This window comes from Erythrolamprus reginae, chromosome 2, assembly GCF_031021105.1.
Source record: "Erythrolamprus reginae isolate rEryReg1 chromosome 2, rEryReg1.hap1, whole genome shotgun sequence".
Taxonomy (NCBI): Eukaryota; Metazoa; Chordata; class Lepidosauria; order Squamata; family Dipsadidae; genus Erythrolamprus; species Erythrolamprus reginae.
Genome location: NC_091951.1, coordinates 232031103 through 232103191, shown reverse-complemented (window position 1 = coordinate 232103191; position 72089 = coordinate 232031103). Strand labels below are relative to the sequence as shown.

General features: G+C 43.5%; 1 pseudogene; it reads left to right on the top strand.

The window, feature by feature from the left end:
• Nucleotides 1-31444: 31444 nt before the first annotated feature.
• On the top strand, nucleotides 31445-47346 carry LOC139158862 (perilipin-3-like; annotated as a pseudogene).
• Nucleotides 47347-72089: the final 24743 nt, after the last annotated feature.

Below are 72089 nucleotides of genomic sequence, written 5' to 3'. Positions count from 1 at the left end.
GCTTTTTGGAACTGTCAGTCAATGATAGCCCGACTCTTCCTTTTCATGTTTTATAAGTATATAAAGACCACTGAGGCCGGAAATGGCTTTATCGTTGGCTTTGAGGTATGTATGACCAACCTGAGTTGCTTTCCTCCCCACCTGAAATGTGGTTTAAAGTTGGTCTTTCTGTTTTCTTTTTAAATGACTCTGCAAAGCAAAACTAATAAATTTTTTGCAAAGTGTTGGTCTCCCAGGCTTGATAGTTGAATGGAAATTGCTCATTCAGAGATAAGTCGATTGCATTGTGTCCTTTTGAATAACACATGTTGGGCATCGGTGGAAGAGATGATTTATCCTTATAATTTGGGTTTAGGTTTTAGTAAAATATTTGGCTTTTGTCAGATATAGCATCTTGGCCTTCTGCAGTGTGGATGTTACATTGTGCAACAATGCCACCAAAATGCTCCGGAGCCAACATAACTTTGCTATATTTTAAGAGAGGAGGTATTTCCCAGAAACTTAGTTTCATTGAGTTTTTTAAAGGGGGCCATATTTGGCTGTATCCTGGTGGGGTTTTTTCCCCCTTTAGCTTGTTTTGCAGAATTATTTGGTTTCTCTTTAAAATCCTGTGTCTGAAATTCTGTGGCTATATTGCTTTAGTTGCAAGAAATTAGCAGTCTTTGCCTTACAACAGTTTGCGATATGAAAAACAAAGTCAGCTGGGAAACCAGGTTCACTTAACTGTGTTGCTAATTTAAGAAATGAAGTGATTTGCTTAACAAAATGGGTGAGGAAAGTAATACAATGAGGCAAAACTCATGTAACAAATTTCTCATTTAACAACATAAAGTTTGGGTTCAATTGTGGTAAGTTGAGACCTACCTGTAATGCTCAGAAATGCCAACAATTTCTGATTACTTTGAAAGAAAGTTATGTTGATAACTGTAGAATCAGGGTTAAAACATTTGCTTTGTTGAGGGTGTAAGTCTTTGGTCGAAAACACCCGAGCTATTGACTTGTAAATAATAAGAATCAAAACCTGAATAATTTGTACAAACACAGCTAGTTGGCAAAAGTGCAAGAATAAAGATCAGCCCAAAGCAAACAAATCACATTACAGTAAGCAAACAAATCACATACAGTAAGTATGGAATCAAATATTAGTGGTGAGGAATCTTTTGACCTCACCGCTAAAGCTGAAGCTGAATCTGAGATCTCCAGATGTTCTTGTGGTGAAAATAGATCAGGTTTGGAATAAATACTGCTTAATTAGAGGTATAGAGATAGAGTAGGGTTTATTTGTTTGCTTATTTAATTAGCCTTCCTCCTCCTGCAAAAGCTGCTACAATTGTGTGTAATGTAATTTGATATATTACTGTGGTGACTGCATGGGATCTTGTCTCTCTATAGTGCTGCCCGCTTGTTCTCATTATTATCATCATCATGTCTTCTCCTGGAGCAGAGTTAATCCCTACAAGAATTGTAGATGATCACCAGGTAAGTGAACAATACTGGAAGAAGCCAGGATACCATTTAAGGATCAAACTGTAACAAGGATAGAACCCAGCATGGATTTTCTAATCTATTTCATAGATTTATAAAGATCTGCAGGCCCATAGGCTCCTAGTTTTATCACAGTAAAACTATCAAAGGACTTAAGAACATGCTGAGGAAAACTTTTGTACTCCTTAAATACACTGCTCAAAAAAAATAAAGGGAACGCTTAAATAACACAATATAACTCCAAGTAAAGCAAACTTCTGTGAAATCAAACTGTCCACTTAGGAAGCAACACTGATTGACAATCCATTTCACATGCTGTTGTGCACATTCAACTTTGTACAGAGCAAAGTGCTCAGTGACAATTTTTCATTCATTCAGATCTCGGGTGTTTTGTTTGAGTGTTCCCTTTATTTTTTTGAGCAGTGTACATTCTTACACTGTACTGTTTTTAAGCTCACAATAATGTGCTGAGAAACTAAAGTTCAACAGTATCGGTTTACTATTTATTCAGTTTTACATACCAGCATGAATCGTAACTTCATTGAAAATATGATCTAACTGCAGTTCAGCAAGGTAGAGCTGTTCTGCAATCCAGCAAGATGGTGACTCTATGGTATCTTATTTCTTAGTGTCCATCCAAAGGTTTGGTGATGTGCCATTAATCGGTTCTACTTATGAGTGGGTTTTGTCTCCCTATACTTTTGCCAAGCAGTCTCATCCAGCTATCCAAGCAGTCTTTGAGATGGCAGAGACGGATGTGAAGAGTATTGCAAGAAGCACAGAGCCTCTTCTCCACATATTTGAACCTCAACGTAAGTAATTGGTCATAGCTGGTAGGCTCACTCCAAACTATTCTTTGCCATGTCATTCTTCATCTTTTTGGCTTGGTTTTCCAATGTATGGTTTTTGAGATTGTCAGTAGGGATGCGGTGGCTCAGTGGCTAAGACACTGAGCTTGTCGATCGAAAGGTCAGCAGTTCAGCGGTTCGAATCCCTAGTACCGCATAATAGGATGAGCTCCTGTTACTTGTCCCAGCTTCTGCCAACCTAGCACTTTGAAAGCATATAAAAAATGCAAGTAGAAAAATAGGGACCACTTTTCGTGGGAAGGTAACAGTGTGCCTCTGGTGTTTAGTCATGCCAGCCACATGACCACGGAGACATCTTTGAATAGTGCCTGGTCTTTGTTTGCAATATACCGTATACAGTATACTCGAGTATACTCAGGTCATTGACAAAGTCACCACACGAGGGCGCCATTGCTTGAGCCAGAGCGAGGAGGCACCAGCTTTTGTCCACTCTCGCACGCCGTAGTTCCTCTCCCTGGCTCAAGCAAACGAGGCAGCCATTTGCTCCAACCGAGAGAGGGGAAAAGCAATGGGAAGCCGGTGAGGTCGTGTGTGTGTGTGTGTGTGTGTGTGTGTGTGTATCTGTATCTATCTGTATCTATTTCTATCTATCTATCTATCTATCTATCTATCTATCTATCTATCTATCTATCTATCTATCTATTTTTCTATCTGTCTGTCTGTCTGTCTGTCTGTCTATCTATCTTTCTATCTATATCTATCTATCTATCTATCTATCTATCTATCTATCTATCTATCTATCTATCTATTTGGTTTTCTATGCTGATAACCTCACAGCAGCTAATGCTGAAGCTCTTCTTTGGATACACTTATTAATTTGTTTGTTTGTTTGTTTATTTATTTAATTGGATTTGTATGCAATCCCTCTCCAAGGACTCAGGGTGGCTCACAGCATATATAAAAACAGAACAATAATGTAAATCCAATTAATGATGAGAAGGAATCCAGTTTTGAAGGATTTTAACTCTTAGGTTTTAGCTTTGTTGCTGATCGAGCTACTTCTTTTACTTTTTAATTTATTGTTAATATTGTTAATTTGTTTACCCTCTTTTAAATTTACAGAGCTAGTTTACTGGTTTTCTTTAAAATAAATATTCTAAAACATGTCTCAATTAATGTAATTTTATTGTTTTCCATTTTTATAAGTTACCAGTAGCCACTGCATTTTCTAACTTCGGCTTATACTCGGGTCAATACGTTTTCCCAGTTTTTGTGGCAAAAATTGGTGCCTCAGCTTATACTCGGGTCGGCTTATACTCGAGTATATACGGTAGTTTCTGATCTTTATTAATTGAGAGTGGGCGGGAGAGGGGAGAGAATCTTCTATTACTGATTAACAAAATTCTCCCCTTTCATGTGTATCTTGCAATTTACGGTATCTCAAAATCCAAGAGGAACCAGAACTTTTCCGAGACTGAGTTCCCTACTTTCTACTCTCTGGGATTAAAGTTCCGGGGTGGGTGGGTGGGTGTGAAGAACAATACAGACCTATTACAAGACCATGGACAAAACAGATGAATTACTGTAGCTTAGTACAATTTTTAAAAATTAAAACGTTCCAGAGATTGTGATCTCTATTGCTTTCCGCAGAAGCCAAGTTTCCGGCACTGCGCATGAGCCGTGTAGGTTCTGTGGCTTCTGAAAACTATCTGATACTTGCCTGATTTTTAGAGCCTCCAGAGATTGTGCAAGAGCGTGGCCCCCTCGCACAACCTCCAGAGGCTACATGGCAACGCACACATACCCCCATTCTCATGCAGCTCCCAAGATGTCAGATAATTGCATGAGAACAGCATGTGCTTTTGAGAATAATTGTTAGGTGTTGGTAAACACTGGTGTGTTACCCAAAACATGCCATATTTGACATGCGCTCCCTAGGTTCAGCATCATCATTATTCCTATTAGCAGGGTAATTGAGTTCCAGATTTATAAACCATTTGACTGGCTTTGCGGGTATTTTCATAAATAAAAGTTTTTTCTTGGGAATCTTTGTTTCATTTCTTACCCTGACCCATTGCTCAGTATTCCTAGAACATACTAATCAATTTGGTTTGTGCACATATAGTCCTCTACTTAACAACCATTCATTTAGTGCCCATTCCAAGTTAATAACGGCACTGAAAAAGTAGCTTAAGAGGTTTTCACAATTAATGACCATTACAACATCCCCATGGTTGCATGATCAAAATTTGGGTGCTTGGCAATTGGCATGTATAGATGACAGTTGCACTGTCTGTGTCTTGTGTGATCACAATTTCTAATCTTACCAGCTGACATATGACAATGTCATTGTCAGTTTCACTAAACAACTACATAATTTGCTTAACTTTTATGGCAAAAGATGTAAAATGGGATAAAACTCGCTTAACTGCCTTGCTTAGATGATGGAAATTTGGGCTCAATTGTGGTTGTAGGTTGAGGACTATCTGTATATTTGTTGTTGTTGTTTTTTAAACGTAATTGCTGCCCTAAAAGCAAACTGAAATAAAATTCAAATTGGATGCAAAAATGACACATACCCTGTTTCCCCCAAAATAAGACATCCCCTGATAGTCGGGCTTTTAAGCCATTGGCAATAAGGCCAAACGCTTATTTCAGGGTTCAAAACAATATAAGACAGGGTCTTACTTTGGGGGAACACAGTAACCCAAATTTAGAGAGGAAGATACAGTATATATGCGCTGGTGCTTAATTCTGTCAATTTTCTTCATTCTTCTCTTTTTGGATTCTCACTGCCAGATCATGACAAATGCCATTGAATCTATTTATACCAAATTAACTGAAGTAAAGGACATTATGGATACCATGCTAGATATAAGCATCGAAGCTGCCGCGGAGAGCGTGGAAGTAACGTTGTGTTCAGCGAGGAGTGCTGTGGACACCATTATGGATATCGACATGGCACAGATGATGGCCAGTAGTGTTGACAAGATTATCTTCAAATCGGATGACTTATTAGAGCACTTTCTGCCAATCACGGATGAGGAATTTTGTAAGACTATGCGGTTCCCTCTCTTGATTATCCACATTTTTAATAAGTTTAACCTGTAAATTTATTTACTTCTTTTATTTCTACAGCTATCTATCTCTGCCAAGTGACTCTGGATGGCATATAATTCTAAAACTGTAAAACAGTTAATTTTTTAATCCAAATGTATACAATAGCTGAGATAGTTAACCAACTAACAGTATTTCTTCTTTCATTCATTCAGTTTTAAAAACTTATTCATTTGAGTAAAGTTTAAAACATCTGAAAGTCATTAGCTAGAAAAAGTAGACCAAGAATGCATTTGCTGGCCTAGTAAAGATATACAATATTGAAAATATGTCAGAAGTAAGCATTGGGAGGTATTATTATTGTTATTGTTATTGTTATTATTATTTATTAGACTTGTATGCCGCCCTTCTCCAAGGACTTAGGTATGCTAAACAGATTAGATTAGTTATTTTTAAAAACCACGGAATCTAATATTTTATAGTTCATTTTTGTTAAAATTGAGTGCTGTTAATTCTGAAAATCTCTTGCCTAGAGAGCTCTTGCTGGTCAGTGAGTGATGTGAAATCTGAAAGACCCAACTGATATGATGAGCCAGTATTTGTGGCTTATTCAACAAACCATATTCAATCATCCATGACTTAACCTAAGCCCATTTCTTCCAAATCCCTCTATCGATCCTCTTTCCAGCTGATCCTCCTTGCTACAGCTGATTTTAAGACCGATGCAAAGGTTAGGTTGAAGACTTAAGTGAAAAGAGTACCTGTTTTTTCTCCTCTGTTATGGAGACTTTGGAAAACTTATTGTCACCTAACCTAAATGAAAGGCATGGGCATTTCTAACCCCCAGTCTAAAAAGTTCAAGGCCATAACAAGTCATCACTATCACTCATTGCCCATTCAATTTTGGTGTAAGGTCACCAAAAATGAAATGCTTTACTTTTTAAAAAATTGGGTCACATTTTAGCAAACAAAAGTACACGCTTATCGGGCTTATGAAATTAATTCTCTGACTTTACGAAAAACATTCTAAAGCAGTGTTTCTTAATCTCAGCAATTTTTCCGATTGTGGACTACATTTCCCAGAATTCCCTAGCCAGCATCCCACAGAATTCTGGGAATTAGAGACCACACATCTTAAAAATTCTGAGGTTGAGCAACACTGTCCTAAAGTGTGGCAGATGATTGATAGGGAGCCTGGTACAGATCAGTTTATTGATCAAATGTACATACCTACCCATCTCCACCAAAAGGGTTGTATTTTACCATCTTGCCCTCTTTCACAAAATCTAACTGAACAGTTTCACAAAGCCTATGGATCTTATTTTTACACGGCAGGAAGGTTAAGTTCACTACACTAAAATGTAATAATAGTGTAGTGCTGGGGAAGGGAGGGCTGTGAAAAGGAGTCTGGGCCAAAGCTGATCTCTTTTTGTGGTTCCTCACCAAATTGTAGCACATGTGCTAAAATAATCCCCTCACTTCCTCAATTAAATATTATTAACAATGAGGGAGAGGAATTGAAATGTGGTTTTTTTTAGTTATTCGAAGTACAGTGATCCCTCGATTAGCACGGTCTCGATTAGTGCGAAACGCTACAACACGGTTTTTCACAAAATATTAATTAAAAAATACTCCACGGTTTTTTTGCTATACCACGGTTTTTCCCACCCGATGACGTCATACGTCATCACCAAGAGTCACTTCTCTGTCTCTTTCTCTTTCTTTCCTGTCACTATGCTTCAATCATTTTCTCATTTCTCTTTTTTTCTCCCCTTTTTTCTATCATTTCTCTCTCTCTTTCTTCCTCTCTCACACTCTCTTCCTCCCTTCTCTCTCCCCCCCTCCACTTGCCCACGAGAAGAAAAAAAGCAACCTCTGCCGGGCAGCTCCCCTTGTGCCCCCGCTTTGTGCCTGCCTCTTTTGGGGATTTTTTTTTCTTTTCTTTTTTGCGCTGGCGGCGGGAGCTGTTGGGGAGGGCTCTGCCGGGAAGGCCTCTCAGCTGCAGAGCCGAATGGGGGCGGAGGGAACAGCGGAGCCCGGCATGCGAGGCTGTTCATCCAGGGGGGCGTGGACTGGCAAGTCGCCCTCCTTTCTCTCTCTTTCTCTCTCTTATACCACACCGGTAACAGGGAGAGAAAGAGAGAGAGCGGAGGGCACCTTGCCGGTCCACGCCCCCCTAGATGAGCGGCTCCGCATGGCCCCAGCGCCGCCCAGGCAAAGGGGAAACCCCAAGATCGCTTGCCGCTTGCCGTATTGCAGCGAAGGAGGCGAAGCAAGGCTCCAAGCTGCAATACGGCAAGCGGCAAGCGATCTTGGGGTTTCCCCTTTGCCTGGGCGGCGGGAAGACCAAGGGAAGGTTCCTTCAGCCGCCCAACACCTGATCCGCTCCGCAGCGCGGCAGCAGCGAGGAGCTGAAGATGGGGTTTCCCCTTTGCCTTTACCCCATCTTCGGCTCCTCGCTGCTTCCGCGCTGCGGAGCAGATCAGCTGTTGGGCGGCTGAAGGAACCTTCCCTTGGTCTTCCCCGCCGCCCACACGCAAACTCCACCATCTGCGCATGTGCGGCCATGAAAAAAATGGCGCGCATGCGTAGATGGTGTTTTTTACTTCCGCACCACTATAACGCGGAAATCGATTAGCGCGGGAGGTCTTGGAACGTAACCCCCGCGCTAATCGAGAGATCACTGTATAGCTCAGATTTCCCCAAAGCTTAATCAAGGGGGATTTATTTGAGGACTAAAGTGACTACTAGCTAAAATTTCTCGGAAACCTAGTTGTGGGGAATGTTATTTGTGAAATGAACGGACTGATAATATTAGCTCAGGGATTGTGAATGGGGATCTCTTTTGATCTAATTGTTGTTTGTTTAGTTGCCATTGCATTTTCGGACCGCTCTGGAGCAGCCTCTCTTGAAAATCAGGAAGGAGAGCCAAGTTACTACAGGCGCCTCCTGGCCTGTTTTTTTGCCATCTCCAGGCTTCAGGAGGCTTTTCTGAACCCTGGGCAAGGGCAAAAAAAGGCCCTAAAAGCCTATTGGAAATCCGGAGGCTTCAGTGAGGCCTGTCCGCATATGTGGAAGGGCAGCGCAGGGGGGGTTGTGTGCATGCGGGGGGGTGAGAGAGCATTGCATTACAGGTGTGGGTACACAATTGTAAAACAGAGTCGACTGACAACGAGTCAGTCGAGGTGACTGGGGCACGTACTTGTCCACCTGTCTGGGAAGAGTTTGATCTGGTGACACCTGATGAAGTGGACAAGGCCATTGGAGCTGTGAGTTCCGCCACCTGTTTACTGGATCCGTGTCCCTCCTGGTTGGTTTCGGCCAGCAGGGAGGTGACACGGAGCTGGGCCCAGGAGATTACCAACGCTTCCTTGGGGAGGGGAGTTTTTCCATCACTCTATAAAGAAGCGCTTGTGCGCCCCTCCTCAAGAAGCCCTCCCTGGACCCAGCCGTACTTAACAACTATCGTCCAGTCTCCAACCTTCCCTTTATGGGGAAGGTTGTCGAGAAGGTGGTGACACTCCAGCTCCAGCGGTCCTTGGAAGAAGCCGATTATCTAGGTCCCCGGCAGTCGGGTTTCAGGGCCGGTTACAGCACGGAAACCGCTTTGGTCGCGTTGATGGATGATCTCTGGCGGGCCCGGGACAGGGGTTTATCCTCTGTCCTGGTGCTCCTTGACCTCTCAGCGGCTTTCGATACCATCGACCATGGTATCCTTCTGCACCGGCTGGAGGGGTTGGGAGTGGGAGGCACTGTCCTTCAGTGGTTCTCCTCCTACCTCTCTGGCCGGTCGCAGTCGGTGTTAGTGGGGGGCCAGAGGTCGACTCCTAGGTTTCTCCCTTGTGGGGTGCCTCAGGGGTCGGTCCTCTCCCCCCTGCTATTCAACATCTACATGAAACCGCTGGGCGAGATCATCCAAGGACATGGGGTGAGGTATCATCAATATGCGGATGATACCCAGCTTTACATCTCCACCCCATGCCCAGTCAACGAAGCGGTGGAAGTGATGTGCCGGTGCCTGGAGGCTGTTGGGGCCTGGATGGGTGTCAACAGACTCAAGCTCAACCCGGATAAGACGGAGTGGCTGTGGGTTCTGCCTCCCAAGGACAATCCCATCTGTCCGTCCATCACCCTGGGGGGGGAATTATTGACCCCCTCAGAGAGGGTCCGCAACTTGGGCGTCCTCCTCGATCCACAGCTCACATTAGAACAACATCTTTCAGCTGTGGCGACGGGGGCGTTTGCCCTGGTTCGCCTGGTGCACCAGTTGCGGCCCTATCTGGACCGGGACTCATTACTCACAGTCACTCATGCCCTCATCACCTCGAGGTTCGACTACTGTAATGCTCTCTACATGGGGCTACCTTTGAAAAGTGTTTGGAAACTTCAGATCGTGCAGAATGCAGCTGCGAGAGCAGTCATGGGCTTACCCAGGTATGCCCATGTTTCACCATCACTCCGCAGTCTGCATTGGCTGCCGATCAGTTTCCGGTCACAATTCAAAGTGTTGGTTATGACCTTTAAAGCCCTTCATGGCACTGGACCAGAATATCTCCGAGACCGCCTTCTGCCGCACGAATCCCAGCGACCGATTCGGTCCCACAGAGTGGGCCTCCTCCGGGTCCCGTCAACTAAACAATGCCGGTTGGCGGGCCCCAGGGGGAGAGCCTTCTCTGTGGCGGCACCGGCCCTCTGGAACCAACTCCCCCCGGAGATCAGAACTGCCCCTACTCTTCCTGCCTTCCGTAAACTCCTCAAAACTCACCTTTGCCGTCAGGCATGGGGAAACTAAACATCTCCCCCTGGGCACGTTGAAGTTATATATGGTATGTCTGTATGTGTGTATGTTAGTACAGGGGATTTTCTTAAACTTATAATATTTTAATTAATTGGATTGTATTGGATTGTTTTTCACTTGTTGTGAGCCGCCCCGAGTCTTCGGAGAGGGGCGGCATACAAATCCAAATAATAAATAAATAATAAATAAATACGCACCCTATCACCCGCAAGCGCATCCTTTTGGCACCCGGATGAAAAAAGTTTCGCCAACACTGGACTAAATCTTTACCCCCATTAGGTTTTAACTCTAGGTGTCAGCCTTCCAGAACCCAATTTCCATTAAAAACCAAGAGCAGCTGTGAGCCACTCTGATCATTGCATGATGCATTTTCTATCTGCTTACAAAGATTTAAAGCCACAAAACCAACAATTAAATCAGTAAAGACTGGAATTGAACAGGCAAAGTTAAAGCTACAGGCTTGCTTTGACTGCACAGACTAGAATATTTTTCACCTGCCCAGAAGAGCCGGGTAGCTGTCGGCCGGTCAAGAGGCGCAAACGGAGGTGGGAAATCCCAATAGGGGATTCCAGGGGCAGAGCTTTGACGTCACGGAGACGTCCTTTCTGGCCGGCCGAAACGGGGACTCCAGGAAGGATGTCTCCGTGACGTCAAACCTCCACCCCTGGAATCCCCTATTGGGATTCCCCACCTCCGTTTGCACCTCCTGACTGGCCGACAGCTCCCCGGCTCTTCTGGGAAGGTGACAGCTGGCTAGTAGAGCTTCTTGGCATTCTCCTGAACCTGAACCCGAACTTTTGCCGAACTTCCGGACTTGGCATTCGGGAGAATGGCGAGAAGCGCCCCTGCTGTTTCGGAAGGTGACAGCCTGGCGGCGGCGTTTCTCGGCATGCTCCTGAACCCAAACTTTTGCGGAACCTTTGGAAAAGTTCGGGTTTGGGTTCAGCATACCGAATTTCGCAAAGTTTGGTACGAACCCGAACTTTACGATTTCGGTTCGCCCAACACTAATTATGGCCCTTAACTCACAGAGCTTGTTGCTCAAGCTTCGAGCATTCGTGCACATTACCCTAAGAACATTATTATCATTATTAGTTTTCCCCTTATCATCAACAACTACAGTGAACCCTTGAGTTTCGCGTGTTCAAGTATCGCGAAAGGGCTATTTCGCGAGTTTTCAACCAGGAAGTAAACTCCACCATCTGCGCATGCGTGCCCTTCCACGCATGCATAGATGGTGGAGTTTCCCCGCCGGGCAGAGGCTTCCCTGGGTCTTCCCCCTCTTGCCCCCGTAAGACCCCAGCGGCGGCGCGAGCAACGGCGTGGGCGGGCGGGCGGCACGCGCTTGGGGACATCCCAGCTCCGCTCCCCAGCTGGGGAAAGCGCGCGCGTTTGGGGACTCCCTAGATCCGCTCCCCAGCTGGGGAGCGGATCTAGGGAGTCCCCAAACGCGCGCGCTTTCCCCAGCAACGCGCGCGCTTTCCCCAGCAACGCGCGCGCGGTGGGGACTCCCTAGATCCGCTCCCCAGCTGGGGAGCGGATCTAGGGAGTCCCCAAACGCGTGCGCTTTCCCCAGCAACGTGCGCGCTTTCCCCAGCAATGCGCGCGCGGTGGGGACTCCCTAGATCCGCTCCCCAGCTGGGGAGCGGATCTAGGGAGTCCCCAAATGCGCGCGCTTTCCCCAGCAACGCGCGCGGGGTGGGGACTCCCTAGATTCGCTCCCCAGTTGGGGAGCGGATCTAGGGAGTCCCCAAACGCGCGCGCACCCCAGGTGCGAGCAACGGGGTGGGCGGGCGAAGGGCGGGCGGCAGTGGAAGCAAAAACACCATCTGCGCACGCGCAGATGGTGTTTTTACTTCCGCACCGCTACTTCGCTAAAAATCGATCATCGCGTGGGGTCCTGGAACGGAACCCTCGCGATGATCGAGGGTTCACTGTACATCTATTTTATTTACAGCTCTCTTTCCATAAACTTCAAGCAACTGATTTATCATCATTGATCAGGGACAGAAATCATCCACGTCAGTTACATCTCTGTCCCCTTTACCTAGTTTAAATGCCTGTCCAAAAAAGTTCTGAACTCCTCACTGAGCACCTAGGTCCCTCTGTATGAACCTAGAACTTTCAATTAGTAAGAATAAGATGGAGCAGGCAAATCTACGTTAAACCCCTAATGAAATGTATGGTCTTTAAATGTATGGTCTTTTAAGCCCATCAAATTTTCACAGAAACTGGTTTTGAAAAGATTTTGACTACTAAGCCCATATAATATGAAAAATCAAAATTAAGTTAAGAAAGCCCATAACTTTGTATTGAGAATCTAGATTTGCATGTCCAGCTGGTCTAACTCTAATCTAGTATCGTGTGATGCTACAGGTGAAACTTAAAAAATTAGAATGTCCATGTATATGCCATGTATATGATATAGACCAGTCTAAATAAATAAATAAATAAATGTATATGACACAGAGCAGGCTAAATAAATAACATTTGCTCCCAAATAGAAATATCCGGTGTAACCATTTCTTCCTGTTGCCTTGCCTTGTTTTGCCTTGGTATTTTATCGCCAACTGGGTTTCTCCCACTTCGGACTAGTTCACAAGAACCGGTAGCCACTCGCTGGTGCCATTACAATAATGTCACAAAACCGGATTGGTCAGTGCTGGTCTGTGGGCTATAAAGATGGTTCTCGACTTATGACCAGGATTGATCCCAAACTTTCAGCTGTTAAGTGAGACATTTGTTAAGTGAGTTTTGACACATTTTACTACCTTTTTTTGGCCATTGTTGTTAACTGTATGTGATAAGTTATTAACATGGTCGTTAAATGAATTTGGCTTCAGCATTGATTTTGCTTTTCAAACGGTTGCAGTAGATGATCAGATTTATTTATTTATTTATTTAATTGGATTTGTATGCCGCCCCTCTCCGAGGACTCGAGGCAGCTCACAGCATTTACAAAAACCAGAACAATCATATAAATCCAATTAATACTACATTAAAAACAACCATTAAATTCTATTAAAAGAAAGTAAAACCTATCAAACCAATTATTCAACACTCATACTTGAAACATTCATTGATCAGGGGGAAGATGTAAATGTCCCAAGCCTGGCGGCAAAGATGAGTTTTTAAGCTCTTTTGGAAGGCAAGGAGGGTGGAGGCAGTGAGAATCTCTGGGGGGAGCTGATTCTAGAGGGTCGGGGCTCCCACAGAGAAGACTCTTCCCCTAGGTCCCACCAGCCGACATGGTTTGGTTAACGGGATCCTAAGGAGGCCAACTCTGTGGGATCTCACCGGTCGCTGGGATTCGTGCGGCAGAAGGCGGTCTCGGAGATAATCTGCTCCTATGCCATGAAGGGCTTTATATGAACTTGGGAGACAGCAGTGGTCATAAGTATGAACCAATTGCCAAACATCTCAATTTGATTACATGATCAAGGGATTGATACAAAGGTCATAAGTTTGAAAAGTGGTCATAAGTTCCTATTTTCAGTGCCATTGTAACTTTCAACAGTCACTAAATGAACTCTAAATGAAGCCTAATGACTACTTGTCCTATGTCTACCTAATCCTGTTTCCAATATTTTGAATTCTCCCATTACAGGAAGAATAAAAACTATAGCGATATGATACAATGGATATTTTAGAACCAAAAATGCAAAATTGGATTTAAAAGAAAGTCAGAAATTGTTCAGTTTCCGTGAAGCGTGTGCTTTCATATTTCATTGTATCTGATTTTGTACAAGTTGGGAAACTGGTTACTTTGAACTGGGTGTCTATTTTTATTTTTATTTATTTATTTATTTATTTATTATTTGGATTTGTATGCCGCCCCTCTCCGAAGACTCGGGGCGGCTCACAACAAGTGAAAAACAATCCAATACAATCCAATTAATTAAAATATTATGAGTTTAAGAAAATCCCCTATACTAACATACACACATACAGGCATACCATATATAACTTCAACGTGCCCAGGGGAGATGTTTAGTTTCCCCATGCCTGACGGCAAAGGTGGGTTTTGAGGAGTTTACGGAAGGCAGGAAGAGTAGGGGCAGTTCTGATCTCCGGGGGGAGTTGGTTCCAGAGGGCCGGTGCCGCCACAGAGAAGGCTCTCCCCCTCGGGCCCGCCAACCGGCATTGTTTAGTTGACGGGACCCGGAGGAGGCCCACTCTGTGGGACCGAATCGGTCGCTGGGATTCGTGCGGCAGAAGGCGGTCTCGGAGATATTCTGGTCCAGTGCCATGAAGGGCTTTAAAGGTCATAACCAACACTTTGAATTGTGACCGGAAACTGATCGGCAGCCAATGCAGACTGCGGAGTGATGGTGAAACATGGGCATACCTGGGTAAGCCCATGACTGCTCTCGCAGCTGCATTCTGCACGATCTGAAGTTTCCGAACACTTTTCAAAGGTAGCCCCATGTAGAGAGCATTACAGTAGTCGAACCTCGAGGTGATGAAGGCATGAGTGACTGTGAGTAATGAGTCCCGGTCCAGATAGGGCCGCAACTGGTGCACCAGGCGAACCTGGGCAAACGCCCCCCTCGCCACAGCTGAAAGGTGGTTCTCTAATGTGAGCTGTGGATCGAGGAGGACGCCCAAGTTGCGGACCCTCTCTGAGGGGGTCAATGATTCCCCCCCCAGGGTAATGGACGGACAGATGGGATTGTCCTTGGGAGGTAAAACCCACAGCCACTCCGTCTTATCCGGGTTGAGCTTGAGTCTGTTGACACCCATCCAGGCCCCAACAGCCTCCAGGCACCGGCACATCACTTCCACCGCTTCGTTGACTGGGCATGGGGTGGAGATGTAAAGCTGGGTATCATCGGCATATTGATGATACCTCACCCCATGTCCTTGGATGATCTCACCCAGCGGTTTCATGTAGATGTTAAATAGCAAGGGGGAGAGGACCGACCCCTGAGGCACCCCACAAGGGAGAGACCTCGGAGTCGACCTCTGACCCCCCACTAACACCGACTGTGACCGGCCAGAGAGGTAGGAGGAGAACCACTGAAGCACAGTGCCTCCCACCCCCAACCCCTCCAACCGGTGCAGAAGGATACCATGGTCGATGGTATCGAAAGCCGCTGAGAGATCGAGGAGTACCAGGACAGAGGATAAACCCCTGTCCCGGGCCCGCCAGAGATCATCCATCAACGCGACCAAAGCGGTTTCCGTGCTGTAACCGGGCCTGAAGCCCGACTGCTGGGGACCTAGATAATCGGCTTCTTCCAAGGACCGCTGGAGCTGGAGTGCCACCACCTTCTCGACAACCTTCCCCATGAAGGGAAGGTTGGAGACTGGACGGTAGTTGTTGAGTACTGCTGGGTCCAGGGAAGGCTTCTTGAGGAGGGGGCGCACAAGCGCTTCTTTATAGAGTGATGGAAAAACTCCCCTCCCCAAGGAAGCGTTGGTAATCTCCTGGGCCCAGCTCCGTGTCACCTCCCTGCTGGCCGAGACCAACCAGGAGGGACACGGATCCAGTAAACAGGTGGCGGAACTCACAGCTCCAATGGCCTTGTCCACTTCATCAGGTGTCACCAGATCAAACTCTTCCCAGACAGGTGGACAAGTACGTGCCCCAGTCACCTCGAATGACTCGTTGTCAGTCGACTCTGTTTTACAATTGGAGTCGAGGTCGGCCCGGATCTGAGCGACTTTATCAGCGAAAAATGTGTTAAACTCCTCGGCACTACTCTGCAAGGGCTCCCCAACTCCCCCCTGGTTAAGAAGGGAGCGGGTCACCCTAAACAGAGCGGCCGGGCGGGATTCCGCTGATGCAATCAAGGCGGCATGGTACGCGCATCTTGCCGCCTTGAGCGCCACTTTGTAAGTCTTAATAAAAGCTCTTACAAGTGTTCGATCAGATTCAGACCTACTCTTCCTCCATCGCTTCTCTAGACGTCTCTTTTGGCGTTTCAACTCCCGGAGCTCCTCGTTGAACCATGGGGCTCTACGGGGTCTAGCGCCACGGAGAGGTCGCAAAGGCGCAATCCGGTCGAGAGCCTCCGCAGCAGCCGTATTCCAGGCCTCCGCAAGAGACTCCGCCGAACTGTGGATGAGTGCCTCTGGAATAACCCCAAGCGCCGTCTGGAAACCCTCTGGATCCATTAGGCGTCTGGGGCGGAACATCTTCATTGGTTCCGCCTCCCTGCGGGGAAGGATTGGAGCCAGGAAGTCAAGCCTTAGTAGAAAATGGTCTGACCATGACAAAGGCACTGCTTCTAAGCCCCTTAGTCTCAGACCATTGCTCAATTGCTCGGAAAGGAATACCATGTCAGGTGCATGCCCCCCCTCATGAGTCGGACTCCGTACTACTTGAGTCAGGTCCATGGCTGTCATGGTGGCCATGAACTCCTGTGCCAACCCCGAGGTTTCGCCGAGTGACGGCAGGTTGAAGTCCCCCAAGACAATAAGTCTGGGGAACTCCACCGCCAACCCGGCTACCTCCTCGAGTAGCACAGGCAGGGCTTTTGACACGCAGCTGGGAGGTAGGTACGTGAGAAATAAGCCCACCTGAACCCCTAAGTCCAACCTCATAAAGAGTGACTCGCAACCCGCAATTTCCGGAGCAATGAGTCCACGTAGGCAAAGGCTCTCCCTGGCTATAATAGCCACTCCTCCCCCCCTTCCCTGGGGTCGAGGTTGATGCCATATCTGAAACCCAGCTGGGCAAATTTCAGAGAGAGGAACACCTCCCTCTGGGCCCAGCCAGGTTTCAGTGATACATGCCAGGTCGGCCTCCTCATCCAGGATCAAATCCCGGATGAGGAGAGCTTTATTTACCACCGACCTGGCATTAAGCAGCAGCAACCTGAGTCCAGGGCCAGAGTTACACTCATCACAAGTACCCAGGATTGGGCTCACAGAGTTGGAACAAGGGACCGTTATTAAGCAACGGTCCCTCGTTCCCCTGGAACGGCTAGCTCTGTGGCCCCCGCCATATCTGCCTCTCCCCAGCAACACTGAAATATTCCGACCCTCTGCCACCCCAGAGATCGGTGTCCCTCCCTCCCCTGTCTCCCGGGCGTCAGGTGGGCCAAATCTGTCATTCGCACTACTGTCAATCAACTCATCCATACCATATCCCCACCCACCCCGACCCCCCCAATCATACCAATCATTCCATTCATACCCACACGTATATGTACCCCAGTCACCCATTATATAAAACCCCAATTATGTTAAAAAAGCAATTAAATTGATAGCAGTATAAAAATAGCAATTAAGAACGATATTAATATTAAAAACACTATTAAAACTAACTAAAAATAACAATAAAAATACAACATAGGTAATAATGAATAATTCAATTCGATTAGGAAATACGGTCAGCAGCAACTAATAAAAGTGCTAAGTTCTCAAAGTGCCAAGTTTCCCAAAATGTCAAGTTTTTCAAAGTGCCAAGTTTTTCAAAGTGCCAAGTTCCTCAAAAGTGCCAATTTTCTCAAAGTGCCAAGTTCTCAGGGGCAGAGGTTATTCAAAAGTCAAGGATCATTCAGCATCTCTCTCCCTCCCCCCCAGACTAGGGAGGGGGGCATCCATGTCTGTAAAACTCTCCCACCATCAGACCTTGATCTACCAGTCCTCCTCCCTTGGTCTCCTTTCAATCTCCTCTCTCCCTTCGCAATGGTCGGTCCTCCGTCCGCCAGGTCTCCTCCAGCGCCGAGCGCACCCACCGCACAGCTGCTCGGCGTCTTGGTCTGCCTGGCTGTCAAGTTCACTCGCTCCACAGGGGCCGCCATCTTCCGAGCCCTAGCTGATCGAGGCTCCCAGCTCTTAACTCTCCCACGGCAAAACCAAGGAGAGGACGCACACACAGGAACCGGACACCGAGACTAGGAACTTTCAACTCACCAACATGCACACTGGCGTTCAAACTAATTCAAAATTACCTATATTATTGTTGTTATCACCGTGTTCCTAGTGTATATTTGGAAATTTAAAATAGAATATATTTGCTACTACCAAGTCCATTCCTGAGGAAAGAAGAACTGTCTCTCTATATATATTAGGGCAGTGAATGTATTTCAGTACAGAATCTCTCTAATGTGAAGTCCCATTATCAATAACAGTAATCCTCAACTTAAGACTGCAATTGAACATTTGTAAGTTGTTGCAGTCCTAAATCGAGGCATCACATGGATTCCAGAAGGATGCAAACAGTGACAAATGTAAGGCAATTGCCGAGCATCTAATTGCAATTATGTAACCATAGATGTAGGGATACGCAGCCCCCATAACTCATAATATAAGTGGAGAGAGAGAGTTGGACTAAAAGTCGATTCCGCCCTAGGATGCCATGATGCCCTCTGTGCTTTGTGCCACAATGATGGTACTTCCCTGTTGTTCATGAACAGACAACTACCCACAGGAAATGCAGAGGCCAAAGGTCACCAAAAGAGTCAGCCACTGGCCTCCCCTAGACCCAGGTGAGCTGCCCTACTTGTGTAGACATAGACAATGGCTATTGTTTACCTGTTGCCAAGGGAACCAGATTGTCAGGGGGGTCACAATTTTAGAGATGCTTAGGTGGGGTATGGTCAAAGACAGGTTGGGAACCACTGTCCTAAGGACATTGCGTGAGGGTGCAGATGGTCAGGATGAAGCCAGAGTCAGCACCCAGTTAAGGGTTTTTCAGTTGTTAGGAATCTTTGAATTATACTTTTTTCCATCTGTTTGCCAATCAGATATTTAAGAATTGCTACTAATCCATTTGAACACTTTTAATTATTCAATTTTTTCTAGTTTTTTTCTTACAATGCTTATAAACTCTTAGTTCTCATTATAAACCGTAGAACTATTTCTTTTTTTAATGGTAATTTCATTTAAGATTACAATTTGCAACAAAGTAACAATTTACAAAGTAGTGTATCTGTAGAGGAAGAAACTCTTAAAGTTAATTTCTAGGTTCATTGTTCAAAATATTTTTAGTATGTGCAATGTTAAAATATTTTGCTTCATTCTATATTTATAATTTGAGGGTGAGTGATTTTTTATAATTGTAATATTTCATCTATTTTCCTTTAATGCCCAAATTTTAGACTTTTTTATTTTTTTATTTTTTAAATAATTCAAAATTATATTTTCCTATGAGAATGGGTCTTTATAATTAACTCCAAAATGTTATTTCAAATTTATCTGAACCCATAGCCATTTGAAACTTTTTAAAATCAAAAATTCAATACTCTTTCGCTATTTATTCCTTAAAGTTTGTCCTTAGTAACTTCTTTCAGTAAGGATTGAAGGAAACTTCTTCAGTTCTGTAAAACATATTGATTTGTTACTTTGTTGTAAAATTGTAATCTTAAATGAAATTACCATTAAAAAAAGAAATAGTTCTATGGATTATAACGAGAACTAAGAGTTTATAAGCATTGTAACAAAAAACTAGAAAAAATTGAATAATTAAAAGTGTTCAAATGGATTAGTAGCAGCGGGAGAAGAATCCTCCTCCCAGCACCCTGAGAAGCGAAATGTTTTATTCACTCTGGGCAGTCGAGAGAAAGGAAAATCAGGATTTTATTTACTTTATTTAAAAGGTGCCACCAAATCCCTGGTGTTTCCAAATTCCCAGCGGCTCGCCGAGCGCAGTTGTCCATGAGCGGCTGTAGGAGAGCGGCGGTGGCAGGCGAGGGTCAGGAGGGAAATAAACTTGGACAATGGCAGCCTCTCCGTTTGGATGGGCCTGTGAGGGGGATGGCTGTTGCTTTGCAATTCTCTGCCTCTCATGGACAACTGTGGAAAAAAAGCAATCACCTCCAGCGCTCCCACTCCAGCCTGTACTTTATTTATAAGGCAGTAAACCTGGACAATGAGGGAGTTTTCCAGCTGAAAGTGGTTGCTGCCCATCCCTAGGCACCGCTGAAGGTCTGCAGAGTCTGTAAGATCCTCTCCCCAAAATGACTTTCTGTGCAGAGGGGCCTTCAGGGGCAAAAAGATGGGCAGGCTGACAGGCCAGGATGAGAAAGGAGAGGCTCAGCTAGAGATGGATGTTTTTGACATGCCACCTTCTTCTTTTGGGCATGACTGAAGGAGGAGGAAGAGGAGGAGAAGAGACACCTCCTGGGGTAAGTACGCTTCTGTAACGTGGCCAGTGGGTGGCCACTCCTCGAATCTGGGTGGGGGAAGGGTGCAAATCCCACTGGGGGGAACTTGGCCAGCCTAGAAAACTGAAGAAGAGCTCTTTGGATTTTTTTTTACTTGCAGGTATCGATGGCTGGGGCTGCCAAGACCCCAAATACATCGAAGTCTGGCAGGGACCTGGCCTTCGTGGGGTGAGTGTCCTCTCATCTGAGGGACTCTGAAGCCCCCAAGAAGGTGGCTAGGACTAAGGTTTACAAGAGGGGAGGCATCTCTACCCTCTGCCTCTACTTTGGCTAACAGAAGAATGACTCATGCCCTTAGTTCTCTCCCCAGGATGGAGATCCCCAGAAGGTGGACTCCAGGGCTCTCCTCTATTAAGGAACTGGTAAGGCCACTGGTAAGACCCCCTCCCAGACATCCTGCCAAGAAATTATGCCAATAGATATAATATTTGCCTTCTTATTTCAGGAGCCACAAGATGGACAAAACAGCCAGGGTTCAGGGTAGGTAAAAAAACGTGCAGAGGGGAGGCGTCTCTGCTTCTGCTGCTGCTGCTTGTGTCAAAGGACAGATGACACAGGGCAGTCCCACTGGCAGGCCAAACCCCTTGGCAGGCCAGCTGGAAGGGCTCTGGGAGCCTCCACATGGTCACTTTTGCAAAATGGGCCATGGCTGCTTTTGATCTTTGTCCCCTTTGTTTTCTTCCCCCGGAGAGACGACCTGTACCATCTGGCGTCAAGAGCCCTCGGAGGTAAGAAACCTTTGGCAGGGGGGCAGAGGGTTAGCGTTAGGGTTTCAGCGATGCCTTGACTCCTGATGGGAGGGGGAGTAATTATGGTAGATATCCTTCTAAGCTTAAGGCTTGCAAAAGCTTTCTCCCCCTCCCATCAGGACTGAAGGCATCGCCCTAACCTTAAGGCTTGCTGTTGGCCCATAGGGCCTGATGCACCCTGTCCTTTCTCAATCTTACTGGGACGCAGAAAGCTTAGGATTTAGCCTCCGTATCTTCATTTGCTGGATTGGATGACAGCTCAAATGGGGTCAGGGAGCAGCCTGGACCTGGCCTCATTTTTGGGATCCTCCAGCCCTTGGGTAAGTAAGACAAAGTCTTCTCAGTTGGGGAGGGGTGGAGTCCCCCTAGTTAGTTCTCCTAACCTGACCGAGCTGTGCTGGAGCGCTCTGGACAGCGGAGCAGAGGGACACCCGGCCCTTGGGAGAAGGGACTTAGGTTAGACACATGCCCCCAAGCTCTGGTGCCAATGGCTCCTTTGCCACAAATCAGCAGGGACTGGTGTCCTTAATGGAGAATGGGATTATTGTCGTCCACAGGATTCTCAGGACAGTTTGGCCGATTTGGGCAGCCTGGAGGAAGACACCCCGGACAGCTTGGAGCGCCTCATCCAGGAATTAGAGGTATGTATTCGTTTTTTTATTTTTTAAAATAATTTTGATTTACATACAGTGGTACCTCGGTACTCGAACGCTTTGGTTCTCGTACATATCGGATAACAAACAAAATTTTCGGCAAAAATTTGCTTCAGTATCTGAACAAAAATTCGGATACCAAACAGCCAGAGAAAATTTTGTTCATTGGGATTGCAGCAGCCCCCACCCTTCCTGCAGCTTGGAGTACCGAATTTATTTATCCCATTGGAAATAAAGAAAATAGATTTAATTGGTTCTCAGAGAGTTAACAGGGGCTGGGAACCAATTAAATCCATTTCCATTATTTCCTATGGGATAAATAAATTCGGTACTCGACCAAATCGGTTCTCGACCACACTTTTGGAATGAATTGTGGTCGAGTACTGAGGTACCACTGTATATATAATAAGACAATAACGACAAACAGTGCATTTACATAAAATACAGAGAACAGAAAAAACAAGCAAGAGATATATTTCTTCTCTTCTCCTGTAGTAGAGACTGTTGACAGCGTCCTCTCTTTTTTTTAAAAAAAAATTCTTGGCGGTGTTAAGACCAGTGGTTTGAGTTGTATGTTGTTATAGTTGAATTCTTATGTCGTAAGTTCTTATCAAATAAACCAAGCAAAAAACTATATTGACTTTTAAAAAAAAGATTGTTCTTTAAGTTGTTACTTTATCTCGCAGCAATATAAAGGGGTGTTCTTTTATTTAACCAAATGTAGAATTCTTCCCATATTTGGTAGTATTTTGTTTTTTCTTTTTCTTTTAGTTCCATTGTTAGTTTATCTGCTTCAGCACAATCTAACATTTTTTTTTATTAAATTCCTTTCATTTGGCATGTTTTCATTCTTCCAAAATTGTGCGATAGCTATTCTCGTTGATGTTATTAGATGTTGTATTAGGTAATAATGTTCTTTATTCATCTGATTTTCAATAATGCCAAGCAAAAATATGTCAGGTTTCATTTCTAGTTCAATCTTAGTTATTTCCTTTATCCATTTCTGAAGTTTGTGCCAGATTCCTTTAACTTGTCTGCAGGTCCACCACATATGAAAATATGAACCTTGTTTCTCACCACACTTCCAACAGTTAGGCTTGAGGTTGGTGTACATTTTTGCTAGCCTTTCAGGGGGCATATGCCACCTATAAAACATTTTTATTGCATTTTCTTTGTATGCGGTGGATTTTGTGATTTTGTAATTGGTATGCCATATTTTTTCCCATTGGTCCAATTGTATTGTGTGACCTATATTCTTTGCCCAAGCAATCATATTCCCTTTTACTATTTCTTCCACGTTTTGGTGTTCTTGGAGTATTTTGTAAATGTTTGCAATTGATTTCTTGTGGGGCCCTAATAAGATTTTATCTAATGGAGTGTAGTTTTTCTGTATTCCATATTTCTTTATGTCTACATGGAATCTAGATGATATTTGGTGATAACACCACCAATCCACTTTTATTCCTTCTTCATTTAGCTGTGTTCGTGTTTTTAATTTTGAGTCTTTATCTAATAAGTGTGGATAGTTTAATAGTTTTTGTCGACTTATAGTGTTTGGGTAAATTATTGCTTCTATGCTTGAGAACCATAGTGGTATTTTAAAATAATGTTGCTTCCTAATTAAGTTCCAGTTGTCTATTAATGACTTCCTTATCAGATGGTGTTTAAAATATGAGTGTGTAGTAGATTTGCTGTCCCAAATGAAACTGTGCCATCCGGACTGGATATCATGTCCTTCCAAAGCTAGTAGTCTCGTATTTTGAAGTTGTATCCACTCTTTAACCCATGTTAGGGCTGCTGCTCGGTAATAGAGTTTGAAGTCGGGTAAGCCAAGTCCGCCTTGCATAGGGCTATCTTGTGTCCATTTAAGTCTAATTCTGGTCTCTTTTTTTGCCATATAAATTTGGATATTAATTTGTCTAATTTTTTTTTACAAAGGTTCCTTCTAATTTAATTGGGATTGTTTGGAAGTAATATATAAATTTGGGTAATATGGTCATTTTTATTGTGGCAATTCTTCCTAGTAATGAGATTGGTAATTTAGAATGCGATGATTGTCGTCCACAGGATTCTCCAGAGAACAGTCCGGCGAATTTGGGCAGCCTGGAGGGAAACACCCCGGACAGCTTGGAGCGCCTCCTCCAGGAATTAGAGATATGTATTCTACCCTCTTCAGGGATCAATGCCTTGAGTTGCTTTCCTACCCACCCACCCCCCGAAATGTAGTTTAAAGTTGGTCTTTCTGTTTTGTTTTTAAGTGACTCTGCAAAGCAAAACTAATAATTTAAGGGCGATCCGGAAGGGACCTCCGCATTGTGGCAATCGGAGCGAACACCCGCCCACCCTCCGCTATCAACAGTGTGTCATAAGGAGGTCGCCTTTGGGGCCGAATAGGAATTTTTTGCGGCCTCCCCTTTAGAGGCGGCCGTTTTTTCGCCTATTCCACACTGACGGTGCGGACTGGATTGGTTAGGGGGTGCGGCGCATTTAGTTATTTAGGAATTTCCGCCCCGCTAGTTTGGCTCTGCAGGTCCTTAGTTTGTTTTGAATTAAATATTCAAAGTTACGTATTTAAATTTATTTAAAGTTATTTAAATTTATGCTAATTAATAAATGACCCTTAATTAATCCACAATATATGTCTCAGCGTCTTTACTCCGCCTCCGGGGAGCAATTATATATAAGACAGCCCTAAACATGTCTTTTTTAAAGCCTGCAGTGAAGAAAAAAGGTTGGTGATGAGCACGTGTCTTATTTGCACAAAGAATACAATTTGAAATGTCATTACACAACTAAACATGCTGAGGAGTATCAGATCCAGGGGCTTAAAGCACAGGTTTCAGGCTTCTTTAGAGGAAATGGAATCAGAATATGGGGATGTGCTCTACTTCACCGAGGTACGTTGGCTCAGCAGGGGAAACATATTGAAGAGATTTATTGAGTTGAGAGCGGAAGTGGAGAAAGATGGGATTGCTATTCCTGCGCTAAGTGATACAAAATGGCTTATGGACTTAGCTTTTTTTGCTGATATCAATACATGAGCTTACTGTACTGAACAAAAAGTTACAAGGCCAGGGGCAACTGGTCAGTGCTGCCTATGACAATGTGAGAGCATTTTCTACAAAACGTATGTTATGGAAAGCCCAGCTTTCTCAGACAAACATTTGCCATTTCCCAGCATGCAAGGCACTCATAGATGCAGGCACACCATTCAGTGGTGAGGAGTATGTGGATGTCATTTTGAAGCTACAGGAGGAATTTGATCACAGATTTGCAGACTTCACGACGCACAGAGCAACATTTCAAATGTTTGGGAACCCCTTCTCCTTTGATGTGCAGGATACCCCTCCTGTGCTTCAAATGGTGCTCATTGACCTGCAGTGCAACTCTGAACTCAAAGCCAAGTTCAGGGAAGTGAGTGGAAAAGGAGACAAGCTCGGGCAATTTTTGACAGAATTGCCCCCCCAGCTTCCCTGAGCTTTCCCGAATGTTCAAGTGGACCATGTGTCTTTTTGGGAGCACATACTTGTGCGAAAAGCTCTTCTCTACCTTGAACTTCAATAAATCCTGTTATGTTTGTACTTTTAAATAAAGGTAACCGCTGATTGGCTTAAGTCGCGGCCAAGGGAAACCTTGTTGCGAAAGTTTAAAAAAGAGGAACTGGCGTCTGTTTTCCCCGCGCAGATGCCCCATTTGCGTTTTATTCTAAAACCCTTTCACCTGCAGAAAGGAATTACTCTCAATTAGATAAGGAGGCATTAGCTTTAGTTGCAGGCGTTAAACGCTTCCATGGATATTTGTTTGGCCACCATTTTACATTGATTACGGACCACAAGCCATTGTTAGGCATTTTAGCAGGAGATAAGCAGACCCCCACATTTCTGTCTCCGAGAATGACCCGTTGGACGATCTTTTTAGCTGCTTATAGTTATGTACTTAAGCACAGGGAGGGGGAAGGAAATTGGGCACGCAGACGTGTTAAGTAGGTGTCCTCAGGCAGAATTAGTACACGACCCAGCCCCAGCGTCCAATGTATTGCTGATAGAAATGCAAGAAAACCATTAATAACGGCAGCGGAAATAGCCAGAGAGACAGAAATAGACCCCTTGTTATCCCGAGTAAAACAATGGGTACTTAAAGGGTGGCCGGGGAAAATTCCAAAAGAGACATGTCAGGTATTCAAGAACAGACAAACTGAATTAAATGTATTAAGAGATTGCATATTGTGGGGTGACAGGGTGGTAATTCCTAAACAGCTGCAGAAGAAAGCATTGAAATTGTTACACCAGGGTCACCTAGGCATGGTAAAGATGAAAGCCTAGCCAGGAGCCACCTTTGGTGGCCAGGTTTAGACCAGGACATAGAAACCTGGGTAGCCACATGTCACCCATGCCAACAAACTCGCCCAGACCCACCAAAGACCAAACCAACGGAGTGGGAGACACCAAAGGGACCATGGTCCCGCATACACATAGACTTCGCAGGACCTCTAGCGGGACAATCATTCCTCATTGTGGTCGATGCATACTCCAAGCGGCTGGAGATTGTCTTAATGACCTCAACTACAACAGCAGCTACAATAAAGGGGCTGCGGAGACTTTTCTTAACACATGGACTGCCGGATGTGCTCGTCTCAGACAACGGTCCACAACTAACCTCCAGGCAAATGGAGGTCTTCCTGGCCGAAAGGGGGATCCGACATGCATTAATATCTCCCCATTTCCCGGCCGCTAGTGGCCGGTTTGAACGCATGGTGAGGTTCACAAAAGAAGCCCTGCACCGGTCAGCACCTGGAGAATGGCAACAGCAGCTGGGCGAATTCCTATTAGTCCAGGACATCACCCCGTCGGCCAGCACAAACAAAAGTCCAGTTCTCATGGGGAGGAAACTCCGTTCCCAGCTGGACAGAATTCACCCAGAGTATTCCGAAAGGAAAGATAAGCATACAACGGAACCAGAACGGACTTTTAAAATGGGCGACCCAGTCTATGCAAAAGACTTTGACTCAAATCTCCACTGGAGAGAGGGGACAATTGAATCCAAAACCGGCCCCAAATCATACACGATCCAACCAGCCAATGGGAAAATCTGGCGCAGACACATAGACCAAATCAGAAAACGACATCCAAGTGAGTTAACACAAAGTAACAATGACATTTTTCCCGTAGATCAAACACATGGGAATTACCAAAACCAACCAGACTACTCAGCGCATCCTCTTCTGGCATCCAGCGGCGGCTGCCCTGGAACCCTGGCGGCTGGCGTTGGAAAGGCCACTTCTACGTCCATAGGGCAAGACAATCTTTACCAGGACGGAGCAGCACAGGAGCCAGCCGACCAGGAGGACAACTCCCTGCAAACTGAACTGCGCAGGTCTGGGCGAGTCGGCAAGCCACCAATCAGGCTACAAGACTACGTCACATATCTAAATGATTGACAGATTGTTCAAGCTATGGGGGGAAGGGTGTTATGTTTGTACTTTTAAATAAAGGTAACCGCTGATTGGCTTAAGTCGCGGCCAAGGGAAACCTTGGCGCGAAAGTTTAAAAAAGAGTAACTCACGGCTGTTTTCCCCACGCCAGCAAGGTATATAAGGCGCAGCTTTAGCCGGTAGCCAGCAGTCACTTCCTACCTGCGAGCTGGTCACTTCAACTGTTCCTGATTGCCAATAAAGAGCTGTTAACCTTCCTCGGCCTCCAGCTTCTGATTTAACAAATCCAAGTACAGGTCCAGACTTACTGATGAGCATCTTCAAGCCCTATGGAGGATCTCAACTGCTTCCTCCCTTAAACCAAATGTGGCTTGGCTATGCAAGAGTAAGAGCTGCCAGATCTCTAGCAGCAAGAAGTAGGGAGAAGAAGCCACGTTCAAAACAGTTCATGTTCAATGTTCCATTCATGTTCAGAAAGTTAAATGTTAAAGAACTATTAATACAGACATTTGAAGCTCAATAATACTAATTACATTTCTCTAGTCAGCAACTTCAGTATATGTGGTTTCTTCAGTCTTCTATATCTGCTGTATTATTATTATTGTTGTTGTTGTTATTATTATTATCATTTTCATTTTTATTTATTTATTACTGATTTATTTTTATTTTTCTTATGAATTTGTTAATTTATTTTTATTTTTAAACATAAAATAAGATGAAAAAATAAAGACTTTTGATAACATTGGAATGTTTTTGTAAGAGCTTTTTTGGGGGGAAACCTGATGTGGCCCAGCCTCACCCAGACTCTACCTCCAGCGGCCCCCAGGTAAATTGAGTTTGAGACCCCTGGTTTAAAACAATGCCTTGAGGTAGGACCAAATGTCTATACATCTATAATAATTTAAAACAAATGTTAACCTAGAACTTTCAGATAAATAAGAATAAGATGGAGCAGCCACATGTATGTTAAACCCCTAATGAAATGTATGGTCTTTTAAGCCCATCAAATTTTCAGAGAAACTGATTTTTAAAAGATTTTGACTTCTAAGCCCATATAATATGAAAAATCAAAATTAAGTTAAGAAAGTCCATAACTTTGTATTGAGAATCTGGATTTGCATGTCCAGCTGGTCTAACTAATCTAGCATCATGTGATGCTGCAGGTGAAACTTGAAAAATTAGAATATCCATGTATATGCCACGTATATGATATAGACCAGTCTAAATAAATAAAATTTGCTCCCAAATGGAAATATCCGGTGTAATAATTCCTTCCTGTTGCCTTGCTTTGTTTTGCCTTGGTATTTTATCGCCATCATAAACCTACTCATAGTTAATTATGGGCTTTTGTGTTTGTGTGTCTCTCTTCACTGCAAAAAGTGTACAAACCAGAGGTGGGTTTCTCCCAGTTCGTACTGGTTCACAAGAACCGGTAGCCACCCGCTGGTGCCGTCATGATAATGTCACAAAACCGGATTGGTCAGTGCCGGTCCATGGGCACCACCATCTTTAAAAATAAAAAAAAATTCCCACCACATTTTAAAAATGTTTTTCCTCCTGAGCATGTGCAGAAGCCAAGTTCCTGTACTGTGCATATGGAGGCCACATTTTTGTTTTTTTGGCTTTGGGGTTTTTTTGGGGGGGAGGGGATTTTTTTCTTACTGTGCATGTGTGCCCACGAAGAACTGGCCCTCCCACGAAGCGCACCCATGAGAACCAGCAGCGAGGGAAGTTGGAACCTACCCCTGATGCAAACCATTGAAAACACTGGCTGTCTCATCCTGGGGGGAATTACAGGAGGACAAACAGCATGGACCACATCTCAACATCTCTCATCTCAGGCCTGATTTGGAGGCCTTGTGTTGGGAAAGGCCATTTCCTATTACCCACAAATTCAGTGAATGCTGATTGGCTCTTATAACCATCAATCAATAACACAGGGGTCCTCCTTCCTGCTTATATTCTTGGAGGGAAGAGAAGTTGGAAATTTGGGAGCTGGGAGTGGAAGGACAGATGGGAGGGAAAGCCTGGAATCTTAGCCCTAGGAAAGCTACTATGAGTTATAGAGGTGGTTCTCAACCTATGACCAGAATTGAACCCAAACTTTCAGCTGTTAAGTGAGACATTTGTTAAGTGAGTTTTGCCCCATTTTACTATCTTTTTTTTGCCATTGTTGTTAACTGTAGGTGATAAGTTAGGGGCTTGAGCAAGTTTGCTAGCTCAAGAGCTACATTGAAATGCTTCTTGTCAAAAGTTGGAGGTATTGAGTCTGCCACAGGAACAGTGAACTGCTTCTGAATGTTATCAATGAACAGCTGAGGACCTGGAATAAGGGCCACTGCCTGGACTTGTTCAGCAATATATGGAATGGAAGTAGAAGCTTTGTTTCCAGTTCCTGTGATAGGAGGCGTGGCCAGGCCAGAAGCAGTCGTAGCCTTCTGGAGAAGTGATTTAAATAAGGCTGGTGGAAAAAGGCCTGCAGGAGTAGGCTGCTCTATTGGTAAAGCTTCATCAGCAGAGAGGGCCTCATCCTGACACTCTGCCTCTTCCATTGCTGAGGCTTGGCTCTCATTACCTGAGGTATCTGAATAATTATGATCCTCTAATCCTCCAAAGATTTGTGTTGCAAAGAAGGCTGGTTCAGCAGAGGCTGGGCCTGGTTTTGTGGGTGACTAGAGCAAGCTCAGGTAATCACCATGTAGAGTGGAAAAACAGCCATTTGCTGAAAAGCAGCCATACACTGTTATATAGTATTGGGCAATAATATTTTGAATGTTGTTAGGATCCAATATTGGTGGCTGGGCTGTTTGGACAGTCCTTGGTTGTTGCCCTACCTGAATGCCAGGCCCTTCGTTCTCTCCCCAGGATGGTGATCCCAACCAAATGGACTCCAGGGCTCTCCCCTATTGTGGAGTCCATTAAGGAAATGGTAAGGCCACTGGTAAGACCCCCTCCCTACTATAATGGCAGACATCCTGCCAAGAAATTATGGCAATAGATATAATATTTGCATTCTCATTTCAGGAGCCACAAGATGGAGAAAGCAGCCAGTGTTCAGGGTAGGTGAAAAAACGTGCAGAGGGGAGGCGTCTCTACTTCTGCTGCTGCTGCTTGTGTCATAGGACAGGTGACACAGGGCAGTCCCACTGGCAGGCCAAACCCCTTGGCAGGCCACCTGGAAGGGCTCTTGGAGCCTCCACATGGCCACTTTTGCAAAATGGGCCATGGCTGCTTTTGATCTTTGTCCCCTTCGTTTTCTTCCCCCAGAGAGACGACCTATACCATCTGGCAGCGAGAGCCCTCTGAGGTAAGAAACCTTTGGCCAGGGGGGCAGAGGGTGAGCGTTAGGGTCTCGGCAATGCCTTGACTCTTGCTCGGAGGGGGAGAAATTATGGTAGATATCCTTCTAAGCTTAAGGCTTGCAAAAGCTTTCTCCCCCTCCCATCAGGAATGAAGGCATCGCCCTAACCTTAAGGGTTGCTGTTGGCCCATAGGGCCTGATGCACCCTGTCCTTTCTCAATCTTACTGGGGCGCAGAAAGCTTAGGATTTAGCCTCCGTATCTTCATTTGCAGGATTAGATGTCAGCTCAAATGGGGTCAGGGAGCAGCAGCAGCCGCAAGTCAGCAGGGACTGGTGTCCTTAATGGAGAATGGGATCATTGTCGTCCACAGGATTCTCCAGAGGACAGTTTGGCCTTTCCTTCCTTCCCCAGGAGCTGCAACGGAATGACGAAGAACCAGTTCCAGACACCTCCAGAGGTGAGTTGGTAGGTGGCTGTGAAAAGCCTGCAGGGAATGCGGAACTCCAGGAGACTGCGCTACGTAGGGATGGGCAGGACCCAGAATGGGTGGAAGCACTATTCCGGCAGCAGCAATGGAGCACGTAGTCTCGCTCCATTGCCACCGGTCTTGCACGCTCCCCCCCTTGGAAAAAAATAAAGTATAATCCCCAAAAGGGATAAATCTGAAAGAGGTTCATAAGAATACAAACATTAATTAATACAAGGATTAATTTTTTAAAAAATCTAAAGGACAGGTTTTTTTAAAAAAAGTAAAAGATTGCCCTTTTTAATAAAGGACAGATATGGTCACTGTAAATTTATAGCTACTTTTTCTAGCATGGGCTCCTCTGGATGGTTTTAATTCTAGTTAACATAATTCTTAGTCAACCTGATTGTGGGTTTTTAAAGGAATACAGTATAGAATTGCAGCCATTGTCTTTCCCAACACAATTTACCTTATCTCCCATTCAGCAGTGGAAGAAGCTTTTGATTGCTTTTTGGAACTGTCAGTCAATGATAGCCCGACTCTTCCTTTTCATGTTTTATAAGTATATAAAGACCACTGAGGCCGGAAATGGCTTTATCGTTGGCTTTGAGGTATGTATGACCAACCTGAGTTGCTTTCCTCCCCACCTGAAATGTGGTTTAAAGTTGGTCTTTCTGTTTTCTTTTTAAATGACTCTGCAAAGCAAAACTAATAAATTTTTTGCAAAGTGTTGGTCTCCCAGGCTTGATAGTTGAATGGAAATTGCTCATTCAGAGATAAGTCGATTGCATTGTGTCCTTTTGAATAACACATGTTGGGCATCGGTGGAAGAGATGATTTATCCTTATAATTTGGGTTTAGGTTTTAGTAAAATATTTGACTTTTGTCAGATATAGCATCTTGGCCTTCTGCAGTGTGGATGTTACATTGTGCAACAATGCCACCAAAATGCTCCGGAGCCAACATAACTTTGCTATATTTTAAGAGAGGAGGTATTTCCCAGAAACTTAGTTTCATTGAGTTTTTTAAAGGGGGCCATATTTGGCTGTATCCTGGTGGGGTTTTTTCCCCCTTTAGCTTGTTTTGCAGAATTATTTGGTTTCTCTTTAAAATCCTGTGTCTGAAATTCTGTGGCTATATTGCTTTAGTTGCAAGAAATTAGCAGTCTTTGCCTTACAACAGTTTGCGATCTGAAAAACAAAGTCAGCTGGGAAACCAGGTTCACTTAACAACTGTGTTGCTAATTTAAGAAATGAAGTGATTTGCTTAACAAAATGGGTGAGGAAAGTAATACAATGAGGCAAAACTCATGTAACAAATTTCTCATTTAACAACATAAAGTTTGGTTTCAATTGTGGTAAGTTGAGACCTACCTGTAATGCTCAGAAATGCCAACAATTTCTGATTACTTTGAAAGAAAGTTATGCTGATAACTGTAGAATCAGGGTTAAAACATTTGCTTTGTTGAGGGTGTAAGTCTTTGGTCGAAAACACCCGAGCTATTGACTTGTAAATAATAAGAATCAAAACCTGAATAATTTGTACAAACACAGCTAGTTGGCAAAAGTGCAAGAATAAAGATCAGCCCAAAGCAAACAAATCACATTACAGTAAGCTAAATGTATGGAATCAAATATTAGTGGTGAGGAATCTTTTGACCTCACCGCTAAAGCTGAAGCTAAATCTGAGATCTCCAGATGTTCTTGTGGTGAAAATAGATCAGGTTTGGAATAAATACTGCTTAATTAGAGGTATAGAGATAGAGTAGGGTTTATTTGTTTGCTTATTTAATTGGCCTTCCTCCTCCTGCAAAAGCTGCTAAAATTGTGTGTAATGTAATTTGATATATTACTGTGGTGACTGCATGGGATCTTGTCTCTCTATAGTGCTGCCCGCTTGTTCTCATTATTATCATCATCATGTCTTCTCCTGGAGCAGAGTTAATCCCTACAAGAATTGTAGATGATCACCAGGTAAGTGAACAATACTGGAAGAAGCCAGGATACCATTTAAGGATCAAACTGTAACAAGGATAGAACCCAGCATGGATTTTCTAATCTATTTCATAGATTTATAAAGATCTGCAGGCCCATAGGCTCCTAGTTTTATCACAGTAAAACTATCAAAGGACTTAAGAACATGCTGAGGAAAACTTTTGTACTCCTTAAATACACTGCTGAAAAAAAATAAAGGGAACGCTTAAATAACACAATATAATTCCAAGTAAAGCAAACTTCTGTGAAATCAAACTGTCCACTTAGGAAGCAACACTGATTGACAATCCATTTCACATGCTGTTGTGCACATTCAACTTTGTACAGAGCAAAGTGTTCAGTGAGAATTTTTCATTCATTCAGATCTCGGGTGTTTTGTTTGAGTGTTCCCTTTATTTTTTTGAGCAGTGTACATTCTTACACTGTACTGTTTTTAAGCTCATAATAATGTGCTGAGAAACTAAAGTTCAACAGTATCGGTTTACTATTTATTCAGTTTTACATACCAGCATGAATTGTAACTTCATTGAAAATATGATCTAACTGCAGTTCAGCAAGGTAGAGCTGTTCTGCAATCCAGCAAGATGGTGACTCTATGGTATCTTATTTCTTAGTGTCCATCCAAAGGTTTGGTGATGTGCCATTAATCGGTTCTACTTATGAGTGGGTTTTGTCTCCCTATACTTTTGCCAAGCAGTCTCATCCAGCTATCCAAGCAGTCTTTGAGATGGCAGAGACGGATATGAAGAGTATTGCAAGAAGCACAGAGCCTCTTCTCCACATATTTGAACCTCAACGTAAGTAATTGGTCATAGCTGGTAGGCTCACTCCAAACTATTCTTTGCCATGTCATTCTTCATCTTTTTGGCTTGGTTTTCCAATGTATGGTTTTTGAGATTGTCAGTAGGGATGCGGTGGCTCAGTGGCTAAGACACTGAGCTTGTCGATCGAAAGGTCAGCAGTTAAGCGGTTCGAATCCCTAGTACCGCATAATAGGATGAGCTCCTGTTACTTGTCCCAGCTTCTGCCAACCTAGCACTTTGAAAGCATATAAAAAATGCAAGTAGAAAAATAGGGACCACTTTTCGTGGGAAGGTAACAGTGTGCCTCTGGTGTTTAGTCATGCCAGCCACATGACCACGGAGACATCTTTGAATAGTGCCTGGTCTTTGTTTGCAATATACCGTATATACTCGAGTATAAGCCGAGTTTTTCAGCCCAAAAAATGGGCTGAAAAACACAACCTCGGCTTATACTCAGGTCATTGACAAAGTCACCACACGAGGGCGCCATTGCTTGAGCCAGAGCGAGGAGGCACCAGCTTTTGTCCCCTCTCGCACGCCGTAGTTCCTCTCCCTGGCTCAAGCAAAGGAGGCAGCCATTTGCTCCAACTGAGAGGGGGGAAAAGCAATGGGAAGCCGGTGAGGTCGTGTGTGTGTGTGTGTGTGTGTGTGCATGCCCCCTCCCCCCCCCCACCGTGAAAAAAGCCAGCTACCTCTTGCTGAAACCCAGAGGCTTTTTTTTTTCTCCCTGTGTGTATTTGTCAACAGGTTTACAGTAACTATTCCTTGCTCTCTCTGCATTGCCCTTAGTTAGATTAAAAAGGCCCCCTGCTTCAGATTCTCCTCCCCCTCCTTTGAAAGGATTTAAACTGTTTAAAAAATGGTATTTTGTGGTAGTTGCTGTCCTTGCTTGGATAGGATCTAATAATGTGTTATGAGGCAGAGCTAGACAGGAATTCTTTTTCTATCTGTCTATCTTTCTATCTATCTATTTTTCTATCTATCTATTTTTCTATCTATCTATCTATCTATCTATTTTTCTATCTGTCTGTCTGTCTGTCTGTCTATCTATCTTTCTATCTATATCTATCTGTCTGTCTGTCTATCTATCTATCTATCTGTATCTATTTCTATCTATCTATCTATCTATCTATCTATTTTTCTATCTTTCTATCTATCTATTTTTCTATCTATCTATTTTTCTTTCTTTCTATCTATCTATCTATCTATCTATCTATCTATCTGTATCTATTTCTATCTATCTATCTATCTATCTATTTTTCTATCTGTCTGTCTGTCTGTCTATCTATCTTTCTATCTATATCTATCTATCTATCTATCTATCTATCTATCTATCTATCTATCTATCTATTTGGTTTTCTATGCTGATAACCTCACAGCAGCTAATGCTGAAGCTCTTCTTTGGATACACTTATTTATTTGTTTGTTTGTTTGTTTATTTGTTTAATTGGATTTGTATGCCATCCCTCTCCAAGGACTCAGTGTGGCTCACAGCATATATAAAAACAGAACAATAATGTAAATCCAATTAATGATGAGAAGGAATCCAGTTTTGAAGGATTTTAACTCTTAGGTTTTAGCTTTGTTGCTGATCGAGCTACTTTTTTTACTTTTTAATTTATTGTTAATATTGTTAATTTGTTTACCCTCTTTTAAATTTACAGAGCTAGTTTACTGGTTTTCTTTAAAACCCTGCTGTTCTGTTCGAAAAAAGTTCCTAATGTTATGTTCCCGGGTCACCCTGACCCGGACCGAAAACTCTTCATTTGCAGTGCTTATGTTTGGTCTTTTTGAAAGCTTTTTTCACCTGGAAACATGTTTGAACATTTCTGCACACAATGGAATGAAAATTGAACTGAAAAAATTAATCCTTATTGGTTTATTTTGCACATAAATGTGCCTCCCCCCCCCCGTTTTTGTGAAAGTTTTTTCAATTTATGGATAGTTTTGCTTGCAAAATCCATTCTATTTTACTAAAGTTGGTGTGGGATTGGTAGCTTGAACATTTCTGCACACAATGATATGAAAATTGAACTGAGAAAATTAATCCTTATTGGTTTATTTTGCTCATAAATGGGCCCCCATGCTTATACTCAAATAGGCTTATACTCGAGTAGGCTTATACTCGAGTATAAAATGATATGGTCTTATATTCAAAAATAAACCAATAAGAATCATTTTTTTTCAGTTCATTTCTATTTTTCTTATGTTTAGGATTGTTCAATTTAGTATATAAAAACTTTTGAGTTTATTGATAATTTTGCCTGCAAAATGCATTCTATTTTACTATTCTATTTTGGTGTGGGATTGGTAGCTTGAACCTTTCTGAACATAATGATATGAAAATTAAACTGAAAAAATGATCCTTATTGGTTTATTTTGCTCATAAATGGGCCCCCATGCTTATACTCAAATAGGCTTATACTCGAGTAGGCTTATACTCGAGTATAAAACAATAAACCAATAAGAGTCATTTTTTTCAGTTCATTTATATTTTTCTTATGTTCAGGATTGTTCAATTTAGTATATCAAACCTTTTGGGGGAAAATTCCTTAGGGATTTGTAGCCTTAAAAAATATAAATTGACACGAAATTCAAAAAGGATGGGGGGAGGGGCTTTTTGATCAAAATAAAAATATAAGTCTCAATTTTTCCAGTTCAATTTTCATATCATTATGTTCATAAATGTTCAAACTAGTTTTCCAGTGGAAAAAGTTTTCAAAAAGACCAAATTCAAGTACCTAAAAAAAATCATTTTGATCCGGGTCTATATGACCCGAACAGAGTAAATGTGACTTTTTTTTTGCCAAGAAAAAAATTTTTCCCCCACCCCCACAAATATTTTTTTGATGATCAGCATTGTTAAATTGAGTAAATGAATGCGTAAGATTTTAAAGAATATTTCGGATTTGGAGCATAAAAAAATAAAAAGTGAAAATTGTTGCAAGCAGCCAGGGGGGGGGGAGGCCTTATTTCTGATGTTAAAAAAACAGTAAGAATCATTTTTTTTCAGTTCCTTTATATTTTTCTTATATTCAGAAATGTTCAAGGTACCATTCCCACACCAACTCCAGTAAAATAGACTGCATTTTGCAAGCAAAACTATCCATAAATTGAAAAAACTTTCACAAAAACGGGGGGGAGGCACATTTATGGGCAAAATAAACCAATAAGGATTAATTTTTTCAGTTCAATTTTCATTCCATTGTGTGAAGAAATGTTCAGACTACTTTCCAAGTGAAAAAAGCTTTCAAAAAGACCAAACATAAGCACTGCAAATGAAGAGTTTTCGGTCCGGGTCAGGGTGACCCGGGAACATAACATTAGGGAGGTTTTTTTTTTCAGCAAGAAAGAAACCTCCCACCCCCCCAAAAAAATTCTCATAGAGAGAACCCCTGAAATGATGAAAAGTCATGAAATTTCAAGTTTCAGATATGCAGGGGAAAATTTTTACAGGGTCTCAAACCTTGATTTCGGGTCTCACAGACCCGAACAGAACAGCAGGGTTAAAATAAATATTCTAAAACATGTCTCAATTAATGTAATTTTATTGTTTTCCATTTTTATAAGTTACCAGTAGCCACTGCATTTTCTAACTTCGGCTTATACTCGGGTCAATACGTTTTCCCAGTTTTTGTGGCAAAAATTGGTGCCTCGGCTTATACTCGGGTCGGCTTATAGTCGAGTATATACGGTAGTTTCTGATCTTTATTAATTGAGAGTGGGCGGGAGAGGGGAGAGAATCTTCTATTACTGATTAACAAAATTCTCCCCTTTCATGTGTATCTTGCAATTTACGGTATCTCAAAATCCAAGAGGAACCAGAACTTTTCCGAGACTGAGTTCCCTACTTTCTACTCTCTGGGATTAAAGTTCCGGGGTGGGTGGGTGTGAAGAACAATACAGACCTATTACAAGACCATGGACAAAACAGATGAATTACTGTAGCTTAGTACAATTTTAAAAAATTAAAACGTTCCAGAGATTGTGCTGTCTATTGCTTTCCGCAGAAGCCAAGTTTCCGGCACTGCGCATGAGCCGCCATCTTGTTTTTGGTTTTTTATAAAAAATATTTTGCAAATTTTGGGCCCCTGCGCTTTGCGCGCACACGCCCACATGGCGCAAGAGGAAGCGAATGGCAACGAGGTAAGTTAGAACCCACCCTTTACCTAAATGATTGCATAGCATTGCAATCCCACCTTTATGTGATTACTTTCCTTTATCATTACACTGCAGCATAAAACAATATCGCATTTTGTAAATTCTAAGTAGCATAAAAACCAAATGCAACTAGAATCCAGTTGTTGAACATAACTGGGAATCTTTTAAGTAATCAAATCTTTTTTTCATCTTTACTGTTTACAGTTTCTTTTGCAAATATGTTTGCCTGTAGGAATCTTTACAGGCTACAACACAAATATCCTATTATGCAACAGACGGTGGACCAGGTAATCACTTGACCTTCCATAATATTAGATTGACTGCAGTGTATGCATGGTTCTTTTAGGATATTGTTTTATTAAATTATTGATTTTAATCTGATTGTTCTATTTCCCTATTTTACTATTGTTGTATTTATCTTACGTGTTAGCAGCTCTGACTCCGTTTTGGAATAAGTAAGTAAGTAAATAAATATAAATATCATAAATATAAATATCATATCTATCTGTGTAGATTCATGTAACCAAAATGTGACATTTTACATTTCATTGAATTTCAAACTCCCAACGTCCTTAGGACAGGGAATGTGAAGGATGCAGGGCACTGTAATTCAGCAAGACTTAGAAGACCACAAATTCTCTTTCTCTCTCTACTATAGTCAGTACAAGAGATAAGTGATCAACTTCATGAGAATGGATTTCAGACATAGCTGTTATCAGCAGCTGCTGAACCAACCAGGTCATGCTGAAATGCCAACCAGCCTTTTCTTCCTATGGGTGGGAAAAAAAGACATTTTATTTTCTCCTTTAAATATTTCACCTTCCAAATTTTTGGACTAGTAGGATTCCTCCAGCAAACATTTTAAAATGCTTTTTTTGCCTTTTTTATAAAAAATGTAAAACAGCCCCTTATGTTTAGTAGGGTCTATGTGAGGGTAAAACGTTTGGGCTTGGCATGTCAAAATTTTGGAAAACAGTTAACGTTTTTATTTTATTTATTCACATTTCTGAATTGCCTATCTCCCTCAGAGGGGGACTCTTACGTGTGTGTGTCACACAAAAACACATGAGAAAGAATTTTTTACATATTTTGAAAAGTATCAAACAATTGTGCGATTCCTCAGAATCTGCCATGTCATTTACCTTCAGGTGGTGTTTTTTCTGCAGCCTATATGAGGCAGCTCCAGATCACACGAGGCCTCACATTCTTTTTTTGTGTAGGTTCTGTGGCTTCTGAAAACTATCTGATACTTGCCTGATTTTTAGAGCCTCCAGAGGTTGTGCAAGAGCGTGGCCCCCTCGCACAACCTCCAGAGGCTAGATGGCAACGCACACATACCCCCATTCTCATGCAGCTCCCAAGATGTCAGATAATTGCATGAGAACAGCATGTGCTTTTGAGAATAATTGTTAGGTGTTGGTAAACACTGGTGTGTTACCCAAAACATGCCATATTTGACATGCGCTCCCTAGGTTCAGCATCATCATTATTCCTATTAGCAGGGTAATTGAGTTCCAGATTTATAAACCATTTGACTGGCTTTGCGGGTATTTTCATAAATAAAAGTTTTTTCTTGGGAATCTTTGTTTCATTTCTTACCCTGACCCATTGCTCAGTATCCCTAGAACATGCTAATCAATTTGGTTTGTGCACATATAGTCCTCTACTTAACAACCATTCATTTAGTGCCCATTCCAAGTTAATAACGGCACTGAAAAAGTAGCTTAAGAGGTTTTCACAATTAATGACCATTACAACATCCCCATGGTTGCATGATCAAAATTTGGGTGCTTGGCAATTGGCATGTATAGATGACAGTTGCACTGTCTGTGTCTTGTGTGATCACAATTTCTAATCTTACCAGCTGACATATGACAATGTCATTGTCAGTTTCACTTAACAACTACATAATTTGCTTAACTTTTATGGCAAAAGATGTAAAATTGGATAAAACTCGCTTAACTGCATTGCTTAGATGATGGAAATTTGGGCTCAATTGTGGTTGTAGGTTGAGGACTATCTGTATATTTGTTGTTGTTGTTTTTTAAACGTAATTGCTGCACTAAAAGCAAACTGAAGAAATAAAATTCAAATTGGATGCAAAAATGACACATACCCTGTTTCCCCCAAAATAAGACATCCCCTGATAGTCGGGCTTTTAAGCCATTGGCAATAAGGCCAAACGCTTATTTCAGGGTTCAAAACAATATAAGACAGGGTCTTACTTTGGGGGAACACAGTAACCCAAATTTAGAGAGGAAGATACAGTATATATGCGCTGGTGCTTAATTCTGTCAATTTTCTTCATTCTTCTCTTTTTGGATTTTCACTGCCAGATCATGACAAATGCCATTGAATCTATTTATACCAAATTAACTGAAGTAAAGGACATTATGGATACCATGCTAGATATAAGCATCGAAGCTGCCGCGGAGAGCGTGGAAGTAACGTTGTGTTCAGCGAGGAGTGCTGTGCACACCATTATGGATATTGACATGGCACAGATGATGGCCAGTAGTGTTGACAAGATTATCTTCAAATCGGATGACTTATTAGAGCACTTTCTGCCAATCACGGATGAGGAATTTTGTAAGACTATGCCGTTCCCTCTCTTGATTATCCACATTTTTAATAAGTTTGACCTCTACATTTATTTACTTCTTTTATTTCTACAGCTATCTATCTCTGCCAAGTGACTCTGGATGGCATATAATTCTAAAACTGTAAAACAGTTAATTTTTTAATCCAAATGTATACAATAGCTGAGATAGTTAACCAACTAACAGTATTTCTTCTTTCATTCATTCAGTTTTAAAAACTTATTCATTTGAGTAAAGTTTAAAACATCTGAAAGTCATTAGCTAGAAAAAGTAGACCAAGAATGCATTTGCTGGCCTAGTAAAGATATACAATATTGAAAATATGTCAGAAGTAAGCATTGGGAGGTATTATTATTGTTATTGTTATTGTTATTATTATTTATTAGACTTGTATGCCGCCCTTCTCCAAGGACTTAGGTATGCTAAACAGATTAGATTAGTTATTTTTAAAAATCACGGAATCTAATATTTTATAGCTCATTTTTGTTAAAATTGAGTGCTGTTAATTCTGAAAATCTCTTGCCTAGAGAGCTCTTGCTGGTCAGTGAGTGATGTGAAATCTGAAAGACCCAACTGATATGATGAGCCAGTATTTGTGGCTTATTCAACAAACCATATTCAATCATCCATGACTTAACCTAAGCCCATTTCTTCCAAATCCCTCTATCGATCCTCTTTCCAGCTGATCCTCCTTGCTACAGCTGATTTTAAGACCTATGCAAAGGTTAGGTTGAAGACTTAAGTGAAAAGAGTATCTGTTTTTTCTCCTCTGTTATGGAGACTTTGGAAAACTTATTGTCACCTAACCTAAATGAAAGGCATGGGCATTTCTAACCCCCAGTCTAAAAAGTTCAAGGCCATAACAAGTCATCACTATCACTCATTGCCCATTCAATTTTGGTGTAAGGTCACCAAAAATGAAATGCTTTACTTTTTAAAAAATTGGGTCACATTTTAGCAAACAAAAGTACACGCTTATCGGGCTTATGAAATTAATTCTCTGACTTTACGAAAAACATTCTAAAGCAGTGTTTCTTAATCTCAGCAATTTTTCCGATTGTGGACTACATTTCCCAGAATTCCCTAGCCAGCATCCCACAGAATTCTGGGAGTTAGAGACCACACATCTTAAAAATTCTGAGGTTGAGCAACACTGTCCTAAAGTGTGGCAGATGATTGATAGGGAGCCTGGTACAGATCAGTTTATTGATCAAATGTACATACCTACCCATCTCCACCAAAAGGGTTGTATTTTACCATCTTGCCCTCTTTCACAAAATCTAACTGAACAGTTTCACAAAGCCTATGGATCTTATTTTTACACGGCAGGAAGGTTAAGTTCACTACACTAAAATGTAATAATAGTGTAGTGCTGGGGAAGGGAGGGCTGTTAAAAGGAGTCTGGGCCAAAGCTGATCTCTTTTTGTTGTTCCTCACCAAATTGTAGCACATGTGCTAAAATAATCGCCTCACTTCCTCAATTAAATATTATTAACAATGAGGGAGAGGAATTGAAATGTGTTTTTTTTTTTAGTTATTCGAAGTATAGCTCAGATTTCCCCATAGCTTAATCAAGGGGGATTTATTTGAGGACTAAAGTGACTACTAGCTAAAATTTCTCGGAAACCTACTTGTGAGGAATGTTATTTGTGAAATGAACGGACTGATAATATTAGCTCAGGGATTGTGAATGGGGATCTCTTTTGATCTAATTGTTGTTTGTTTAGTTGCCATTGCATTTTCGGACCGCTCTGGAGCAGCCTCTCTTGAAAATCAGGAAGGAGAGCCAACTTACTACAGGCGCCTGAGTTCCTTGTCGATGAAGCTCTGTAGTCGAGCCTACCAGCATTCTCGGATAAAGATCAAACTGGGTGCAGAGCAGGCATTGCTCCAGCTTGAACAGCTCTTCTACTTGGTAAGAAACTCAGTCATTCTGTGCTATGTTTGGGAAATAAAAGGAAAGGGTGAATAGTCAGACCTTATTGGACCATGTAAGTTGCTGAATGGTCTCTTTAGCAAATAGCCCAAGCAGCTGAACTCAGGGACATTGATTCAGCCATGGAATGGAGGCAGACTGTTTTCTATAAAGCAGTGATGGCGAACCTTGTTTCCCTCATGTGCCAATAGAGCATGTGTGCGCGCTATTGTGCATCTGCGAGTGCCCACACCCATAACTCAATGCCTGGGGAGGGCAAAACTCCTTCCCCCACCCCCTGGAGGCTGGAACTGGCCTGTTTCTCAACTTCTGGTGGGCCCAGTAGGCTCATGTTTCACCTTCCCCAGGCTCTAAAGGCTTCTCTGGAGCCAGGGGAGGGTAAAAAATGCCCCCCCACATCCCCCTAGAGGCTCTCTAGAAGCCAGAAATGCCCTCCCAGAGCCTCTGTGCTAGCCAAAAATCATCTGGCCGGCACACACATACACGTTGAAGCTGAGCTAGGGCAAAGGCTCGCGTGCCAGCAGATACTGTTCTGCATGCCACCTACAGCACCCGTGCCATAGATTCGCCATCACTGCTATAGAGTCATTTGCAGGTTCACAGAGATGTTATTGAAGAAGCTGACAGTTAATATACTGTACATAGCAAAACTCTTAAAAGATATTTGATTTAAAATATATTAAAAGATAAATTGGGCTGATGATGAATGATGGTTATAATAACCTAACTGTAATAGCTACTACTCATTTGGCTGAATCACTTTGGGCCATACCCACACTGAGCCCAATCCACCTCACAGGGTGATGGTTGTAGGGAAATTAGAAGAAAGTATTGGGTATGTTCACTGCCTTGAGTTACTTATGAAAAGGACAAAGGCAGGATATAAATATTCCTGTGTCTAAATCTTGTTCTACCATTAGTATCCAGTAAAAGGTTAATGGATTGAGTTATGTAGATTTGGATTTGGTCTAAAAATAAGGGCTTTGCACAATGTATATGTTAACCAGGTAGTCTGCCTGCAGTGCTGTTTTTAGGGACTGTGCATTGTGTCTTCCACTTGGATTCTTGCTTAACAGTCTATCTACAGCAATCTTTCTTAGCATTGAAGATGTTAAGAAATTTAACTTCCAGATAGGATGGCCTTTGCTAAGAATTGTAGAAATTGAAATCCAGAGAATCAAATCAAAGTTTCCAAGGTTGAAAAACACAGACCTACGTTATCCATTAATGAGATTCAGAATGGGGGGAAAACATCAACATTTTCTTGTATTATAGCAAATCTGCTCATCTTTTGTGCATAAGTTCTTCCTGCTTGACTTCATGTGGATTCAACCTTTTCATTAATAAATAAAATTCTGCTATCTTCGCCAATTTGATGCTTTCCAGATGTGCTGGATTGTAATTATACAGTATAGTCTCCATTTGGCATGGCCATTTTGTCATGCAACAATGTAGTGCAGTGCCTTGTATCCTCTGAGCGCAGAATACTCACCTGGAAGGATTAATGGCAAATTCAGGATGCTTACTTTTTGATTAGAAAGCAGTGTTGACAATGAGTTCAATATTGCTTGTTAGTATAACTCCAGAATAATTGCTTGTTTGGAACTCTTCACACAAGCTTAGTACATTTTAATGGTCTGATTTCTATTCGAGGAATAGGCAGGAGCATTGGTAGAAACGTTTGAAGCACTCTTCCAAAAATAGTTTTCCAGCTTTTCTAATCTGGCCGTGTCTGGGAGAGGATGAGAGATGTGGTGTAAGATACTTGCAAGATACCAAGTTGAGACTGCTTTAGGGCAGTTCACTACTGTAAAGAAAAATTCAATTCTAAGGGACTTAAGTAAATCTCTGACCCCAGGACAGATGAAAATCCATGTGTCTCTGGAATATGAGTGGACATATGCAAATTTTTTTGGGGGAGGGGGTCATTTATGGGGCTTGAGGAATGGAATATCCAAAGCTGAAAGAGATTTAAGTATTTTCTCTCACTGGAGGAATCTTAAAAGGTGAGGTGGATGCTTTAAACATCTGCAAAGCTTGAAGTTCCAATTTGTTCCTTTAATCCTCTGTCCAATAGTAACCTTCCCCCCCCCACACACACAAATATTCACTACAACTACTTTGGTCATGTTAGAAGATCACTAGCAATGCCCTCTGAGGTTCCCAGGCCAAAATGAGCCTTGTTTATTAATGCTAATGTGAAAGGCTACAGCAATTATATAATGAAGAAAAAATGCCCAGCTGATTGTGCACTGGTTCTTTTTTATTTTGTCTGTTGGGGGAAAATATTTTCTTTTTTTTTTTAAGAAAACTATTACATTTCAATAAGAGATCATATATAAAGAAAGAAAAAGTATTACAGAAGCATAGAATGACTAGGAAAGAATGGTTCAGAAAAAAAGTCAAAATAATGCAGAAAAACAAGAAAAAACGGAGTAATTTCTGACTTTCAGTAACTTTGAACAGTCACAAAATGAATAGTTATAGGTCAAGGGCTACCTATACTTCCTGAATAAACTTGATGGAAGTTCCTTAAGAGATTTTTCTGAATAATTGAAGATAGCAATAGCTATTACTATCCTCAGAATTTTGCCCCGCAAAAAACTAGGTCCTCATTTTACCAGCTTCACAAGCAGCCGTCAGAAATAGCCCACAGTTCTAGATTCTAACCACTGCGCCGCTGTGGCTCTTATGATAAGAGTAGGGAATGTATAGCTCTGGCCTTTGAGCCAAAACTGTAGTTATGATGCCAAACGCAAAACACTAGGCTTGAGTGCATGGTTTTTTTTTTCATTTTCCTTTATTTTTTTTTCTGCTTTTTTGTAGTTAAAATATACCAAGGAGGAATTGGACTACAAAGTTCACCGAGGTCACGAAAAAATGTACCAAATGTGGAAGGAATGGTACAAAGGACAACCTAAGCAGGATCAGAGCAATGGAGCCAATCAGACAGAGGTATCTCAGCATGAGAATGATTCATCTTTTGAAGATATTAAAAAAATAGGGAATGGCCATTGCTCAGTGAAGATTCTGCCTTGACCATGGTTTGTGGTTAGGCATACTGGGTAAACCTAGACAATTATGATTTATTTGGTAATTATTATTCATTATTAAATAGATTAAATCAGGGATGGTGAACCTATGGCACATGTGGTGGCATGCGAAGCCATTTCTGACGGCACGTGAGGCATTGCCCTCTGTCAGCTCGGGCCTGCTGGTCCGCTGATATTTATAGTTTAGTTACAGTTTATACTTTATCAGATTTGTCTGCCACCCCCTCCGAAGACTCGAGGCGGCTCACAGCATAACAGTAGTACAATACATTACAAATCCAATAATAAAAATTAAATCAATTTAAGCAAGTATTAATAACATAATAAAATCCCTAACTATGCAATCACACACATTCAACCTACTCTATCATACAGTAAGGCCAAAAACATAATTAAAAAGAGGGGGAAAGGTGGTAATTATGCCCACACCTGGCGACAAAGGTGGGTCTTCAACATTTTATGGAAGGCGAGGAGAGTGAGGGCTGGTCGAATCTCTAGAGGGAGTTGATTCCAGAGGGCCGGGGCCACCACAGAGAAGGCTCTGCCCCTGGGTCCTGCCAGCCAACATTGTTTGGTCGACGGGACCTGGAGAAGGCCACCTCTGTGGGACCTAATTGGCCGCTGGGATTCGTGCCTTCTTTATGGCCGTTTTTGCTCTCCCCAGAGTTCAGGAAAGCCTCCTGAAGCCATTTTGCTGCAGCAAAAACTGGAACAAAGCCTCCTGGCCTGTTTTTTTGCCATCTCCAGGCTTCAGGAGGCTTTTCTGAACCCTGGGCAAGGGCAAAAAAAGGCCCTAAAAGCTTATTGGAAGTCCGGAGGCTTCAGTGAGGCCTGTCCGCATATGTGGAAGGGCAGCGCAGGGGGGGTTGTGTGCATGCGGTGGGGGAGAGCATTGCATTACAGATGTGGGTACACACACACGCCCTATCACCCGCAAGCGCATCCTTTTGGCACCCGGATCAAAAACGTTTCGCCAACACTGGACTAAATCTTTATCCCCAGTGGCTGACGCAAATTGGATGTTGCAACATTATTAAACAAACTATATATTTATGCAAAAATTATTCCCAGAACCAGAAGAGAGTTGGTGTGTTTCTCAGGATGTATGAAAAGGCTGAGATGAAGAGCTGGGTCTAAGATCCTTTATAGAACATACACAACATACAGAAAATTGTTTGAGGAAGAAAAGAGGGAGGAGATTTGAATTCTGCCACCTGGCATGTACTGCATGGCTGAAATCAAGGGAACAGCAATCAACAATGGTGTCTCCATGCATAAACAAGAATATTCAGTTGCCCTATGTCCGTCTGTCAATCTCCCCACCCCCTCCCTCCCTTCAGATAATCCCATAGATCAGGGATAGGCAAAGTTGGCTCTTCTATGACATGTAGACTTCAACTCCCAGAATGCCTGAGCTAGCATGATTGGCTCAGGAATTCTGGGAGTTGAAGTCCATAAGTCATAGAAGAGCCAACTTTGCCTACCCCTGCCATAGATGAACACCTATGATGTTCAATTAACAGATCTTTTTGTTCATTTTTTTCATAACAGATGGAATCCCATTCTCTAGCCACATCTTACACTGTTGCACAGAAGATGCAGGAGGTCTGCCAGAATGTCTGAACCAACCTGCAGAGCCTTCCTGAACATCTTCAACAAAAAGTCCAACAGGCTCAGTGTGATTTAACAGAGCTACAAGCTGTCCTCTCTACTGCCACATCCTTCCAGGATCTTCCCAGTGGCTTCATGAAAGAGACCACAGAGAAAATTAACAAGGCCAGGAAGGCTCTGTTTGAAGTCATGGAATATATAGCTAAATACACTTGTCAGCCATGGGTAGAGGGACCCTATTGTCCTGCTGAATATTCAGCAGAGGAATCCATAAAACACAATAACGTATATTAGTTCTTTACTCTTAATAATTTATGAAACAAATAACATATATCAATTCTTCCTATTAATAATATTGAGAACTGGGGTCTTCCGATGCATTCCTTGGACAAGACTTAGGTGGCTGGGCTCTTAGAAAATGAGAGAAATTAGTAAATGGATTGACCTTTTAAAAGTAATTATTAGCCACTTCCATATTATGCATGATTCTTTTAATATTATATAGTTGTAAGTGTACTTTATGTTGACTACTAGCCAAATACTCAACTGTATAACTTAAGAATTTTAATTACTATAGAGATCTAAGTTTTTAATAAGTGAGAGGCAATTGTACATTTGTTTACACAAATAAAATTGCAATTAAACAGCTGTGATGTGGCAATGTGTAAGTGGCTTGAAATAGCGGGTTCTAGTATTTGATCTGGTTCTTGAAGGTTGCAATTTATTATATTCCATTTTAGAGGTTAGATAGGTTGTTTGATTCATTCTTGCAGGCAACTTCAAAAGAAGTCTCTCACAAGGATCAGTTTCTCTGCACGTATGCAGCTCTATCAAAAACCTAACTGCCCAAAAATAGTTTAATTCCTTTTTATAAAGGTTCACTGATGTTAGACTTGCCTCCTGCTGCGCCCAATCTCAGAATTACTAGACATAGCTTATTAAACATACTAATATTTATTTATTCTTTGTCCAATATACAATACATATGAAATAGAATAGACATTAAGTAATATAAATAAAGATAGAAAGTAAGAAAGAAGAGAAGTAGAAGGAATGGAGACAAAATATATGATATATGAGATAAGGAAAGACAATTGGACAGGGGACGATAGGCACATCAGTGCACTTATGTATGCCCCTTACTGGCCTCTTAGGAACCTGGAGAGGTCAATCGTGGAGAGTCTTAGGGAGAAATGTTGGGGGCTGGGGGCTGACACCACTGAGTCTGGCAATGAGTTCCACGCTTCGACAACTCGATTGTTAAAGTCATATTTTTTACAGTCAAGTTTGGAGCGGTTAATATTAAGTTTGAATCTGTTGTGTGCTCTTGTGTTGTTGCTGTTGAAGCTGAAGTAGTCGTTGACCGGAAGGACGTTGCAGCATATGATCTTGTGGGCAATATTTAAATCGTGTTTTAGGTGCCGCAGTTCTAAGCTTTCAAGATCCAGGATAGTTAGTCTATTTTCGTAGGGTATTCTGTTTCGAGTGGAGGAGTGAAGGGCTCTTCTGGTGAAATACCTTTGGACGTTTTAGAGAGTGTTGATGTCTGAGATGTGGTGTGGGTTCCAGACAGATGAGCTGTATTCGAGAATGGGTCTGGCATAGGTTTTGTAGGCTCTAGTCAGTAGTGAGAGATTGCCAGAGCAGAAGCTACGTAGGATCAGGTTAACAACTCTGGAAGCCTTTTCGGCGATATTGTTGCAGTGGGCTTTAGCACTTAGGTCATTTGTTATTAGTATTCCAGGGTCTTTTACTGAGTGTGGGTTGGCTGAGAGAATTTGTTTATTCAGTTCATATATGTGGTTTGGATTCTTTTTGCCGATGTGGAGGGTAGAGCATTTGTTGGTTGATATTTGAAGTTGCCAGGTGTTAGACCAATCTGAGACAAAGTCGAGGTCTTTTTGGAGAGTGAGTGTGTTGTCAGTGGTGTTGAAAAGTTTCACATCGTCGGCAAAAAGCACACAGTTGCTTGCGATATTATCGCAGAGGTCATTGATGTACAGGATGAAAAGAGTAATAGAAATAAAAGTTCAGAAAGGACCAAACAGAAGGAGAGAAGAATTGGGTTCTTGCTCAAGTCTTTCATCAAAATAGTGCAGTGATAGAGGTTTTTGTGAAAGAGGTAGGTGAGGAGGATTTAGAGGGGGTTTTCAGGGACAAGGAGGAAATGAATGGCTAAAGAGGTCAGAAAGAACAATTAACAGAAAATCAAAGGGTGGAACTACAACAGAATCAATGTGGCTGCTGCATTGAGGAGAGATATGCTTAGTAAATTACAGATAACCATTAGGTTTTAACTCTAGGTGTCAGCCTTCCAAAACCCAATTTCCATAAAAAACCAAGAGCAGCTGTGAGCCATTCTGATCATCGCATGATGCATTTTCTATCTGCTTACAAAGATTTAAAGCCACAAAACCAACAATTAAATCAGTAAAGACTTGGATTGAAGAGGCAAAGTTGAAGCTACAGGCTTGCTTTGACTGCACAGACTAGAATATTTTTCACCTTCCCAGAAGAGCCGGGTAGCTGTCGGCCGGTCAAGAGGCGCAAACGGAGGTGGGAAATCCCAATAGGGGATTCCAGGGGTGGAGCTTTGACATCACGGAGACGTCTTTCCTGGGCGGCCGAAACGGGGACTCCAGGAATGATGTCTCCGTGATGTCAAACCTCCACCCCTGGAATCCCCTATTGGGATTCCCCACCTCCGTTTGCACCTCCTGACTGGCCGACAGCTCCCCGGCTCTTCTGGGAAGGTGACAGCTGGCTAGTGGCGCTTCTTGGCATTCTCCTGAACCTGAACCCGAACTTTTGCCGAACCTTTGGAAAAGTTCGGGTTTGGGTTCGGCATAACGAATTTCGCAAAGTTTGGTACGAACCCGAACTTTGCGATTTCGGTTCGCCCAACACTAATTATGGCCATTAACTCACAGAGCTTGTTGCTCAAGCTTCGAGCATTCGTGCACATTACCCTAAGAACATTATTATCATTATTAGTTTTCCCCTTATCATCAACAACTACATCTATTTTATTTACAACTCTCTTTTCATAAACTTCAAGCAACTGATTTATCATCATTGATCGGGAACAGAAATCATCCATGTCAGTTACATCTCTGTCCCCTTTACCTAGTTTAAATGCCTGTCCAAAAAAGTTCTGAACTCCTCACTGAGCACCTGGGTCCCTCTGTATGAACCTAGAACTTTCAATTAGTAAGAATAAGATGGAGCAGCCAAATCTACGTTAAACCCCTAATGAAATGTATGGTCTTTAAATGTATGGTCTTTTAAGCCCATCAAATTTTCACAGAAACTGGTTTTGAAAAGATTTTGACTACTAAGCCCAGATAATATGAAAAATCAAAATTAAGTTAAGAAAGCCGATAACTTTGTATTGAGAATCTAGATTTGCATGTCCAGCTGGTCTAACTCTAATCTAGTATCATGTAATGCTACAGGTGAAACTTAAAAAATTAGAATGTCCATGTATATGCCATGTATATGATATAGACCAGTCTAAATAAATAAATAAATAAATGTATATGACACAGAGCAGGCTAAATAAATAACATTTGCTCCCAAATAGAAATATCCGGTGTAACCATTTCTTCCTGTTGCCTTGCCTTGTTTTGCCTTGGTATTTTATCGCCAACTGGGTTTCTCCCACTTCGGACTAGTTCACAAGAACCGGTAGCCACTCGCTGGTGCCATTACAATAATGTCACAAAACCGGATTGGTCAGTGCTGGTCCGTGGGCTATAAAGATGGTTCTCGACTTATGACCAGGATTGATCCCAAACTTTCAGCTGTTAAGTGAGACATTTGTTAAGTGAGTTTTGACACATTTTACTACCTTTTTTTGGCCATTGTTGTTAACTGTATGTGATAAGTTATTAACATGGTCGTTAAATGAATTTGGCTTCAGCATTGATTTTGCTTTTCAAACGGTTGCAGTAGATGATCAGATTTATTTATTTATTTATTTAATTGGATTTGTATGCCGCCCCTCTCCGAGGACTCGAGGCAGCTCACAGCATTTACAAAAACCAGAACAATCATATAAATCCAATTAATACTACATTAAAAACAACCATTAAATTCTATTAAAAGAAAGTAAAACCTATCAAACCAATTATTCAACACTCATACTTGAAACATTCATTGATCAGGGGGAAGATGTAAATGTCCCAAGCCTGGCGGCAAAGATGAGTTTTTAAGCTCTTTTGGAAGGCAAGGAGGGTGGAGGCAGTGAGAATCTCTGGGGGGAGCTGATTCTAGAGGGTCGGGGCTCCCACAGAGAAGACTCTTCCCCTAGGTCCCACCAGCCGACATGGTTTGGTTAACGGGATCCTAAGGAGGCCAACTCTGTGGGATCTCACCGGTTGCTGGGATTCGTGCGGCAGAAGGCGGTCTCGGAGATAATCTGGTCCTATGCCATGAAGGGCTTTATATGAACTTGGGAGACAGCAGTGGTCATAAGTATGAACCAATTGCCAAACATCTCAATTTGATTACATTATCAAGGGATTGATACAAAGGTCATAAGTTTGAAAAGTGGTCATAAGTTCCTATTTTCAGTGCCATTGTAACTTTCAACAGTCACTAAATGAACTCTAAATGAACCCTAATGACTACTTGTCCTATGTCTACCTAATCCTGTTTCCAATATTTTGAATTCTCCCATTACAGGAAGAATAAAAACTATAGCGATATGATACAATGGATATTTTAGAACCAAAAATGCAAAATTGGATTTAAAAGAAAGTCAGAAATTGTTCAGTTTCCGTGAAGCGTGTGCTTTCATATTTCATTGTATCTGATTTTGTACAAGTTGGGAAACTGGTTATTTTAAACTGGGTGTCTATTTTTATTTTTATTTTGTTCCTAGTGTATATTTGGAAATTTAAAATAGAATATATTTGCTACTACCAAGTCCATTCCTGAGGAAAGAAGAACTGTCTCTCTCTATATATTAGGGCAGTGAATGTATTTCAGTACAGAATCTCTCTAATGTAAAGTCCCATTATCAGTAACAGTAATCCTCAACTTAAGACTGCAATTGAAGCCAGAATTACATTTGTAAGTTGTTGCAGTCCTAAATCGAGGCATCACATGGATTCCAGAAGGATGCAAACAGTGACCAATGTAAGACAATTGCCGAGCATCTAATTGCAATTATGTAACCATAGATGTAGGGATACGCAGCCCCCATAACTCATAATATAAGTGGAGAGAGAGAGTTGGACTAAAAGTCGATTCCGCCCTAGGATGCCATGATGCCCTCTGTGCTTTGTGCCACAATGATGGTACTTCCCTGTTGTTCATGAACAGACAACTACCCACAGGAAATGCAGAGGCCAAAGGTCACCAAAAGAGTCAGCCACTGGCCTTCCCTAGACCCAGGTGAGCTGCCCCACTTGTGTAGACATAGACAATGGCTATTGTTTACCTGTTGCCAAGGGAACCTGGTTGTCAGTTGCCCTGATAAGCCCCGCCCCAGAGCATTCTAACCGGGTGAAGTCTCAGCATGGCAGCCAGAAAGTGCTGCAGGGTAAGTGTTGATATCTCAAATGGGAGGAATCTCGCAGTAGGGGAGGAAGTTCATGCTTCCCAACTCTTTTAACATCTCTATTTTATTTCACAGAGATTTTGGAAATATTTGCGAAGAAGATTTTGCTGCTGCACAGGAGAAAAGGAGGTCATTCCCAGGTACCACCTCCCCCTTCTCCTTAAACCCTGGCCATGGTGGGACAACACCAGGATAGGGCAGCCAAAATTTTTACTAAGGCCATGGTTCCCAACGTGGGGCCCACGCCCTACAGGGGGGCAATTTGATTTTTAATGGGAGCGATTGGAACCTTGTTTAAACCAAGTTAATGGCCTTTTAGGCTTCCTTTGGCTGAGGAGTTCACTTTTGAATAGTAACAATTATATGTCAGGGGGGTCACAATTTTAGAGATGCTTAGGTGGGGTATGGTCAAAGACAGGTTGGGAACCACTGTCCTAAGGACATTGCGTGAGGGTGCAGATGGTCAGGATGAAGCCAGAGTCAGCACCCAGTTAAGGGTTTTTCACTTGTTAGGAATCTTTGAATTATACTTTTTTCCATCGGTTTGCAAATCAGATATTTAAGAATTGCTACTAATCCATTTGAACACTTTTAATTATTCAATTTTTTCTAGTTTTTTTCTTACAATGCTTATAAACTCTTAGTTCTCATTATAAACCGTAGAACTATTTCTTTTTTTAATGGTAATTTCATTTAAGATTACAATTTGCAACAAAGTAACAATTTACAAAGTAGTGTATCTGTAGAGGAAGAAACTCTTAAAGTTAATTTCTAGGTTCATTGTTCAAAATATTTTTAGTATGTGCAATGTTAAAATATTTTGCTTCATTCTACATTTATAATTTGAGGGTGAGTGGTTTTTTATAATTGTAATATTTCATCTATTTTCCTTTAATGCCCAAATTTTAGACTTTTTTATTTTTTTATTTTTTAAATAATTCAAAATTATATTTTCCTATGAGAATGGGTCTTTATAATTAACTCCAAAATGTTATTTAAAATTTATCTGAACCAATAGGCATTTGAAACTTTTTAAAATAAAAAATTTAATACTCTTTCGCTATTTATTCCTTAAAGTTTGTCCTTAGTAACTTCTTTCAGTAAGGATTGAAGGAAACTTCTTCAGTTCTGTAAAACATATTGATTTGTTACTTTGTTGTAAAATTGTAATCTTAAATAAAATTACCATTAAAAAAAGAAATAGTTCTATGGATTATAACGAGAACTAAGAGTTTATAAGCATTGTAAGAAAAAACTAGAAAAAATTGAATAATTAAAAGTGTTCAAATGGATTAGTAGCAGAGGGAGAAGAATCCTCGTCCCAGCACCCTGAGAAGCGAAATGTTTCATTCACTCTGGGCAGTCGAGAGAAAGGAAAATCAGGACTTTACTTTATTTAAAAGGTGCCACCAAATCCCTGGTGTTTCCAAATCCCCAGTGGCTCGCCGAGCGCAGTTGTCCATGAGCGGCTGTAGGAGAGCGGCGGTGGCAGGGGAGGGTCAGGAGGGAAATAAACTTGGACAATGGCAGCATCTCCGTTTGGATGGGCCTGTGAGGGGGATGGCTGTTGCTTTGCAATTCTCTGCCTCTCATGGACAACTGTGGAAAAAAAGCAATCACCTCCAGCGCTCCCACTCCAGCCTGTACTTTATTTATAAGGCAGTAAACCTGGACAATGAGGGAGTTTTCCAGCTGAAAGTGGTTGCTGCCCATCCCTAGGCACCGCTGAAGGTCTGCAGAGTCTGTAAGATCCTCTCCCCAAAATGACTTTCTGTGCAGAGGGGCCTTCAGGGGCAAAAAGATGGGCAGGCTGACAGGCCAGGCTGAGAAAGGAGAGGCTCAGCTAGAGATGGATGTTTTTGACATGCCACCTTCTTCTTTTGGGCAGGACTGAAGGAGGAGGAAGAGGAGGAGAAGAGACACCTCCTGGAGTAAGTACGCTTCTGCAACGTGGCCAGTGGGTGGCCATTCCTCAAATCTGGGTGGGGGAAGGGTGGAAATCCCACTGGGGGGAACTTGGCCAGCCTAGAAAAGTGAAGAAGACCTCTTTGGATTTTTTTTTTACTTGCAGGTATCGATGGCTGGGGCTGCCAGGACCCCAAATACATCGAAGTCTGGCAGGGACCTGCCCTTCGTGGGGTGAGTGTCCTCTCATCCGAGGGACTCTGAAGCCCCCAAGAAGGTGGCTAGGAGTAAGGTTTACAAGAGGGGAGGCATCTCTACCCTCTGCCTCTACTTTGGCTAACAGAAGAATGACTCAGGCCCTTCGTTCTCTCCCCAGGATGGAGATCCCCAGAAGGTGGACTCCAGGGCTCTCCTCTATTAAGGAACTGGTAAGGCCACTGGTAAGACCCCCTCCCCACTGTAATGGCAGACATCCTGCCAAGAAATTATGCCAATAGATATAATATTTGCCTTCTTATTTCAGGAGCCACAAGATGGAGAATACAGCCAGGGTTCAGGGTAGGTAAAAAAACGTGCAGAGGGGAGGCGTCTCTGCTTCTGCTGCTGCTGCTTGTGTCATAGGACAGGTGACACAGGGCAGTCCCACTGGCAGGCCAAACCCCTTGGCAGGCCAGCTGGAAGGGCTCTTGGAGCGTCTACATGGCCACTTTTGCAAAATGGGCCATGGCTGCTTTTGATCTTTCTCCCCTTTGTTTTCTTCCCCCAGAGAGACGACCTATACGATCTGGCAGCGAGAGCCCTCGGAGGTAAGAAACCTTTGGCAGGGGGGCAGAGGGTGAGAGGGTTAGGGCGATGCCTTGACTCCTGATGGGAGGGGGAGAAATTATGGTAGATATCCTTCTAAGCTTAAGGCTTGCAAAAGCTTTCTCCCCCTCCCATCAGGACTGAAGGCATCGCCCTAACCTTAAGGCTTGCTGTTGGCCCATAGGGCCTGATGCACCCTGTCCTTTCTCAATCTTACTGGGACGCAGAAAGCTTAGGATTTAGCCTCCGTATCTTCATTTGCAGGATTCAATGACAGCTCAAATGGGGTCAGGGAGCAGCCTGGACCTGGCCTCATTTTTGGGATCCTCCAGCCCTTGGGTAAGTAAGACAAAGTCTTCTCAGTTGGGGAGGGGTGGAGTCCCCCTAGTTAGTTCTCCTACCCTGACCGAGCGGTGCTGGAGCGTTCTGGGCAGCGGAGCAGGGGGACACCCGGCCCTTGGGAGATGGTACTTAGGTTAGCCACATGCTCCCAAGCTCTGGTGTCAATGGCTCCTTTGCCACAAATCAGCAGGGACTGGTGTCCTTAATGGAGAATGGGATTATTGTCGTCCACAGGATTCTCAGGACAGTTTCACTGATTTGGGCAGCCTGGACAAAGACACCCCGGACAGCTTGGAACGCCTCATCCAGGAATTAGAGGTATGTATTCTTTTTTTAAAAAAAAAATAATTTTTATTTACATACAGTGGTACCTCGGTACTCGAACGCTTTGGTTCTCGTACATTTCGGATAACGAACAAAATTTTCGGCAAAAATTTGCTTCAGTATCTGAACAAAAATTCAGATACCAAACAGCCATAGAAAATTTTGTTCATTATCCGAAATGTTACCGCCGGGGGCTGCTGCAATCCCGGCAGCTTCGCGGGGCTCCTTTCCTCATTGCTTCCTCTTATTACCTGTAAGCAGCTGCAAAAACTTTCTCCTTCCCGGCGGCTGCAACGGCGGCGCCGGGAAGGAGAAAGTTTTTGCAGCTGCATACATATAATAAGAGGAAGCAATGAGGAAAGCAGCCCCCCGAAGCTGCCGGGATTGCAGCAGCCCCCACCCTTCCTGCAGCTTGGAGTACCGAATTTATTTATCCCATTGGAAATAAAGAAAATATATTTAATTGGTTCTCAGAGAGTTAACATTGGCTGGGAACCAATTAAATCCATTTCCATTATTTCCTATGAGATAAATAAATTTGGTACTCGACCAAATCGGTTCTCGACCACACTTTTGGAACGAATTGTGGTCGAGTACCGTGGTACCACTGTATATATAATAAGACAATAACGACAAACAGTACATTTACATAAAATACAGAGAACAGAAAAAACAAGCAAGAAATATATTTCTTCTCTTCTCCTGTAGTAGAGATTGTTGACAGCGTCCTCTCTTTTTTTAAAAAAAAAATTCTTGGCGGTGTTAAGACCAGTGGTTTGAGTTGTATGTTGTTATAGTTGAATTCTTATGTCGTAAGTTCTTATCAAATAAACAAAGCAAAAAACTATACAGTGGTCCCCCGATTATCGCGAGGGTTCCGTTCCAAGACCCCTCGCGATAATCGTAACCTCGCGATGAGCGGCACGGAAGTAAAAACACCATCTGCGCAAGCGTGTCCTGTTTTCCATGGCCGCGCATGCACAGATGGTGTGGCGACGGCAGTTCGGAGGCTGGCAATGGTTATTTTTCATGCCGGCCACCCCCCCCAGCGTCTCCGGGCTCCTCGCCGCTACCCTCGCCCGCCCGATTCGCCCCTGTCACCGGCTTTCTTGGGGCACGAGTCGTTCTGTCACTTCTGATTTCCAAGTCCGATTTGAACCTGGTTTTTTTGCCCTCTCAAGTTGCTAACTCTCAGTGAGAACACTTTCCACACTTCTGATTCCACACTTCGGATCGCGAAACTCGGGGGACCACTGTATTGACTTTTTAAAAAAAGATTGTTCTTTAAGTTTTTTCTTTATCTTGCAGCACTATAAAGGGGTGTTCTTTTATTTAACCAAATGTAAAATTATTCCCATATTTGGTAGTATTTTGTTTTTTCTTTTTCTTTTAGTTCCATTGTTAGTTTATCTGCTTCAGCACAATGTAACATTTTTTTTATTAAATTCCTTTCATTTGGCATGTTTTCATTCTTCCAAAATTGTGCGATAGCTATTCTCGTTGATGTTATTAGATGTTGTATTAGGTAATAATGTTCCTTATTCATCTGATTTTCAATAATGCCAAGCAAAAATATTTCAGGTTTCATTTCTAGTTCAATCTTAGTTATTTCCTTTATCCATTTCTGAAGTTTGTGCCAGATTCCTTTAACTTGTCTGCAGGTTCACCACATATGAAAATATGAACCTTGTTTCTCACCACACTTCCAACAGTTAGGCTTGAGGTTGGTGTACATTTTTGCTAGCCTTTCAGGGGGCACATGCCATCTATAAAACATTTTTATTGCATTTTCTTTGTATGCGGTGGATTTTGTGATTTTGTAATTGGTATGCCATATTTTTTCCCATTGGTACAATTGTATTGTGTGACCTATATTCTTTGCCCAAGCAATCATATTCCCTTTTACTATTTCTTCCACGTTTTGGTGTTCTTGGAGTATTTTGTAAATGTTTGCAATTGATTTCTTGTGGGGCCCTGATAAGATTTTATCTAATGGAGTGTAGTTTTTCTGTATTCCATATTTCTTTATGTCTACATGGAATCTAGATGATATTTGGTGATAACACCACCAATCCACTTTTATTCCTTCTTCATTTAACTGTGTTCGTGTTTTTAATTTTGAGTCTTTATTTAATAAGTGTGAATAGTTTAATAGTTTTTGTCGACTTATAGTGTTTGGGTAAATTATTGCTTCTATGCTTGAGAACCATAGTGGTATTTTAAAATAATGTTGCTTCCGAATTAAGTTCCAGTTGTCTATTAATGACTTCCTTATCAGATGGTGTTTAAAATATGAGTGTGTAGTAGATTTGCTGTCCCAAATGAAACTGTGCCATCCGGACTGGATATCATATCCTTCCAAAGCTAGTAGTCTCGTATTTTGAAGTTGTATCCACTCTTTAACCCATGTTAGGGCTGCTGCTCGGTAATAGAGTTTGAAGTCGGGTAAGCCAAGTCCGCCTTGCATAGGGCTATCTTGTGTCCATTTAAGTCTAATTCTGGTCTCTTCATTTGCCATATAAATTTGGATATTAATTTGTCTATTTTTTTTTTAAAGGTTCCTTCTAATTTAATTGGGATTGTTTGGAAGTAATATAGAAATTTGGGTAATATGGTCATTTTTATTGTGGCAATTCTTCCTAGTAATGAGATTGGTAATTTAGAATGCGATCATTGTCGTCCACAGGATTCTCCAGAGAACAGTCCGGCGAATTTGGGCAGCCTGGAGGGAAACACCCCGGACAGCTTGGAGCGCCTCCTCCAGGAATTAGAGGTATGTATTCTACCCTCTTCAGGGATCAATGCCTTGCTTTGCGAAGCTCAATGAAGCAATGAGCTATGCTGTGCAGGGCCACCCAATCAGACAGGTCCTAGTGGGGGATGCTGGCACAATGTGGTCTACTGGAGAAGGAAATGGCAGCCTCGTCCAGTATCCTTAGTAAGAAAACCCCAAGAAAAGCATCAAAACAATGCCAGAAGACGAGCCCCTCAGATAGGAAGGAGTCCAATATGCTACGTGGGAAGAGCAGAGGGCAAGTACAGAAAGAGCAAACTGGTACAAATAACAGCCTTTCCTTCCTTCCCCAGGAGCTGCAACAGAAGGAGGAAGAACCAGCTCCAGGCACCTCCAGAGGTGAGTTGGTAGTTGGCTGTGAAAAGCCTGCAGGGAATGCAGAACTCCAGGAGACTGCACTACGTAGGGATGGGCAGGACCCAGAATGGTTGGAAACTCTATTCCGGCAGCGGCAAAGGAGTGCGTAGTCTCGGTCCACTGCCGCCGGTCTTGCAGGCGCAATGCACGCACAACCTAAGCAATTCTGGCAGCTAAAATCACGGGTTTTGATTCCATGCATGCACAGAATTTTTGCTGCTGGAAGAACGTCTGCGCACGAGATTACGGTTGCTCCACATGCGCAGCATCCGGAATCTCACAGCAAGAAGATACAACAATGATAAATAGCTAAGCTGCATAACACTAAATAAAGATACAGCAATGATAAATAGCTAAGCTGCATAACACTAAAGAAACAAAGGCACAAAGAAATCTAATAGGATAATGAAATACTAATGAAATAGGACGGTCAGTAGTCCAAAATTTACAACTATAATAAGGATCTGAATATCAGTTGTTAAGGTACCGCAGTCATAAGTTGAGTCACTGTTTGATAAGATTTAATGTTACAACTGTTTTTATGACCATCCTTACGCAAGTCATTGTGATTATTAAGCAAAACATGTGGTCGTAAGTGCAAATCCGTTTTAACCAGTGGGCGGTTTTGCCATTGGTAAAAAGTGTTGCAAATGTGATGACATGACCATGGGCCATTGCAAGCCATCATAAATGCAAGTTTGGCTGCCAGGCACACAAAATGCAATCATCTGACGATGCGATAACTGAGTACATTATAATTTTGAATGGCTATTAAACTGGTTGTAAATCAGAGACGACCTACACCAGGAAAGGAACCTACACCTTGGAAAAAAATAAAGTATACAGTAATACCCCGGTTATTGCGTCCCCAACGATTGCGAACAGGGTAATTTGCGATTTTTGAACCCGGAAGTCAAAACACCATCTGCGCATGCGTGCTCTTTTTTTCTATGGGCACGCATGCGTAGATGGCGCCGGGCAGATCAGCTGCTGGGCGGCTTCCCTGGGTCTTCCCCCTCTTGCTGGCGGGAGGGCGAAGCCCCCCCCAGCACCCGCTCGCCCACCCTTCGCCCTTCGCCCGGGAAGTTCGCCAGGAGTCAGCGGAGAACGGCGCACCTGTTTTAAAACGATCGGAGCCGGCCTGGGGGGGCTTTCCAGCAACCCCCGAGCCCCCAACCCGGGCTTCGGGGTTGCTGGAAAGCCCCCCCAGGCCGGTTGCGACGTTTTAAAACACGCGCACCGCTTCGCAGCTGTCTCCTGAAGCGTTCGGCTTCAGGAGACAGCTGCGAAGCGGCGCGGGTGTTTTAAAACGTCGCCGCCGACATGGGGGGCTCGCTAGCACCCCCCCAAACCCGGGTTGGGGGTTCGGGGGGTGCTAGCGAGCCCCCCATGTCGGCGGGGACGTTTTAAAACACCCGCGCGCCTTCCCAACTGAGCCCTCAAGCCAAGCGCCAGGGCGAACTTCTGCGCTTGGCTTGAGGGCTCAGTTGGGAAGGCACGCGGGTGGTTTAAAACGTCGCCGCCAACATGGGGGGCTCACTAGCACTCCCCCTAACCCGGGTTGGGGGTTCGGGGGGGTGCTAGCGAGCCCCCCATGTCGGCGGGGACATTTTAAAACACCCACGCCGCTTTCCAATGAGTCCCGAAGACAAACGCGGAAGTTTGACGTTTGTCTTCGGGACTCATTGGAAAGCCGCGCGGGTGTTTTAAAACGTCGCCGCCGACATGGGGGGCTCGCTAGCACCCCCCCGAACCCCCAACCCGGGTTAGGGGGGGTGCTAGCAAGCCCCCCATGTCGGCTGCGACGTTTTAAAACACCCGCGCCGCCCCCAATCTTCGGCTCCTCGCTAGCGCTGCGGAAGTAAAAACACCATCTGCACATGCGCAGATGGTGTTTTTACTTCCGCAGCGCTACTTCGCGAAAACCCGCTCGTTGCGGGGGGTCCTGGAACGGAACCCTCGCAACGAGCGGGGGATCACTGTAATCCCCAAAAGGGATAAATCTGAAAGAGGTTCATAAGAATACAAACATTTAATTCTTTGTGTTTACAACTCTGTAGAATGAAGAAAAATAAAACAGCAAGACCTAGAATAATGATGAATTTTTTAATTAATCTAAAGGAAAGGTTTTTAAAAAAAATAAAAGATTGCCCTTTTTAATAAAGGACAGATATGGTTACTATAAATTTATAGCTACCTTTTCTAGCATCGGCTCCTCTGGATGTTTTTAATTCTAGTTAACATAATTCTTAATCAACCTGATTGTGGGTTGTTAAAACCATTGTCTTTCCTAACACAATTTTCCTTATCTCCCATTCAGCAGTGGAAGAAGCTTTTGATTGCTTTTTGGAACTGTCAGTCAATGATAGCCCGCCTCTGCCTTTTCATGTTTTTATAGATATATAAAGACCACTGAGGCCAGAAGTGGCTTTATCGTTGGCTTTGAGGTATGTATGACTAACCTGAGTTGCTTTCCTACCCCCCCCCCCGAAATGTGGTTTAAAGTTGGTGTTTCTGTTTTGTTTTTAAGTGACTCTGCAAAGCAAAACTAATAATTTAAGGGCGATCCGGAAGGGACCTCCGCATTGCGGCAATTGGAGCGAACACCCGCCCACCCTCCGCTATCAACAGTGTGTCATAAGGAGGTTGCCTTTGGGGCCGAATAGGAATTTTTTGCGGCCTCCCCTTTAGAGGCGGCCGTTTTTTCGCCTATTCCACACTGACGGTGCGGACTGGATTGGTTAGGGGGTGTGGCGCATTTAGTTATTTAGGAATTTCCGCCCTTTTAGTTTGGCTCTGCAGGTCCTTAGTTTGTTTTGAATTAAATATTCCAAGTTACGTATTTAAATTTATTTAAATTTATGCTAACTAATAAATGACCCTTAATTAATCCACAATATATGTCTCAGCGTCTTTACTCCGCCTCCGGGGGGCAATTATATATAAGACAGCCCTAAACATGTCTTTTTCAAAGCCTGCAGTGAAGAAAAAAGGTTGGTGATGAGCACGTGTCTTATTTGCACAAAGAATACAATTTGAAATGTCATTACACAACTAAACATGCTGAGGAGTATCAGATCCAGGGGCTTAAAGCACAGGTTTCAGGCTTCTTTAGAGGAAATGGAGTCAGAATATGGGGATGTGCTCTACTTCACCGAGGTACGTTGGCTCAGCAGGGGAAACATATTGAAGAGATTTTTTGAGTTGAGAGCGGAAGTGGAGAAAGATGGGATTGCTATTCCTGCGCCAAGTGATACAAAATGGCTTATGGACTTAGCTTTTTTTGCTGATATCAATACATGAGCTTACTGTACTGAACAAAAAGTTACAAGGCCAGGGGCAACTTGTCAGTGCTGCCTATGACAATGTGAGAGCATTCTCTACAAAACGTATGTTATGGAAAGCCCAGCTTTCTCAGACAAACATTTGCCATTTCCCAGCATGCAAGGCACTCATAGATGCAGGCACACCATTCAGTGGTGAGGAGTATGTGGATGTCATTTTGAAGCTACAGGAGGAATTTGATCACAGATTTGCAGACTTCACGACGCACAGAGCAACATTTCAAATTTTGGGGAACCCCTTCTCCTTTGATGTGCAGGATACCCCTCCTGTGCTTCAAATGGTGCTCATTGACCTGCAGTGCAACTCTGAACTCAAAGCCCAGTTCAGGGAGGTGAGTGGAAAAGCAGACAAGCTCGGGCAATTTTTTACAGAATTGCCCCCCCCCCCCAGCTTCCCTGAGCTTTCCCGAATGTTCAAGTGGACCATGTGTCTTTTTGGGAGCACATACTTGTGCGAAAAGCTCTTCTCTACCTTGAACTTCAATAAATCCTGTTATGTTTGTACTTTTAAATAAAGGTAACCGCTGATTGGCTTAAGTCGCGGCCAAGGGAAACCTTGTTGCGAAAGTTTAAAAAAGAGGAACTTGCGGCTGTTTTCCCCGCGCAGATGCCCCATTTGCGTTTTATTCTAAAACCCTTTCACCTGCAGAAAGGAATTACTCTCATTTAGATAAGGAGGCATTAGCTTTAGTTGCAGGCGTTAAACGCTTCCATGGATATTTGTTTGGCCACTCTTTTACATTGATTACGGACCACAAGCCATTGTTAGGCATTTTAGCAGGAGATAAGCAGACCCCCACATTTCTGTCTCCGAGAATGACCCGTTGGACGATCTTTTTAGCTGCTTATAATTATGTACTTAAGCACAGGGAGGGGGAAGGAAATTGGGCACGCAGACGTGTTAAGTAGGTGTCCTCAGGCAGAATTAGTACACGACCCAGCCCCAGCGTCCAATGTATTGCTGATAGAAATGCAAGAAAACCCATTAATAACGGCAGCGGAAATAGCCAGAGAGACAGAAATAGACCCCTTGTTATCCCGAGTAAAACAATGGGTACTTAAAGGGTGGCCGGGGAAAATTCCAAAAGAGACATGTCAGGTATTCAAGAACAGACAAACTGAATTAAGTGTATTAAGAGATTGCATATTGTGGGGTGACAGGGTGGTAATTCCTAAACAGCTGCAGAAGAAAGCATTGAAATTGTTACACCAGGATCACCCAGGCATGGTAAAGATGAAAGCCTGGCCAGGAGCCACCTTTGGTGGCCAGGTTTAGATCAGGACATAGAAACCTGGGTAGCCACATATCACCCATGCCAACAAACTCGCCCAGACCCACCAAAGACCAAACCAACGGAGTGGGAGACACCAAAGGGACCATGGTCCCGAATACACATAGATTTCGCAGGACCTCTAGCGGGACAATCATTCCTCATTGTGGTCGATGCATACTCCAAGCGGCTGGAGATTGTCTTAATGACCTCAACTACAACAGCAGCTACAATAAAGGGGCTGCGGAGACTTTTCTTAACACATGGACTGCCGGATGTGCTCGTCTCAGACAACGGTCCACAACTAACCTCCAGGCAAATGGAGGTCTTCCTGGCCGAAAGAGGGATCCGACATGCATTAATATCTCCCCATTTCCCGGCCGCTAGTGGCCGGTTTGAACGCATGTTGAGGTTCACAAAAGAAGCCCTGTATCGGTCAGCACCTGGAGAATGGCAACAGCAGCTGGGCGAATTCCTATTAGTCCAGGACATCACCCCGTCGGCTAGCACAAACAAAAGTCCAGTTCTCATGGGGAGGAAACTCCGTTCCCAGCTGGACAGAATTCACCCAGAGTATTCCGAAAGGAAAGATAAGCATACAACGGAACCAGAACGGACTTTTAAAATGGGTGACCCAGTCTATGCAAAAGACTTTGACTCAAATCTCCACTGGAGAGAGGGGACAATTGAATCCAAAACCGGCCCCAAATCATAAACGATCCAACCAGCCAATGGGAAAATCTGGCGCAGACACATAGACCAAATCAGAAAACGACATCCAAGTGAGTTAACACAAAGTAACAATGACATTTTTCCCGTAGATCAAACGCATGGGAATTACCAAAACCAACCAGACTACTCAGCGCATCCTCTTCTGGCATCCAGCGGCGGCTGCCCTGGAACCCTGGCGGCTGGCGTTGGAAAGGCCACTTCTACGTCCATAGGGCAAGACAATCTTTACCAGGACGGAGCAGCACAGCAGCCAGCCGACCAGGAGGACAACTCCCTGCAAACTGAACTGCGCAGGTCTGGGCGAGTCGGCAAGCCACCAATCAGGCTACAAGACTACGTCACACATCTAAATGATTGACAGTTTGTTCAAGCTATGGGGGGAAGGGTGTTATGTTTGTACTTTTAAATAAAGGTAACCGCTGATTGGCTTAAGTCGCGGCCAAGGGAAACCTTGGCGCAAAAGTTTAAAAAAGAGGAACTCACGGCTGTTTTCCCCGCGCCAGCAAGGTATATAAGGCGCAGCTTTAGCCGGTAGCCAGCAGTCACTTCCTACCTGCGAGCTGGTCAATTCAACTGTTCCTGATTGCCAATAAAGAGCTGTTAACCTTCCTCGGCCACCAGCTTCTGATTTAACAAATCCAAGTACAGGTCCAGACTTACTGATGAGCATCTCCAAGCCCTATGGAGGATCTCAACTGCTTCCTCCCTTAAACCAAATGTGGCTTGGCTATGCAAGAGTAAGAGCTGCCAGATCTCTAGCAGCAAGACGTAGGGAGAAGAAGCCACGTTCAAAACAGTTCATGTTCAATGTTCCATTCATGTTCAGAAAGTTAAATGTTAAAGAACTATTAATACAGACATTTGAATCTCAATAATACTAATTACATTTCTCTAGTCAGCAACTACAGTATATGTGGTTTCTTCAGTCTTCTATATCTGCTGTATTATTGTTGTTGTTGTTGTTGTTATTATTATTATCATTTTCATTTTTTTTATTTATTACTGATTTATTTTTATTTTTCTTATGAATTTGTTAATTTATTTTTATTTTTAAACATAAAATAAGATGAAAAAATAAAGACATTTGATAACATTGGAATGTTTTTGTAAGAGCTTTTTGGGGGGAAAACCTGATGTGACCCAGCCTCACCCAGACTCTACCTCCAGCGGCCCCCAGGTAAATTGAGTTTGAGACCCCTGGTTTAAAACAATGCCTTGAGGTAGGACCAAATGTCTATACATCTATAATAATTTAAAACAAATATTAACCTAGAACTTTCAGATAAATAAGAATAAGATGGAGCAGCCACATGTATGTTAAACCCCTAATGAAATGTATGGTCTTTTAAGCCCATCAAATTTTCAGAGAAACTGATTTTTAAAAGATTTTGACTTCTAAGCCCATATAATACGAAAAATCAAAATTAAGTTAAGAAAGTCCATAACTTTGTATTGAGAATCTGGATTTGCATGTCCAGCTGGTCTAACTAATCTAGCATCATGTGATGCTGCAGGTGAAACTTGAAAAATTAGAATATCCATGTACAGTGATCCCCCGGTTATTGCGTCCCCGACCATTGCGAACAGGGTAATTCGCGATTTTTCAACCCGGAAGTCAAAATACCATCTACGCATGCGTGCCGGGCACGCATGCGTAGATGGCAGCGGCTTCCCTGGGTCTTCCCCCTCTTGCTGGCGTCAGCGAGGAGTTTCCCCACCGCCCACGCAAACTCCTCGCTGCCGCTCGCCCGCCCTTCGCCTGCCCACGCCGTTCGCTCCCCCCTCTTGCTGTCGGGAGGGCGAGAAGCCCTCCCCAGCACCCGCTCGCCCACCCTTCGCCCTGGCGGAGAAATTCCAGCCCCCACCTGGTCCCGCCCGATCCTCCTCCCTGAGGCAGCTCGCCCTCCCATGGCCGCTTCCTCCACCCTCTATTGCAAGCCCTCGCCACCGCAGCCAACGCGCGCTGCGATCTTCAAGCCCGGCTCCTTTCGGCCCAGCATCCCGGGCCAAGCAGCTGCCTTCCGTGACTGAGCCTGGCTGGCCCGGAAGATCGTAGCGCGCGTTGGCTGCAGCGGCGAGCGAAGCCAAGCCGGCAGCAATGTTGCCGCCGGTGCAGCCAACGCGCGCTACGATCTTCCGGGCGAGCCAGGCTCAGTGACGGAAGGCAGCCGCTTGGGCCGAGAGGAGCCGGCCTTGATCCGCCAACGCGCGCTACGATCTTCCGGGCCAGCCAGGCTCAGCGGATCAAGGCCGGCTCCTCTCGGCCCAAGCGGCTGCCTTGATCCGCTGAGCCTGGCTCGCCCGGAAGATCGTAGCGCGCGTTGGCTGCAGCGGCGAGCGATTTCGCCGCCGGTGCTGCCAACGCGCGCTACGATCTTCCGGGCGAGCCAGGCTCAGTGACGGAAGGCAGCCGCTTGGGCCGAGAGGAGCCGGCCTTGATCCGCCAACGCGCGCTACAATCTTCCGGGCCAGCCAGGCTCAGCGGATCAAGGCCGGCTCCTCTCGGCCCAAGCGGCTGCCTTCTGTCACTGAGCCTGGCTCGCCCGGAAGATCGTAGCGCGCGTTGGCTGTAGCGGCGAGCGATTTCGCCGCCGGTGCAGCCAACGCGCGCTACGATCTTCCGGGCCAGCCAGGCTCAGCGGATCAAGGCCGGCTCCTCTCGGCCCAAGCGGCTGCCTTGATCCGCTGAGCCTGGCTCGCCCGGAAGATCGTAGCGCGCGTTGGAGACAGGCTTTGAGTTTTGGCTGCGGGGCGATGGAGTTAGGAAAGTCCTACTTCTCCCCCCGCAGCCAAAACTCAAAGCCTGTCTCCTGCTGCCCGGTTTAGCCAGGACACGAGCGGCGAAATGACTTGGAGGAATGTGAAGCTGAAACCGGCCGGTTTCAGCTTCACATTCCTCCAAGTCATTTCGCCGCTCGTGTCCTGGCTAAACCGGGCAGCAGGAGACAGGCGGTGGGCTGGGAGCCGCAGGCGAAAGGAGCTCGGGCATTGTTCTCCGGACCCCGCCCGCAGCCTGGAGAGGGAAAGGGCCGCCGCGGGGCTGAGCGGGCGGGGTCCGGAGAACAATGCCTGGCGCCGCGCTCCGATGCCCGAGCTCCTTTCGCTTGCGGCTCCCAGCAGCACTTTGAATCCAGCAGCTTCTGCTGGATACGGGCGGTGGGTGGGACGAGCGGCGCGGAAGCCAGGGGCTGTGGCAGCTCGCCCCCCCATCGCCCGTATCCAGCAGAAGCGGCGGGATTCAAAGGGATTCAAGGCTAACTTCTGCGCTTGGCTTGAGGACTCAGCTCGGAAGCTGCACGGGTGTTTTAAAAGGTCTCCGCCGGCATGGGGGGCTTCCTACCACCTCCCGAACCCCCAACTCGGGTTTGGGGGGGTGCTAAGAAGCCCCCCATGCCGGCGGAGACCTTTTAAAACACCCGTGCAGCTTCCGAGCTGAGTCCTCAATCTTCGGCTCCTCGCTAGCGCTGCGGAAGTAAAAATACCATCTGCACATGCGCAGATGGTGTTTGTACTTCCGCAGCGCTACTTCGCGAAAACCCGCTCGTTGCGGGGGTTCCTGGAACGGAACCCTCGCAACGAGCGGGGGATCACTGTATATGCCACTTATATGATATAGACCAGTCTAAATAAATAAAATTTGCTCCCAAATGGAAATATCCGGTGTAATAATTCCTTCCTGTTGCCTTGCTTTGTTTTGCCTTGGTATTTTATCGCCATCATAAACCTACTCATAGTTAATTATGGGCTTTTGTGTTTGTGTGTCTCTCTTCACTGCAAAAAGTGTACAAACCAGAGGTGGGTTTCTCCCAGTTCGTACTGGTTCACAAGAACCGGTAGCCACCCGCTGGTGCCGTCATGATAATGTCACAAAACCGGATTGGTCAGTGCCGGTCCATGGGCACCACCATCTTTAAAAATAAAAAAAAATTCCCACCACATTTTTAAAAATGTTTTTCCTCCTGAGCATGTGCAGAAGCCAAGTTCCTGTACTGTGCATATGGAGGCCATCTTTTTTTTTTTTTGGCTTTGGGGTTTTTGGGGGGAGGGGATTTTTTTCTTACTGTGCATGTGTGCCCACGAAGAACTGGCCCTCCCACGAAGCGCACCCATGCGAACCAGCAGCGAGGGAAGTTGGAACCTACCCCTGATGCAAACCATTGAAAACACTGGCTGTCTCATCCTGGGGGGAATTACAGGAGGACAAACAGCATGGACCACATCTCAACATCTCTCATCTCAGGCCTGATTTGGAGGCCTTGTGTTGGGAAAGGCCATTTCCTATTACCCACAAATTCAGTGAATGCTGATTGGCTCTTATAACCATCAATCAATAACACAGGGGTCCTCCTTCCTGCTTATATTCTTGGAGGGAAGAGAAGTTGGAAATTTGGGAGCTGGGAGTGGATGGACAGATGGGAGGGAAAGCCTGGAATCTTAGCCCTAGGAAAGCTTCTATGAGTTATAGAGGTGGTTCTCAACCTATGACCAGAATTGAACCCAAACTTTCAGCTGTTAAGTGAGACATTTGTTAAGTGAGTTTTGCCCCATTTTACTATCTTTTTTTTTGCCATTGTTGTTAACTGTAGGTGATAAGTTAGGGGCTTGAGCAAGTTTGCTAGCTCAAGAGCTACATTGAAATGCTTCTTGTCAAAAGTTGGAGGTATTGAGTCTGCCACAGGAACAGTGAACTGCTTCTGAATGTTATCAATGAACAGCTGAGGAGCTGGAATAAGGGCCACTGCCTGGACTTGTTCAGCAATATATGGAATGGAAGTAGAAGCTTTGTTTCCAGTTCCTGTGATAGGAGGCGTGGCCAGGCCAGAAGCAGTCGTAGCCTTCTGGAGAAGTGATTTAAATAAGGCTGGTGGAAAAAGGCCTGCAGGAGTAGGCTGCTCTATTGGTAAAGCTTCATCAGCAGAGAGGGCCTCATCCTGACACTCTGCCTCTTCCATTGCTGAGGCTTGGCTCTCATTACCTGAGGTATCTGAATAATTATGATCCTCTAATCCTCCAAAGATTTGTGTTGCAAAGAAGGCTGTTTCAGCAGAGGCTGGGCCTGGTTTTGTGGGTGACTAGAGCAAGCTCCGGTAATCACCATGTAGAGTGGAAAAACAGCCATTTGCTGAAAAGCATCCATACACTGTTATATAGTATTGGGCAATAATATTTTGAATGTTGTTAGGATCCAATATTGGTGGCTGGGCTGTTTGGACAGTCCTTGGTTGTTGCCCTACCTGAATGCCAGGCCCTTCGTTCTCTCCCCAGGATGGTGATCCCAACCAAATGGACTCCAGGGCTCTCCCCTATTGTGGAGTCCATTAAGGAAATGGTAAGGCCACTGGTAAGACCCCCTCCCTATTATAATGGCAGACATCCTGCCAAGAAATTATGGCAATAGATATAATATTTGCATTCTCATTTCAGGAGCCACAAGATGGAGAAAGCAGCCAGTGTTCAGAGTAGGTTAAAAAACGTGCAGAGGGGAGGCGTCTCTGCTTCTGCTGCTGCTGCTTGTGTCAAAGGACAGGTGACACAGGGCAGTCCCACTGGCAGGCCAAACCCCTTGGCAGGCCAGCTGGAAGGGCTCTTGGAGCCTCCACATGGCCACTTTTGCAAAATGGGCCATGGCTGCTTTTGATCTTTGTCCCCTTTGTTTTCTTCCCCAGAGAGACGACCTATACCATCTGGCAGCGAGAGCCCTCGGAGGTAAGAAACCTTTGGCCAGGGGGGCAGAGGGTGAGCGTTAGGGTCTAGGCGATGCCTTGACTCCTGATGGGAGGGGGAGAAATTATGGTAGATATCCTTCTAAGCTTAAGGCTTGCAAAAGCTTTCTCCCCCTCCCATCAGGAATGAAGGCATCGTCCTAACCTTAAGGGTTGCTGTTGGCCCATAGGGCCTGATGCACCCTGTCCTTTCTCAATCTTACTGGGACGCAGAAAGCTTAGGATTTAGCCTCCGTATCTTCATTTGCAGGATTCGATGTCAGCTCAAATGGGGTCAGGGAACAGCAGCAGCCGCAAGTCAGCAGGGACTGGTGTCCTTAATGGAGAATGGGATCATTGTCGTCCACAGGATTCTCCAGAGGACAGTTTGGCCTTTCCTTCCTTCCCCAGGAGCTGCAACGGAATGACGAAGAACCAGTTCCAGACACCTCCAGAGGTGAGTTGGTAGGTGGCTGTGAAAAGCCTGCAGGGAATGCGGAACTCCAGGAGACTGCGCTACGTAGGGATGGGCAGGACCCAGAATGGGTGGAAGCACTATTCCGGCAGCAGCAATGGAGCGCGTAGTCTCGCTCCATTGCCGCCGGTCTTGCACGCTCCCCCCCTTGGAAAAAAATAAAGTATAATCCCCAAAAGGGATAAATCTGAAAGAGGTTCATAAGAATACAAACATTTAATTCTTTGTGTTTATAACTCTGTAGTATAAAGAAAAATGAAATAGCAAGACCCAAAATAAGGATTAATTTTGAAAAAAATCTAAAGGACAGGTTTTTTTTAAAAAAGTAAAAGATTGCCCTTTTTAATAAAGGACAGATATGGTCACTGTAAATTTATAGCTACCTTTTCTAGCATGGGCTCCTCTGGATGGTTTTAATTCTAGTTAACATAATTCTTAGTCAACCTGATTGTGGGTTTTTAAAGGAATACAGTATAGAATTGCAGCCATTGCCTTTCCCAACACAATTTACCTTATCTCCCATTCAGCAGTGGAAGAAGCTTTTGATTGCTTTTCGGAACTGTCAGTCAATGATAGCCCGACTCTTCCTTTTCATGTTTTTATAAGTATATAAAGACCACTGAGGCCGGAAATTGCTTTATCGTTGGCTTTGAGGTATGTATGACCAACCTGAGTTGCTTTCCTCCCCACCTGAAATGTGGTTTAAAGTTGGTCTTTCTGTTTTCTTTTTAAATGACTCTGCAAAGCAAAACTAATAAATTTTTTGCAAAGTGTTGGTCTCCCAGGCTTGATAGTTGAATGGAAATTGCTCATTCAGAGATAAGTCGATGGCATTGTGTCCTTTTGAATAACACATGTTGGGCATCGGTGGAAGAGATGATTTATCCTTATAATTTGGGTTTAGGTTTTAGTAAAATATTTGACTTTTGTCAGATATAGCATCTTGGCCTTCTGCAGTGTGGATGTTACATTGTGCAACAATGCCACCAAAATGCTCCGGAGCCAACATAACTTTGCTATATTTTAAGAGAGGAGGTATTTCCCAGAAACTTAGTTTCATTGAGTTTTTTAAAGGGGGCCATATTTGGCTGTATCCTGGTGGGTTTTTTTCCCCCTTTAGCTTGTTTTGCAGAATTATTTGGTTTCTCTTTAAAATCCTGTGTCTGAAATTCTGTGGCTATATTGCTTTAGTTGCAAGAAATTAGCAGTCTTTGCCTTACAACAGTTTGCGATCTGAAAAACAAAGTCAGCTGGGAAACCAGGTTCACTTAACAACTGTGTTGCTAATTTAAGAAATGAAGTGATTTGCTTAACAAAATGGGTGAGGAAAGTAATACAATGAGGCAAAACTCATGTAACAAATTTCTCATTTAACAACATAAATTTTGGGTTCAATTGTGGTAAGTTGAGACCTACCTGTAATGCTCAGAAATGCCAACAATTTCT